The sequence below is a fragment of the Excalfactoria chinensis genome, chromosome Z, assembly GCF_039878825.1.
Source record: "Excalfactoria chinensis isolate bCotChi1 chromosome Z, bCotChi1.hap2, whole genome shotgun sequence".
Lineage (NCBI taxonomy): Eukaryota > Metazoa > Chordata > Aves > Galliformes > Phasianidae > Excalfactoria > Excalfactoria chinensis.
The window spans coordinates 26,606,848-26,668,764 of record NC_092857.1 but is presented as its reverse complement, the minus strand read 5'-3'; the positions used below and the strand labels follow the sequence as shown (position 1 = coordinate 26,668,764).

The following is a 61,917-nucleotide window of genomic DNA, read 5'->3' as shown; positions in this document are numbered from 1 at the left end:
TAATGTATGGTATCCAGAATGCTTGTCCTACTTGTCTGTATCAGTACAGGTATGAATGTACATTGTACACTTTGCAGTGCAGAAAATCTCTGTAAGCTATTTGTATAGCTCAGAAGTCTATGTCTAAATAATAATACTAGGTGCAATTCTAGTAATAATATTTAGGTTGGGATTGAAGTGTACAAATTACTCCTGGTATCTGGGATCCTTACTGAACCACTTATTTTTTTATTTTTTTTTCCCACGTGAGCTAATGGCTGTTGTAGAATAATACTGTTCAGCTATTGGAAATCTGGCTGTCACATACCCTTTCTTGTGCTTGATGTATCTGCAGCACAGTTCAGGGAGCTGTGGTGGCTGAAAGTTGCCTTGATGAATTAGTGTTTTGTTGGATCAGCTCTGTGACAAAGCTTCTCATGACCTGCCAGTTAAAGAAAGAAAACAGATGGATTGATGGATTTAGGAAGAAGGGTGGGACTTAGTGTTATAAACCTCTGTGGAACAACACTCGAGTCAAAAGAACTGAGAGCAAAGCAATTGAAGGGTTGTTTTACAGTTTGCTGCAAGTGCCTTCTCTGAAGTTTAGTGTGCTTTGTCATTTTCTGATGTAGACTTAAATTCAGGCAATGTTTCACAATATAGCATGGCACTGCTAGTTTGAGGTGTGCCTGCCATGGCCTCTTACTATCCCCATCTTCCATCACAGCTATTTCTACAACTGTATTGCAAATTCAGTCATGGAACTGATCTACTCTGAAATGAGAAAGAAGCACGAACAAGTCAATCTAATATTCATTATGATCTTTTCCTACTGGGAAGCCATGTCCTAAAGGTAAATGCAAGAAGTGTAATTCTCCTGTTCTTGTTTCCTGTTGGCTTAACTTTTACCGAGGATGTAGTTAAAACATCCAGACAGACAAATGCAGTTGCTGAAGATAATGATCGTACTCTTCATCCAGCCTGCGGATCTCATCCTTCCCTTTTGTTTGTTCTGATTCTCATTCATCCCATTCCTTTTTATAATTTTTGAGTAATATTTTTGCTTTCATACGATGAACTCAGCAGCAGGTTAAACCAGTAGCCCATTTGGTCGAATAGATAGTGAGACCACCTCTCTTGTGAGCTATTTGACTAAGGCAGCTGGTCCCATCAGGTACACCTGTGTTCTGTTTTTAGCCTCTACAGAAGAAATGTAGCCATTAACCCTGAAAAGATTTAATCACAAAGTTCTTCATTGTTTTTCTATATTTTCTCAACAAATATTTTCAAGGCATTTTAAAAGCTGAAGAGTTCCTACTTTGAAAATCACTGCTTTACTTTGCCTAATGGATAGGCAGTGTGTGGTTAAGGGAATCTATGGTCGATCTCTTTCCTTAGGGAGCCAGGTGAAGAAGGCAGAGGCTTCCTCATTCTGTGCATATGTGAAGCTACTCAAATTTAGAGGCTGCCAAATGTGTGATGATAAAGAATACTCTATTGTAATTTTGATTCCCTGCCTTGCAGTTGAACAAGTAGGGTACCACGTAGAATCTTACCTTGTGAATTCCTACGTTCTGAGAAAGATGAGTTTGCGTCCAATTCTAAAACTGATAGGGCAAAAAAAGTAAACACCAGATCTTATGGAGAATGACTCATCTAAAAAATTTCAACTTAACCTGAATGGAGGTACTTCATAGTGCCTGGGCAGGTCAAATAAACCGTTTCTGAAAGAGCTTGGGAAATAGCTGAAGAAGGCATGCTTCTTAAATTCCATTATCAGTCTTTGGAAGAGAGCCACTGGTACACAAATAAATGGAATGTGTGTTTCCTTGATTTGGACTACAACAAATATTTAGGAATAATTTCAAGATCTGAGTCACCCCTCTTCCCAAAACAAAACCAAACCAGCAATCAATGTGTGCAGGTGGTTGTTACAGAGTATCTTCAGCACTTGGGAAAAAAAAGTCACACTCAAAATCTACTTTGAAATTATCTTTTAGTCTGAAATTAATCTTAAATCTGCTTTCCTGTCTTTTTTTTTTTTTTTCTTTGCAAAGCTTTATTTTTTCATTTCTTGAATTCATAAAGATTTGTTCCTTACTTAGTTGCCCTGTTCTTGGTTCCTTTCTTAGTACAGATGTAAGTAGATTCTTTTAAAACTGATATTTTCCTTAGTGATCTCCTTTTTAATGCCAGGCCCTTCAACCTACTTGCTAATGTCTGGTAATTTATTGCATGCATCTATTTGGTTGTTGGATTCACAGCCAGGCATCTAAGGTTAAAGAGCGTGTGTTATGTGGACAAGAAAAGAGTCTTAGCCTTTGTTAGCCTTTCAGCTTAGTGAAGTATGAAGAGCCTTGATCATGAGTTAACTGACATGAGACCAGTATGATCCAATTTTATGTGCTCAAAATAGTTCATTTAAAAGTGATTGGGAAGATAAATTATTAGTGATCACGTTTTTTGAAACCATGAGCAGATGGCATTGATTCATTGATATGTATAATGCATTTGAAGGTATAGAGAAGATATGAAAATACTGCAAGGTAAGTCGTTGTGGAGTTGAATTTTTCCACAGTTTATCAAGTAGTGTACAATGTTATCTGTTTTAAACAGACTGAAGAGCATACGATGCACATGCAGCTCAGATATAACAATGTAGGCTGGGAAACAAGGTGCTACAACATGAGTACTTGCACTGCCAGGGTGAAAAGAATTGGGCGTCCAAATAGAGCAGCAGTATCTTTAGACGTGGTTTTATTGACATCTAGTGACCGAAAGTATTACTGCATGTCATGTTCAAGCCTGTGTCCAGGCTGCAAGAAGGGTGGCTTTAAGTGAGAATTCTTTATTTATTTATTAATTTATTTATTTTCTGAATCCACTAAGGATTCATATACAAAAAGAAGGTAGTTAAGAGTCACCTGTGATAGTTTTGGTGAATGCAGTGTATGTGCAAGTGATGGAAGACATGGGATTACCGTAACTCTGATTCTTCTTGCTTTTTCAGGGTATAATGATATACAACACTCACGTAATTTCATTCCTTTTCCATTTCTATATCTTTCTTACTAAGTAAAATATTAAGGGGATGGTATTTTATGTAGGTCACTCCAAAAGTAATGCTTCTATATGCCACTGTACAGCAGCTGTGGTATAACCAAGATTGGGAATGTGCTTCATGGTCATCAAACTGGTATGAGGTCTGGCACTATCATACTGCAAGAGAAAGGTGTCTTCTTCCCTGGCCTGATTATGGGAGTTTGAGCTTTCAGCTTATTCAGAGTTGCAGTGTAGCAGTCGGAGTTTATGGCTTTTCTGTGTACTAAGAAATGCAAATAGATTATACCTTTTGTATCGCAAAAGGCAGTGTATGTCACTGCTCACTGATGTCTGTGTCTTGAACATTTTATTCACTGAGGAATTCACACGTCACTACTCTATGACCGCTGGCTTGTAGCGATGACTCCACATCTCATCACCAGAAATGACGTGATCCAGGAATCTGCTACCTTCATCCTTTTATTAGTTCAGTTCATCCAGAAAAACTTGCATATAGTGTTCTTTTTGTTCCTACGCGAGCATTCTCAGGACCCTCTCAGCACAGACTTCGTGATACTCCAACATTGTTGTTATCATTTCCAGTACATTCAAGCCAATATTCAGCCCCATACATAGTTCTCTGGTTTTAATCTGCTGATTGATGTGGGTGAGCTGATCAAGATGCTGTTCATTTAATGACATGACAGCTGTTCATGGCAGTCTGGAGCATGGCTTGTCTTTAATGTTGCTGTTGCCACTGTTGAAATGATCCACCCACCCACTATGCTCACATACAGTGTTTGGTCTCCAGGAATGTTCATTAAGTGTTGATGAATATCAATGGGTGCATTCTTTATTTTTATTTTTGGCATGGAAGAATTCAGTAACACACTTCTGTTTCACTGCTCCTCCACTGCCATTTTTCACACAGTAGCAAAATGTAACAGAATATTGGTGGGAATGTTCAACCTTTATTGCCATACCACCAACATCTGCCTCTGACATTGTGGGCCAACATGCTAAAATAGGATTCATTATTTTTGTTACAGCCCTTGTGTAACTTCTTTCTCACATAAGAAACATTGGGAAATAGTTTCATTACAGTGCTAAAGGAATTCTTCAGCAAACTCAAAAGGACATGGATCTCCAAGGAGAAGATATAACTAAAGCTCTTTTTACAATATAAGTCTTAGTAAGTCTCTTTAAAAAATTACTTAAGTTCGAAAAGCTACTGAAAAGTCTGAATGACTATTGGAAAGAACGTTAGGACTTGTTTAAAACAAGATTCTGATTCCCTTGTGATAGTTAAATGGGAAACTTCAGTAATCAGAACTTAAGGGCACAAGGACATATAGAGTGGACTTAAATGTGTAAACCACACTTGTGAATAAAGCATCTGATCTGTAAGCAGAAGGTCAATTCAGAATACAATGGAGGCTGTATTCATTAAGCATTGGTTACAGTGTTAAAATACGAATAGTTTAGTCTGAATCAATATAAACAAATGCCATGGTCTGAATGTTAAAATTATGCAGAACAAAATCATATGCATGTGTTTTTTTTTTTTTTGTTTTGTTTTGCTTTGTTTTGTTTTTTTACTAAAGGACTGCACTGAAGAACTAGTGAACCAATTATCTATCCCACTGCTACAGACCCTCCTGTTATTTATTCACTTTTGCATTTCTCAATATGCCAAAAGTGCTGCATAAAGCCATTAGGATGAGGGCTGTACTCTGGCAAAGATAGGTGAAAAGGGAACAATAATTCAATTTACTATGAACATTTGATAATGTAGTTACCCCCATATTGTTCTGCAAAGACTATATGCTAGAAATAGACTTTGTGTGTGAAGTGGCTCTCAATCCACCACCATCCATTCTTTGCTTATGCTTTCTGAAATCTAGACACGTTTTTACATGGCTTTTGATACTGTGATTATTTAAGCTGTCTTCTGTGCTTGTTCTTTGAACTGTCCAGTAGTGCCTGCAGGGAAGTTGACCCTCAGGCTCCTTCATTAACAAATAGACAATTATTTATTTGTTTGTTTGTTTGTTTGTTAATACACAGTGATTCTGGGGATAAAGTTTAGTGATCTCACTGACAAATCTAGTGTTTGTCATCTCTTTATTTCATTCATTAGCTTCCCTTTTCCCACAAATTTGTATTAGAAATGGTCAAAAAATTGTCTGCCTGCCTTTCATAAGCTCATATGAAACGCTTAACTGAAAGTAAGTAGCATGTCTTCTAACATTTATATTGCCAAACTGTGTTTCAGCCTGTGAATACAACTACTGCTTTGGCAGGCTAAAATGTTTCCCAGGGAACTCTCGTAAAGCTTTGAATGTTTCGCTCTTCCTGTCCTGCTGAGTTGTAGAATAAAGAGAGGTAATAACAGGTTTGGTTATGGGGCTTACTTGATGCTTATACTTTTAAGTGCTCAGCCAGTGTTTTCATACTTAAACATTAAGGCTATTCATCTTGTCTATTAGACAGTTTTTTGGGCTTTGTTTATACTGTTGCTAAATACCACATGCCCATCTGAAGGTTTTTCTGTTGCTATTTCAGAAGACTTCTACAACCATTGCAATTAAACAAGGTTGTAAAAACGAAAGCTGGATTTCATTAATGCGTGTTTTGACTCTGGTTCTGCTTTCTGTGAGACTGCTTTTCACTGCTGCTCCCCATGCTCATGGTGGTTGAGATCCAGTAGCAACATCTCCATAATCTTTAGCAGGAATGCTTGTTCTTACTGCAGACGTGACAGTGAACATTCAACTTGTGGTACAATTGTCTGTGTCAGTGAAAGTGCAACATACTTCTGAGAATCACTGAATTGTGTTGGTGGGAAGAGGCCTCTGGATGTCATTGGAACAGCAGTGCTCAAACGAAGACCAACTGGCAGCAGGTCACATTCAGCTACCTTAAACAAAGCTAAGCTCCACCTTTGTAAAAATGTGGCTACCTGCTATCATACTGTTGGAGTAGTTTTACAGAGATCAGCAAGAGCAGAGCTGCTGAAAGAGGTTGGGTGGACTGCAGTACAACCTTATGGCACCTGAGCAGGGGCAATCAGAGCAGGATAGTGATAACAGCAGTATGTGATAACAGTCCAATGATCACCAGGTGACAGCCAGATAATAAGCCACGTTCAAGGCTGATCTGGGAAATTCAAACAGTGCAAGGTGAGGGTTGGGAAGAGGCACTCCTATGGTCAGGACAGGGGCTGGGGGCTTGGTGAGGGGGAGCTGCAGTGGTCCTCCTGAAGCATGGGTCGGCTGAGGGAGGTCCTGGAGGGGAGGGAAGGGGGTGCAAGGGGGAGGAGGGCTGATGCTCTCATAAGGGCTTCTTGATAAGTATGAATGTGGTGCGATGGAGGTAGTAATAAGCATCAGCGCTTGTGATTCCTTAACGTGGCTGCTTTTTAGGGATGGGGGTAGGAGGGAGATGGAGAAGTTACTTTGTCATAGTGCTTGTCTTAAGGGCTCTCTGATGATTCCCTTTTTAATGCTGTTTGCTTGGGTATCAATATTATGGGGTTTATTTTTGTGCCTTACTATAAAAATCATTCCCTTCTATTCGCCGTGCTGACAGCTGCTTCACCGGCAGAACCGTCACCGGCACTCCGCGGCCTCCTGCCACCCTCAGCCCAGCACGGGGACGAGGCACCGCCCGAGGGAAGGCGGTCCCGCCGCAGGCCGCTCTCCCTCTTGCTGCCGTCCGCCCCGCCCGGCCTAGGCCGCGGGAGTTGCGCGCCGCAGCGGCGGCGGCAACGAGCAGGGCCCGGCGGCAGCTGCGGGATGGCGCCGCCGCCGCTGCTGCGCGCCGTCATCATGGGCCCGCCGGGCTCCGGCAAGGGCACGATCTCGGCGCGGATCATCAAGCACTTCGGCATGAAGCACCTCTCTAGCGGAGATCTGCTGAGGGACAACATGCAGAAGAAGACAGGTGAGCGGCGGGGGGTGGCTCCGCCGGCAGCCCCGGGCTCTCCCAGCGCCCGCGGGAGACGGAAAGCTCTGCGCCGGCCTCCTTCCCGCGTACGCTTCCTGGAGCTCCACACGGGGCCTGTCCAAGGAGCTGCGGGCCCGCGGAGCTCCTCGCTGTTCCTCCATCGGAAGAGCTTGTCCCGAAGTGGCAGAAGTGTGCGCAGTGGGGGGGTTCCGAGAAGGAGCGGCAAAGTTTTCAACCTGTTTGCCTTAATTACATTTACTGTGTTGTCCTGCCTCGATCGCTGGCTCTCTTCCAGTGCAACTCTCTCCTGTTTTGTTGTTTTGTTTTGTTTTTTTTACTGATGACAGGTCGCCCTCTGGCTTGCAGGTCTGCTTTTATTCATGGTGGGGCTGAAAATCTTACAGGAACCGCAGCTGCTTGTGGTAAAGTGAGGGTGTCAGTGCCAGCACCTGGAAGTTGTGAAGGACCACCTTCATTTGCAGCGGTAGAGCAGTAGCATGGTTACATAACTGTCACTATTGGTTTTGAAAATTTGTGAACATCCTTGAAAATGAAAAACGATATGTTGTTATGAAATCAGTTAGCTGGTTTTAATTTCCACATATCTTCACACAAACCATGTTTGCTCTGTAAGAGTAATGGCCTTAGCTTGGTCGATTGACCTCACTGTGGTTGGTATCTCCGGGTTAAACATTTGCTAGGAGCACCACCTCTGTACACATATCTGATCACATACAGACTTTTGTGCGTTTGTAGAGTCAGAGTAAGTATAGAGGTTCACAGAACCAAAATTGTTACTGCTGTGAACCTTCAGGTTAAGTAAGATCCAGTGAGAATGGAAGACTTTCCAGAAGAGAAAGAAAACACGCTGTCCATGAAATAGATTAGTTTTGTTCTCATCAAAAATATTGTACTTTGGAAGCAAGATCAAAGAATGTAAACAGAGTTGAGCTGAGGGGAGTATGAGAAGAATAAATACCCACTGCTTGATATGACAAAGGTGTGCTGGAGCAATGGAAAGAAAAGTGATTCAGCAAAAATGATCTCAGCGGACGGGACAGATCAAAGGATCTTAAGGACTGTGGAAATGTGAGAATGTGTTGTGAGAAGCCAGCGGAGGATGCAAGAGGTGCTGAAATTCACTCAGAGTTACATAACAGAGCTTAAAGGAATCTACTACAGACTTTTCCATTCATGAAGCTCTGTCTTAATTTTATTGAAAGTAAGCCACTATTTGCAAAAACAGTTTCCAAATGTTTGAGTTGAATATTGAGACAGAGGAAGTGGGGAGGATGCTGAAAGGGTGAAGCTGGAATGAGAGGCAAATCAGAGAGCCTGGACGAATGGAGCTGAGGGAAAGAAGAAAAGTTTTGGTGATAATGCAGGAGTCTTGCAGCACTCAGTTCTTTAGGAACCGTAAGGTTAAATTGGACAGTTAAAATATTTGGAAAATAAAATACAACTACCAGTTGCTGTATGGTGCTGTTTTTAGCATTTGCTGTCTTTTGACAGCAGTCTTTGTTGGAAAGTCCTTTTAAGCACGAGTGTCCTCAGCAATCCGCAGTTGTTGCCATGTTCTGCTATGTTGGAGAGTGGAGAGTTGCTGACAGTTTCTACAGTGCTAAGCAGCCTGCAGCATGGGAATGGCTGAAGTCTGTTTGCTGTATGCAGTTAGGACAAGCCAGTCTTCTGCAAAACTTTTAAGGAGAAATACCTGCTTTTTTGCCTAGACAAGTAAGAAAACTGTGTTGCCTTTCAATGCCAAAGACTGCCATGCCAGTCCCAAGCTTAAACCAAATCAAACCAAGCCAACAAATCGTCGCTAACCCTTTCCATCCCACATAACATGACTATTAAAGTCTTAGGTTAATAGTCATGACTCGGGCTGGATACCAGGAAAAAATTCTTCTCTGGAAGAGTGGTTACACACTGTAACAGGGTTCCCTAGGGTAACGTGATGGAGGTCCCTGGAAGTATTCAAGAACATTTAAATGTTATACTAAGGCAGGTGGTTTAGTGGGGAAATATTGGTGGTAGGCGGACCATTGGACAGGATGATCTTGGAGGTCTTTTTCAACCATGTCGATTCTATGATTCTGTGATTATTTTTTCCTCCTGCAGGAGTTGACTCTAGAAGATCAGGAGCTTGTAGTTAGAGGCAGTGTTTCCTCTTCCAGTCTTCAAATAATAAGACCTGTGTGCCTTACAACTTGCTACTTGCTTCACCTGTCTGTGCCCAAAAGCTCATCTGTCTTTATGAAGTATGCTGGTATAGCCATTTTCTACTGAGCTTGCCTTGCATGTACTCAAAGATCACTGTAGCTAGAACAATACTGTGGCATTAATCTAGCAGATTTGGGCATGAAGTGCACATTAAGCTATTTAGATGTAATTTATTCTTCTTTCCAACCCATTTTGCAGAGTACATTGTTCTAAGTGCACTGGGATAATAGAAAAGATATTACTAAGAGGTAACATATGGAAAAGAACAGATATTTTGTACCCAGACTGGCTGTCATCTTCTTTCCAGTCTGCATGCTGTGGGTCTCCAGACGTCTGAGATCCCACATTGTGAGGATTATTTGGAGCCTGACTGCAGTGCATCATGCCTATTATGAACTACTTTCAGACTTTTCAGAGCCAATCTGTAGATATGGACTCACAGTAAATGGAAATTTTCCTTTTATTCCTTTTTTCTTTCCTCTCCTTTTTCCCGTTTTTTCTTTTTCCCAAACCAGAGGTACTGTTTGCATTACTTGAGGATATCTATTCACTGACCTTATCTGAAGAAAGGCCATTGTACACTGTACACCTTTCAATACTGCATTAGGTGATGAGGTTGGCATTTCTTATTGCTTTCTGCTGGAAGTGGTCTTATCATGTATCAGTAATAACAACCCATCCTATCCCCTTGTTTAGCTTACTGTAACTAGATCTGAATTGTCCATTAATAAACACATAAGCAGATCCACAATAAAAAATAAACAATTTAGGTGCTATTTGATTTGACTCATGAAATTAGGTATTTGCTTTATAATCTAAGGCCACAAAGATTGTGTGCTCAGAATAGAGCCAAGGCAAATGGATTTCTTCCTGGCTGTACCCATGACTTACATGACCTGCAGCATGTTAAAGCATGTGAAATAAGAGTGTGATATCTCAATCTGTGATGTGTAGATGGCATCTTAGCAAGCCAGTGGGCTAAGCAACTGGTATTAAAGGGTCATGGCAGAGTACTAGTGAATGTGCACTCCTATAAATAAAATAGCTTACAACATCTATAAACATCTTGTAACTCTAGTAATCATAAAAATTTGTTCTGGCATATGTGCCCCATTGCATGCTGCTCTCTTAAATACCAGTGGAGTTTCTTTTAGTAGTGAAGTCACTGGATAATAACTAGACATTAAACTGAAAAAATAAATTCCTCATCAGGAAATCTGAGGGCTCGCATTACAGAGCTTGGTTGCTTTATGTTTCTTCATTCTTGTTTTGAGAACTCATTCTAGTTTTTGGAACTTCATCTTTCAAATACTCAATAGTAAAATTATTTTTGGGCAGTGGAGTTAGAAGTAAGCTGGATGCCCTGTTGCTATTTGTGGAGCCACAGCCCAAACAAATTAATCTGATACATATTTGGAAAATCAGATCCCAACTGATTATGTTTTTGAAATTCAGCAAGCACATGGTCTGTCTGGTTAATAACTTTACTCTTCTGTGCCATCCTGATCAAAGCCAAGTTTTTGCAGGGTTGCTGGCATTTTTTCACTTGCTGGAAGTCACAGGTACTATGACATGACTCCCCCCTCTTTTCCTTTCACAGAAGTTGGAATCCTTGCCAAGTCCTACATTGATCAAGGAAGGCTTATTCCGGATGACATCATGACACGGCTGATGCTGAATGAGCTAAAAGGTCTAGATCAGCACAACTGGCTGCTGGATGGTAAGCTGGCATATCGGATATTACTGTGTAAGGAGAGGAAATCAGCACGATAAAGCTTGGTTTGCTTGATTCACTAGTAGATAGCTGGCCTTTGGTAGCCACCTTTGAGGCACGGTGTTCTACACTTTATGTTGCCAGCTTCTGTTGAAACATTTGGTAGCCCCACTTTCTTTGGCTGCAAAGAGCACAGGATGCATGCGGCCTTCAGAGTATTAAAGGGACATTAATATATGTTGAAAAGGCCCTTTTACTGAAAAAAAACATTTCAAAACTGGCAATTCTGTTAATTCTTATTTTCCCTCCAATAACAGAAGCTTCTTCAAAAACATGGACTGAGAACTGTTTAAAAAAACAGTCCCTGGAGAGTGGAACACTTTTGAAGAAAGGGTCTATGTAGTTATGTAAATAGAAAAGTAGTCAAACGTGAAACAGCAGTAAGGCAAGTGTGCAGAAGGGAGCACTGCAGAAGTGCCATGTATAATAAATCACTAACAAAACCATTGCTTAGGAACAAATCATTGTTCTTAAGGCCTCCTATAGACCAAATTGTTTGGGAATTTTTCAGTGTAAGCTTACAGCGTTTTCCACAGTATCATAGACTGACTGGTTCTTGCTACACCAGCCCCTGGGAGTACAGTTGGTTGTGCATCACAAAGATAGAGTCTAGGGTGGATGTGTGTGTTTTCACATTCTAACCACAACTTGTCTCAGTAGATAAAACTAAAAAGTTCTTGATGTGGCTTTTGGCTTACAGGGAGTGAAACATCCACATTACTCTGTGTTAGTAATAAAAGGAAGATCGAGGAAAATGTGGGCCCTCTCTGGAAGGAAACCGGAGACCGGATTACCTATGCTATGAAGGCTGAGATACTCAGTTTTTTGCCTGTCTTCACTGGCGAGTACTCCATCTACACTGCATAATTCACAGAAGGCAAAAGCAAGGTCAGGGAGAATGAAGAACAGTGGATATACCATAGAAGATCAGTTTTTAGACCATCTAAGGAATCTGAAGGTGCATGGGTTCTTGGGACCTGATGATATGTATCTGATGATATGTATCCTGTAGTCTTGAGGAAACTGGTGAATAATGCTGTTAATCCACAATCCATCTTATTTGAGAAGTCGTGGCAATCTGGTTAAGTTTCCCCTGACTGGAAAAAGGGAAACAGAACCCCTAGTTTAAGGAGAAAAAAGAAAAAGGGTTGGGGGGTGGGGGAGGAGTAGAAGACCTGGGGAACTGCAGTCTCACCTGTGTGCCCATTAGGATCATGGAGGAGCTCCTCCTGTAAACATAGGGGTGACTGGCAACAGCCAGCATGGTTTGACTAAGGGCAAATTGCTGACAGATTTGGTGGCCTGCAGCAGAGTCACAGTGGATGAAGGAAGATGTGATTTACTTGAACTTCTACAAAGTATTTAACACTGTTCTGTGCAATATCCTTGCCTCTTCATTGGCGAATGGCTATGATGGTTGGATCATTTGATGGACAAGGAATTAGCTGGCTGGTTACACTGAAAGAATTGTGGTCAACTACTTAATGTCCAAGTGGAGACTAGTGATGGTGGTTTTCCTCCAGAGGTCTGTTCTGGGACCAGTGCTATTTAGTATCATCATTGCTCACATGGGATTGAACCCTCAGCAAGTGTGTGGATAACACAAAATTTAATGGTGTAGCCTATGTGCTGGAGGTAAGGGATGCCATCCAGAAGGACCTTGACAGGCTTGAATGGTGGGTTCGTGAGAACCTCATGAAGTTCAGCAAGGCCAAGTGTACTGCCCTACACCTGGGTTGAAGCAATCCCAAACATGACTAAAGGTTAGGCAGAGAACAGATCAAGAGCAGTCCTGAGTAGAAAGACTTGGGGATGATGGCTGATGAGCCAGCAGTGTGAGCTGCTGGCCCAGAAGGCCAGCTGTATCTTGTGCCACATCAAAAGAAGCACGAACAGCACACTGAAGGAGGTAATTCTCTCCTGCTTTGCTCTTGTGAGACCCATCTGCAGTACTGCATTCAGCTCTGGAACTCCAACATAAGAAGGACATGGACCTGTTGGAGTGAGTTCAGAGGAGGGCCATGAGAAGGATCAAAACACTGGAGCACTCCTCCTTTGAGGATAGGCTGAGAGAACCAACGTTCTTTAGCCTGGAGAAGAGAAGGCTTTGAGGATGCTGTATAGTGGCCTTCCAGTATCTAATGGGTTTACAAGACAAAGGAAGTGTATTGATAGGACAAGCATAATTGATTTAAACTAGAACTATAGATTTAATTAGATTTTTGGATAAAAATTTCTACTATGAGGCTGGTTAGGCCTCATATCTGGACAGGACTTCGAGTAATCTCTTGTAGTGCAAGGTATCCTAGTCCTGGAAGGGGGTTGGAGCCAGATGATCTTTAAGGTCCCTCCACTCTGTGATTCTCTCTGTCCTGTTGTGCTTTATTATACTTGTGCAGTGCAGTGAATTGAGATTTGTCTCAAAGGCACTGGGGTGGGCTCCTCTTAAGAAGGTATTGTGATTCTACATCACAGAATCACCAAGGTTGGAAAAGACCTAAAAGATCATCCAGTCCAACCATTCACCTATTACCAATATCTCCCACTAAACCACGTCCCTCAACACAACATCCAAACGTTCCTTGAACACCCCCAGGGTCGGTGACTCCACCACCTCCCTGGGCAGTCCATTCCAATGCCTGACCACCCTTTCTGGGAAGAAATATTTCCTAACAATTTCTCTATTTCTCCCCTGCCATAGCGTGAAGCCATTCCCTCTAGTCCTGTCACTAATGACATGAGAGAAGAGGCCAATCCCCTGCTCACTACAGCCTCGCTTCATGAAGTTACAGAGAGCAATGAGGTCTCCCCTGAGCCTCTTCTTCTCCAGGCTGAACATTCCCAGCTCCTTCAGCCTCTCCTCATAAGGCTTGTGCTCCAGACCCCTCACCAGCTTTGTTGCCCTCCTCTGAACAAGTTCTCCTCTGAACAAGGGCCTCGATGTCTTTCTTGCAGTGAGGGGCCCAAAACTGGACACAGTACTCGAGATGTGGCCTCACCAGTGCTGCGTACAGGGGGACAATCACCTCTCTGCTCCTGCTGGCAGTAACACATGCAGCATGCAAACTAAGCAGGAGGAGTTGGCAACCATGGTGCAGTTAGAAAACTGTGATGTAATTGCTGGCATGGAAATGTGGTGGGATGAATCACACAACTTGAACAGTATAATTGAGGGCTACATGTTTTTCAGAAGAAACATGCAGGGAAGGAGGGGTGGGGGAATTGCCCTCTATGTTATGAAACTGTGATTGTGCAGAGCTGTCTCTTAGAAACAGCCATGAACATGTTGAGAGCTTGTGGGTTAAAATTAGGGACTAAACCAATAAAGGGTATTGTGTGCCTGGGGTTTACTATAGGCTGTCTGATCAAAGGGAGCCTGTTGATGAGGCCTTCTTGCTTCAACTACGAGAAGCATTGTGTTGCAGGCTCTCATCCTAATGGGGTATTTCAACCACTGGAATATCTGCTAGGAAGGCAACACGGAGGGGTGCAAGCAATCCAGAAGACTCCTGTAGCCTGTTGGGAACAACTTCCTGGTTCAGACATTAGACAAACCAATTAAAGACTCACCAATGCAAATGACATCATTAAAGAGGTTAAGACTGGAGGCAGCCTGGGCTGTAGCCACCATGCCTGGGTTGAGCTTATGATCTAGAGGAATATGGGACTGGCAAGAAGCAAAGTCAGGATCATGAACTTTAGAAGAGTAAAATTCCATCTGTTTAATGAACTATTGTATGAGATTCCCTGGGAAGCTGTCCTTAGGGACAAAGGAACAGAGTACAGCTTGCCCCTGTTTAAGGAGAGCACAAGAGATCTCCATCCCCCAGCACATGCAATCAAGTGGGAGAGGCAGGAAACTGGTGTGGCTGAGTGGAGGCTTACTGATCAAACTGAGGGATAAGAATACATATAAGAAATGTGTGGGTAATGGAAGCAGAGACATAAAGCCTGGAAAGAATACAAGGATGCAAACACAGGATCAGTAAAGCCAGGGCACAGGTGAAACTGAACTTGACAAGGGATGTGAAAAATAAGGGATTTTACAAGCATGTTGTTTCAGAAGAGTTAGACAAAGGAGAGTGTATACTCCCTACAGTAAATGAGAGAACTGGCAAGAACAAAGAGGAGGCTGAGGTAGTCAGCGTAGTCTTTGCCTTGGTCTTTTCTGGCCATCAGGCTTCCCATGATTTCTTATGTTCCTGAACCTCTGGTTGAGGTCTGGGGAGTAAAATCTCTTCCACTGTAAGAGAAGAGAAAGTCTGAGTCCACCTGATGAGACTGAATATGTACAAGCCTATGGGGTCTAATATGCATTCCAGTGTTCTGGCTGATGTGGTTGTCAAGCCACTCTCATTTTTAAAAATGGGAGAGAGGAAGACCTGGGGAGCTAGGGCTGTGAGCTTTATGTCTGGAAAGATAATGGAGCAGACCCTTGTGGGAGCTATGTTAAGGCACATGCGAGATGTGCCAGCATGGCTTCACTAAGGGCAGATCATGCCTGACCAGTCCAGTAGCCTTCTTAATGAGGTGACAGCATTGGTGGATCAAAGAAGGGCAACTGGTGTAGCCTACCTGGACTTCTGGAAGGCTTTTGACGTGGTCAACACCACATCCTAATCTTTTAATTGGATTTGAAGGGTAGATTGGATTTGAAGACATGGATCTGAAGGGTGGACAATACAGTATGAAATAGGTTGGATGTTCGCAGCTGGAGCACTGTGGTCAGTGGTTCTGTTCAGTGTCCAAGTAGAGGCTGGGCACAGGTGGGATCCTTCAGAGTCTTGGAACCAGTGCTCCTTAACATCTTTATCATCAGCCTCGATAGTGGAATAGAGTGCACTGTCAGCAAGTTTGCAGGTGACACTAAACTGAGTTTTGCAGAAGAAAGAGATGCTATCAAGAAGAACGTGGATAAGCTTGAAAAGTGAGTCCACATTAACTGAATTAAGCTTAACAAGGCCAAATACACTAAGTGGGCCAGCCCACTTGGGTTGGGACACTCCCACACATGAATATGGGGACTGGGAGAATTCATTGAGAGCAGCCCTGTGGAGGACTTTGGGGTTCCAGTGGATGAGTAGCATGATGAGTCTGCATTGTGGACTTGCAGTCTGGAAGGCCAACTTATCCTGGGCTCCATCGAGAGGCTTGGCTGTCAGAGTAAGAGGGTGATTGTCTCTCTCTGCTCTCGTGAGGCCCCATCTGGAGTGCTACATCCATGTCTTGGTTCTCAGAACAACAAAGATGTGGAACTGTTGAAGCAGATATAGAGGAAGGCTGATCAGAAGGCTGGAACACTTGTCCTTTGAAGAAAGGTTGAGGGAACTAGGCTTGTTCAGTCCAGAGAAGGCTCGGGGGAGACCTCATTGCAGCCTTTCAGTACTTAAAAGGGCTTATAAAAAGATGGAGACTGACTTTTCACACTGTCTGATAGTGATATGACATGGGAGAATGGTATTAATGAAAGAGTATTAATTTAGAGAGTAGGGGGAAATGTCTTACTTATAGAGTGTTGAGGTGCTGAAATAGTTTGCTTAGAGAAGCTGTGGATCCTGAACATCCCTGGAGGTGTTCAAGGCTAGCTTGGATGGGGCCCTTTGGTTGGATTCTCTTTTCTGTTTGGTTTGCTTTGCTCTTAGTTATGTTTCACCCTAGAGAAGAGAAGGGCTTAATCGCTCCAGTGAAGAGTGCAGTGAAACCTAATCCATTAATGTACTGCAGATGCTTTCCTTTAGTTCCTGGTTCTTTGTATATGTAGTTCCAGCCATGTGGATCTGCATGTGTAGCTGTATAGCTGGCCACGCTGGCGACTATTAACAAGTAAGTCTTAATAAGATGATGTGGACAGCATGAGAGAATAAATACATTTCTCCTGAATGTTAATGCCTTCTTTAAACTTCTGGCACAGAACTTTCGTTTGTTTCTACATGGAGGCCTGGTGAATTACACTAATGGATAGCTCTATAGCTTTGACATAAACAGCTCTGTTGGATCAACAGTATTCTGTTGAAGTATGATAATCAGAGTCTTTAGTTTGCTAACTGCAGCTCAGAACAAACAGCTGAGGTCACCCAAGTCAAACTAAATAGAATTGGTGAGTAGCTTGTATGCATGTTAGCCAGATATACATTTCCACTTCCTAATGATAGCCTAATGGCTTCTAAAATCAGAGGAGATGTAACAGTCTGAGTCACGTGCATGTTGGTATTATCTACGCAGATTTATCTCCTCAATAATCAGCACCTTTCTCTGTGTTTCTAGGTTGTTCACAATTTATCACAAATTGTAGATTATTTTCTGTTTTTTGAGGAAATGCTGTACACAGCAACTGCCAGTTCCAATGAAATATATTTGTAAAAGCTCTTTGATTTGTTGAGGAAGATTCTCAGTACAGAGCCTCAAGGTGACTCACTTTCCAGTGGTACGACTAAGATATATGGTGGCTGAATAGCTTGTCAGCAGTGTGGAATAAGAGCAGTGCTGGAGTCTCCATTCTATCTATGCTTTAAGCATTCACAAGCTTCTATTTGCTTTTGTGAACATGAGAGAAACAGGATAAGGGTAGTTGATGACAATGATGCAAACCAGGTCTGTCAGCCTTAAGGCATAAGCAAAAGCTTGGCTTGAGTAAATAATTTATCTTTGTGAAGTTATGGTAGACAAGACACAGGAGCCTTAAGACCATAAATGATTATTTTTTCTGCACCTACTTGCAGCTACCCCTTCCCCCCCTTCTTTTTTGGACTAATTCCTTACTTGGACAATGGTCTCATTAATCAATATTATGGAAAGAAGAGTTTCTTAACTTTGTATCTTTTCAGAACTTTATTTCATGGAGAAAATTACTTGTATAGTATGATGAAAGTTATAAGCAACTAAAGAGCATGTTCAAGAGTCTGGGGGGGTAGAGGTGTTATTCCAGTGAATCTGTGATATAACAGCATGTTCTACAGCAGCTTTGAACATCATACTTGTGGCTAGTTTTTCATCTTAAAGACTTCGTAGCAACTTTAGCTTTTTTTAGTCTCAATTTTTCCCTCTCCTTAAATTATATTATTTACTGATAACATGAGTCTTTGAATGTAGTCCACTAGAGTCACAGAATTCATGAGCAAAAGGCAGCAGTTAAGTGGACAGATTTCTGTGTCCCCAGTGTACTCACAGCCCTCTTGCCTCTGGTAGATACACTGTTTTTAAGGCAAGGGAGGTTATGACCAGCTGCTTATGACAGACTTTTCCTGGGAATTAGAGCTGTCCCAAATGTTTGTAGATTGTTCCGTGCCTCTCAGAATGAACTGCCTATGGCTTTTACTGTTCAAAACATATATATAGTGTGGGTTTTTTTGTGAGTAAATTGGTGCACAGTACATGTGAATATGGATGGGGTATTTTTGCTTCTGTTTGTTACACTTCTGGGAAGATGCCTAACTGAACTGAAGAAAGGGAAGCTGGAAGGCATTCAACAAGTCAAAGAGTGCCATGAAACTGAAAAACGTGTTGAAAAGATATATCAGTAAAATCTGATGTCTCTTCAGCCCTTACAGCATGATAATACACTTTTTCTACCTGGCCAGCAGTTTCTCTAATACTGTAATGCAGCAAATTCTCCTAACTCTGGATACTTACGGAGTTCTTTCCTTTAAAAAGGTTTCCCTAGAACAGTTGCTCAGGCAGAAGCCCTGGATAAAGAATGTCAAATAGACACTGTGATTGACCTAGATGTACCATTTGAAACCATAAAATGTCGTCTCACTGCACGGTGGATCCACCCTACTAGTGGCAGGGTCTACAACCTTGAATTCAGTCCTCCCAAAGTGCAGGTAAGCAATACATAAATTGATACTGGTGCTAAATAAATGTTGCAATGTATTTGGTAATTGTAGTAAAATATTCATGTATGTTATTGCAAAACAGAGTAGCTCAGAAGAAAAAGCTTCATTTTATCTCTTAACAGCATTGAAACTCTCTGCTAACACTGTCTCTTGGAGTATGCCCTGGTAAAAGCTCAAGCTCATGGGCAATATGCTTGTGCTCTGCAGAATGAAACACCATGCTGCCAGATCCTCATAGTGCTTCGTATTATTCACTGATGTGGAAGACCTGCACACCTTCACATGAGCTGGGCATATTCTTAGCCTCCTTTGCAGTTGCTAACTGTGCAGACTCAAAATACTGTTTCCCATCCTCCAGAGGACTCATTCTTTGGTCTCACTCTTTCTAGGGTGCACATTAAGTAATGTACTATTACCAGTCAAAGCTAAGGCTTTTCCTGTGTTACCATTTAATCAGGATGAGTATTTTCAGAGGAACAGTTGTCATATTGCAAAATCAGATGTAGGAACTTGGTAGTATGAGATGCTTCTCCACAGAACAAAGAGCTTAAAGCTTGAGGTGTCATAAAACAAGAATAATAAACTAAAATAATGGATATACATCATTACCCTAAATTTTTTTTAGGTACTCAGTTGTGTTTCATCCTTAACTCTACAAAACTTACCTGCTGCATCATCCCTCTTTATCTGGAAGTTCTATTAAGTAGCATCATAAGTATGACAGGCTTTGTATTTTTGAGATTACAGTGTTGTGGGAAAAGTGGCCTGCTGAAAAAACAGGTAAACGCTTGAAGTGAGCAATTGCAAACACTAAGTATAGTTTAAGACCTGGAGTTTAAATTATGGTTATTTTTAAATGCAAAAGAACATAGACAAGCAGCAACAGAGAATTACCAAACATAGCAGAGTGGGTTGCAGCTGTAACGGCTCTACTATACACTCCACTTTCCCTGTCACTAACTAGAGAAGGAAGCATATCACAACATATTGAAGTAGTTTGAGGAATGATGCTGAACACATGAAATGCAGTTGTCTGTGTTGTCTGGCAGTTCTGAAGCAATTTCAGCTGCTGAATTGCTCATCAAAACTAAAAGACTGTGGCTTGAGAGTTCATACAAAATTGCAGTCTTGATACTTAACAGGTGCAACTAAGGCATTATTTTGGTTGTCTGCACAGATGTTAGATAGAAACCCTTGAATATTTTAAATTATTGTATAATATAAAGAAGGCAAATTCAGCCATGTAAATCTACCTCTAATATCAGACATGTTCTGGAGCAAGTCTTCTTCACACCTTCATGAACAGAGCAGCTTACTCAACATTGACATTTATCACTGTTTCTTGAAACCGACTGCCAAAAAACAAGCAGGAAGAAGGAACATTTTCTGTTGCCTAACAGACTTTGTATTTAGAAGATTACTAATATTTCCACTTCAAATGTCAGATTAAATTTGCCTTTAGGAAAAATGAAAATCTTTAAGGATTTAATTAGTATGTATAAAGGGGCAAAGAGTCCCCCACGTCTGTATGGTAAATTACTCTCTAACTAGGTGCATAACTCAGTGCACATAAGGAATTACATTTATAGCCACTAGTTAATCCTCACTGAGTTTCCTGTATCTTCCACTATGCCAGTGACCAATGATTTCCTTGGCCATTGCTTGTTTCAAGACTTACAAGCACACTAACCACTTCAAGCCCTTCAAGAAACTGGTAGTGAAACGTGTACAAGAGTAGGAATTATCACAAAGTAAGCCCCTGCCTCTGCTCACTGAATTGTAGAATTGTTTCTGTTGGCTTCCATGTCATCTTTTGCTGTAATATTTATCTGTTGCTAAATATTAAGTCTTCTGCAGTGTGACTTAAAAAGATGGTGAATTCCATTTTCCATTTCACTATCATCAAACTAAGGTCAAATTAACTTATTGCTTGCTTGCTCTTATGCATGAACATATTACCAGCCATCTTCTTCTTCCTCTTAAATCCAAAACACAGCATCACATGAGCTTCTGTGAAGAAAATTTGCTCTGTCCCAGCCAAAACCGTATCAGAAGGCTTTGTCTACATATTTCAGTATTCAGCAAATGTTCCAGAGACCTAATCAGTCAAATAACTATAATCTCATGTTCATTGTAAATACCATTTAAGTATTTTTATAGTAATTGAATGTCTTACTTGAAAGTTGACTTCTTATATTCCAGGTAAGATAGAGATGGTAGCTCTTCTCTTTATAAGCAGAAACCTACACTTGGACTAATCGGAATCTGACCATGATTTAAACAAGAAAATACACAAAAAAAACAGAAATATACATCAGCGTTTGCTTTTAACCATGATTAGGGCATCGATGACATTACTGGAGAGCCACTTGTTCAACGAGATGATGATAAGCCAGAGACGGTTACCAAGAGGCTGCAGGCTTATGATGCACAAACAAAACCTGTTCTAGAATATTATCGGTAAGTAGTAAAATGCTATGCTTCTTTCACATTAGCAGAGCAAGGAAAAAAATCCAGTTATAGAGTTCTTAGAACAGTAAACATGGTATGAGTAGCAGCGTATCTTCACCACCTTTGTAAGAAATAATAGTAGTAAAATTAGTATGATTTTGACTGTTGCATGAAACCTCTTCATAAGACAGATTAGCACGAGAGCCCTTCATTGCAGCCGTATTTAGCTTTACACATAATGCTAGGCATTATTCAGTGCATTATAGTTTTTATCTGATTGATGTAGGTCTGTTTAATAGGGTAACAGAGACAGTGCCCTTGGAAATTTTGACAGTATTTTTTCTTTCTGCATGTTTAGAAGCCCTTGTAATACACAAGGGGTCAAGAAACTGATAAACAAATAGAAAAATTGTTAATGAGAATTGAAAAGTGTCTGTTCTAAGAACAGGATCATTACACACAAAGCTAGCAACACTCTTAGGACAACCAGCAGTTTGAGAATACTACCATTTGCACCGTGGAAGGGGGGAACTGTATATAGTCTCTCTTTGTGTTAAGCTGGTCTGCTCTGCTTTATTTACATTGCTTTATCTGTGTTAGTAATAAACAGGTTAATACTTGATCATTGTATAGAGGTTTGTTGCTTTACCTCACCTAGATAAACAGACTTTTTCTAAGAACATCCTGAAGTAATTGTCCCTTCCTCTATCTCTTCGTATCTACCAGCCTTCATTATGCTCTAGGAAAACTGCTTAATAGAAAACTAGGAATGAGCTCTATCTTTGGATTGGTTCAGTTTTAGAATAAGAATTTTTTCTGGACTGAGAAAACTTTTCTTGACTAGTAGTTTTCTGAAGTTTACAAGGCTGTAGGTACCGGCCTAGCAACATACTGCAGACAAAACTAGATATTAGAATTAAAAACATTCTGATTGTGCTTGGTTAGATTTTGAGATCTGACTTTAAAATTCTGTTAATTGGATGACTGCCATGTAGGATGTGCTGTATGGCTTGACTGCTTCTTAAGTTTTACCTCTAATAATTTTGTGTTAATTATCCTGTAGACAGCTACCAGCTTTTTGAACCGAAGTGGACAGTAGTACACTGTCTGAAGAACACACTAATACATGTAGATCTGCATTCACAATATTCTTGTTGCTCTTCGCATTAAATCACATATACATTAGTATACTTTGATCAAGGCAATCTGAAAGAGAGGTAGGGATCCTGGAAGGCTCAGACAATTTGACTTTTATAATATATATTTTTTTTCTTTTTCTTCCTCAGGGAAAAAGGGCTGCTGAAATCCTTCTCTGGAACAGAAACTAATAAAATCTGGCCACATATCTATACTTTCCTCCAAACCAAATTGCCAGATGTGAGCCAGAAAGATGCTGCCACTCCCAGGTGAAACTAGATCCAACTTCTGCTCATTGGTCACAGCACACACATGATTATGCAAGATTCAGCGATCAAGTATTACTCTTAAGTAGTCTACCAGACTGATCAATAATTAAAGTCTATTGTTGTCCATAACTTACATTATGATAAAACGATGACTTCTGTGGCTCTCTTTTTAAAACTGTATTTGTTTATAATATTAAATATGCCTGATTTTCATAATATAGTAATTAACTTTAACAAAAGCAGATACTCTTGTGTCTCTGTTAATCAGAAAATAATCATGTTTGGTAATAACACTGAAGGAAATAAACTTCAGAATACATCTTAATTACAGAGGATTTTTGCTGACTTAATCATTCATTAACTGCAGTGTGAAGCAATGATATAGGTATGGAAGGAAGTTTCTTGAGTGCACGACTTGTGGCCAGCCAGAAGCTGTGAAGGACCATGGCTGCCAGCCTGCAAGAAGTGCTTTCAGCTCCAAAATGGCACACAGCAGTTTGGGGTGGAAGGGATCTCTCAGCAGTCATTTAGTTCAAGCTCTCTACCACAGGCAAGGACATCTCTCGCTTTATCAGGCTGCTCAAAGCTCTGCTCACCCCGATGTTGAACATGACTTCTTTGGCAACCTCTTTCAGTCGCTCACCATTCTCTTTGTGAAAAAAAAAATTCTTCCTTTTATACAGTTGTAGCTTCATCACATAAAATGTTAACATTCCTTAGCTTTACTGGTTTTGCTGAGCTTAAGTTACCCTTGAGACTTATGTAGGTGATTTGCCCTATTGCCATTCTATTTCTGCCTTCAGCTATATTACTGGCAGGCAAAAATTTTAATGACTTACAAATTCATTTGGTAAAGCCTCTGTCTTTGAGCAGCTCTGCAAGGCTTCATTAGTAAAAACAAAGAGGACACTAAGCAGTTTGTGTAATTTGGTAAGACTGTAGTGAGATACACTGGTCAAGACTGCCTATCTTCCCCCTTGTCTTTGAAAGAACTGCTCTTCCCAGACGCCTGTGACAAGATTTCCCTTTGTCAAATTAGTCTATTTACTGAAACAACTTTTATTTTAGTAAGCATAGTTTTAATGACTTCATGCTGCTAATTCATGCCTCTGACCAGCTCTTTTATTAATTTATTCATGAGGTAACTGGGTTCACAAACCTCTATATAGTATGCTTTTAATAGTCCAGATAATGCAGGTGTTGCTGTTCCTCAATGGACATATATATATATATACCATTCTGATTGTTTCAGGGTAAGCAAAACCTGAGGATGAAACAACTCGGTCTAGGCAATGTCTGAGGTAGCTGCTTTGTCTTGCTAACGCAGGTCTGTCTTCTTTATCATTGACTCTTATTAACTGCAGAGCTGTCATACCTTGGACTGCATATTCATGTGTAACTTTACTACTGTCAATACTGAGCAAGTCTAAAAGAAGGTGTATGCTGTACAGTTTGTATAAGCCTTCCTATTATGTTTCTGCTTGTTTCTACAAAAAGAAATGATGCTTCCTTTCTTGCCCTCCATATGGTTGGAGACATTCCCTCCACAAGTCAAGCAATTTTAATTAGACATCACAAAAATAACCTTCAGTGTATCACAGGTTGCTAAGTAAATGTGGCTCTACTGCTAGTGGTAGCAATTACAAATCACTGTGCACTGTACATTACTTTATTACACTTGTATATAACGGGAATTCAATTAAAGAACAATCTCAAGCTACTAGTTTCCTTTAATTATTGAGTTAGGAGGCAGTGTTTACTTTTTCCACTCTGGAGTGACAGTCAAATTTTATACACGCTTAATACACTTTACTTGAAACTAGCTTCAGCAGTGATTTCCATCTTTGACAGATCTGCTCCTTTATCCTCAGTTTCTCAGCAAAGGAACTGGTAGGGAACAAACGTTAGGAGAAGGTACTTCCAATTGAGCTGAAGTTCCTGTTTTTCCTACTGCAAGTATACTAATAATGTGGTACATACTGTAAACTTAAGATTTTGCTCTATTTGCAGCCCACAGCTGAAAACAAATCTCAGAATAGCTTTAGCCTGAATCAACTTTAAGTACACTGGTCAAGTTACTAGGAATCTAGATACCTTCCCTACCTTACCGCTAGGTCAGTACAAGTGAAGTACCTAGAAACCTATAGCACTATTTGAAATGTAAGCCATTTTCACTGGTATATTTTAACTACAGTATAGATTTTTTATATGTAGAACTGCTAATGCAGTAGTAAAGCAGGGTAGAATTCTGGATTGCAGAGGTTCTGTGAAACATCTTAAAACAGGTTTTAGATTTCCAGCTCCTAAAACAAAGCTCTTAATAAACTTTAACTGCCTAAGCAAACAGTTTTGTTAACTCACTTTAGTACCACATGAATTACCTTTGAAATCCTGAAAGACACATTACCATGACATAGCTTTCTACTGAAATATGAAGACTGCTCTGAAAGTAATGCCTCCTACCTTACTGTGTTGACCTCTAATGTCAGAGGCAGATGGTAGTAGTCCAACAGAAGGTGGACCTTCCCACCAATATTCCATTACATTTTGTTGCTGTATGACAAATGGCAGCAGAGGGGCAGTCTGACAGAATGGCGTCTGACTTAGAAGTGCATATGTAGCTGTACCCACTGATAATCATCGACACTTGCTGAACATTTATGGAGACCAGACAGTGGATGCAAGTACAGCAAGCGGCACTTTTCAGCTATGTTAACTGTGGATCACCTTCACTGGTACGGATTTTTAAAAGGACTACAAGCAGGCTCTTGTTCATGGCTAGTGAAAATGCATACCAAATGGTGCTGATTGTTGAAAAACAGTGTTCTGTAGCTGTTTTGTGGCTAAGAACGTGTTCTTCCAAATAGTGTTACTGTGCTCTTGTATCTGTTCCAATTTCCACAGAAATAAGTATGAGACATTACTTTAGGAGTAACCTACATATTTTCCTAATCCTTGTACATAAAGTTCCCTCTGTCCCTTCATCAAATACTTCTCCCCATGCAAAGCCTTGGCTTTAACAAAAAAATATTTTAAGTTATAATTAGAAAAATGAGAGTCAGATCCTGAGGTCATACGACTTGGCACTCATACATAGACAAGTGTGGATTATGTTTTAGGACAAAACCAACTTTTTAATGAAGCACAATGTGACATTTAAATCCCCTTCGTAGAGGTAGAAACCCAGTGTTTTAACCTAATCCATCCAGATATGAAATACTGATACCAGATATTGATTTATTGCTATTAGTGATAACCGAATTTGAGAGCTTATAATGTGAACAAGGTAGCGTAAATACAGTTGTGATCTCCAATTCAGAGTAAGACATCCACATCTGTAGTAAGACAATAGCAGATTCTAACAAGAATCTACTGCTTCTTGTAAACATTGTATTTGTGCAGATTCTTTTATCATACTTTGATTTCTAAAGTTATGAAAGGCAAGGTTAGTAGCAGAAAACACATCCAGTTTCACATTCAGCAATATGAGAACCCTGCTCTTCAAGGACAACCAAAAACCTAGCAGCACATTTTCAAACAATATTACAAGTTTTCCTGAATTACCCACCCCCCTTTAACCCACCCTCCAACAAAAAACAACAACAAATCTGACACCAAAAATAAAGTGCAGTACCCAGAAAAATAAGTGTCAAGAAAATAGCCATGTTCTTTCCTTTGTTAAGAAAAAAAAGGTACTTGGCCTCAGTCTTAACAATGCTATACTGTGTCCATCATTTTGGATTCTTCTTCATCTCTTTGTATCACAGAGCTTAAACTGCAGACATTTGTGTTTATGGAACCTTGTAGATCACCTGTGTTCTGCAACAGATGAAAAATTGACAGCTTAATTCTCCACAACTGGAGGGAGAGCTTTTAGCTTGAAGGTAGACTCTTCATGTTGTCTATTTTAAGATGAGACAAATATGCAGTACTAATAAAAAAAGCTTATAAAAATTCATTACCCAGTACTACTGCACTGTGTTAAAATGCCTTTTTTTATTATTTAACTAGCATAGATTGTGTTTGGTGTCAGTATTTCTAGCAGTTGACTGTACATTAACTAGAATTCAACTGTGGATCTTACCTGAAAGGTACTGTAATCAAATTATTTCAAGCTAAGTAGTCTCAACTGCACCTCCTTCTCTAACATCTTATTTTTGAAAATCTTTTTAGTTGCTTTTTCATTCCAGGAGATGGCCATCACCACTACTAGTCTAACAAAAGATGTAAGCAACCTTAAGTTTTCTTCTGCGACAACAGGACATCTTCAAGCTTCACTTAGCTGAAGGAACCTACGAATTGCATCGATCATTTTAACCTAGAAGCCTCTTCCACTGTTTGTGGTAAGGTGTGAATAGAATTCTATCACTGCATCACCTTTATGATGCAGCACTCCTTTTTCAACAAAAATGGAAAGGTGCCGAACATTTGCTTTTGACCGTCTCCTGATCCTGAGTTCATAGAATCACCAAGGCTGGAAAAGATCTCCACAAGATCACCTAGCCCAGCTGTCCACCTACCACCAACATTTCTTCACTTCTCCCAGTATCCAACCTGAACCTCCCCGAGGCCATTCCCTCTGGTCCTATTCATTACTTATGCAAAAGAAGAGGCTGACCTCCACCTCACCACAAACCTCCCTTTCAAGTAGTTGCAGAGAGCTGAGCCCTTAGCCTCCTCCAGACAAGTTCTAGAAGGTGAAAGGAAAACATACATATGCCTTGCATATTGATAATACTGGAAGTTATATCCTGAACACTCTGTTCTAGGAATAATCCTCTTTAATTCCAGAAAAGTACAGCGTCTCAACAAAGGACCTAATCCCAATTTAGCTAGATTAATTTCTGGAAGTAATAAACTTACCTGTGACAAAGATGTCAGCTGTTCTACAAGACTAGGATTGATAGTGGGATTATATAGTAAAATAGCCTGAAAGCTATCTGATTGTGACCAGATTCTCACTCGTGTCTTGAATGCTTCGAGTTCATTTTTAAATGCCTCAAAATAGCCTTCTCCTGTCTGCAAAGAGGAGAAAAAAAAAAAAAAAAAAAAAAGAAGTATTCTCACATCAAACAGATTATCTTATGAATTGTAAACCTTTTGGTTACTGAAAAAGTAATGAACAATGCCAATCAAAAAGAAAAAAAAAAGGAATCTTCCTAAATTTTCATTTAGACTACCTGTAGTACTTAAACATAAAAGCAAAGTCATTTATTTCTTTAAAGACATGTAAAAAGAAATCTCATTTTAGCCCTTCCTTTATTAACTTTAGAAAAGCAGGTGCCTGTTCTAACGTTCTGGCCATAAGAAAAGCACAAGTTGACACACTCAGTCATCAGAATTTCTTAAAGGAGTCAACTGAGCTCTTACTAATGTGATATTAGATCCATAAGTCATGAATAACTGAATACAGTCTACAGCAAACTGAGTTTTTCTACATTTCTCCTGTGCTTTCAAGAAGGGAGTTACAACAAAATATCTATGAAGAATTGCTAACAAAATATGTCCCCATAATAATAAGTCAGTAAAATACTTAGCATCTTCCAGCTAGGAAGAAACCTGCTCTGAAACACCGGTCCCTTGTAAAGAGTTAAAAGTTTCTACCATCATTATACAGAGTGACTTACTTTGGCTTTTTGGAAAAAGAGACGAAAACAGCCTCTTGGATCCACATTGCAGTTTTTAGCAATTTCCATAATAAACTGCATTACTACTGCTTGGTGTGCTACTTGTTCCATCAGAGCTCTTTTCTGGAAAAAAAAATAAAAAAAGGCTAAAAGTTACAATTTAAATGTATTTCCTGTAACTATTTTTATACAGTTCAGCATAACGTCATCTTATTAGCTAAAGAGATAAGAACTGAGGGCCACAGAAGTAAGGGGACTGTTACTTCACTGAAACTAGACCTAATGCAATGACATTTTATGTAGCATGTTTATTTTTTCCAATTAGCATAAGCAAAAGGCGAATAGTTGAACAGCTAATGAAGTTGGACAGCTTTTCCGAAGTGCAAGTGGGAAACTGTATACTTTCAAACAACTTAAAGGTCTTCATACCTGTTCAGCTTCTAGATGAAAGCACCATAACATGAGATATTTAGATGTTTCTTCACTTACAAGATATGGGTGGTCAGACAGAAATCTCTGACTATCATCCCATCTTCTCATCATACCTAATTAGAGAAACATAGGTCAAGATACTTGAAATACACACACACACACACACACACACATATATAAATATGTATATTTATATATGTATAAATATATATACACACACACACACATATACACACACGATATAATGCAGCAAATCAAACAATCTTTTGAATTGGAAGGGACGCTTGAAGGTTATCAAGTCCAGCTCTGCTGCAATGAATGGGGACATCTGCATCTAAATCAGTTTGCTCAGAGCCTGGCCCAGCCTGGCCTTAGATGTCTCCAGGGATGGGTCTTCCACCACAGCTCTGGGCAACCTGTTCCAGTACCTCACAACCCTATCTTAAACAACTTCTTATGTGCAATCCCAATCTCCCCTCCTTTGGTTTGAAACCATTTCCACTTGTCCTATCACCACAGACCCTGAAAAGGAGTCTGCCCCTTTCTTACAGCCCCTCTTTATATACTGAAATGCTGACATCAGAGGCTTCACATCTGATGCAGTTACACCATCATAAAAAGCAACGAGGTTGATCAGGTAGGACTGTCTGTCTCATATCACTTCCTTCCCTCCCACATGCTTCAGCATACCTTCCAAGAGGACATGCTCCATCATCTTACTCAGCAATACGCTGAGACTAACAGGTCAGTAGTTCTCTGGGTCATGCTTTCTACCTTTCTTAAAAATGGATACATTACTTTCTTTCCAGCCACTGCAGACTTCCCCTAACTGCCACGACATATCACATATCATTGAGAGTGACCTGGTGACTATGTCAGCCAATTTCCTCAGGACTCTGAAGCATCTCATCAAGACCCATATAGTTATGGATGTTCAGGTTTCTCAGCTGGTCACAAAACTGATCTTCATGTACGGCAGCAGGGGCATCACTGCCCCGGTCACTACCTACTGAACCATCCACATAAGAGCTGTGTGTAGAGCAGACACTAGTGAAAACTGAAGAAAAAGATATTCAGTACATCAACTTTCTTCTTATCTGTTGTTACTAGCCTGCCTGTGTTGCTCACAAGGGAATTAATGCCCTCCTGGACTTTACTTTTCTGCTTGATGTACCTATAGAAGCCTTTCTTATCTTTCTTTGTGCCCCTTGCCAAGTCCAGTTCCAACTGGGTCTTGGCCATCCTGATTCCACCCCTACACAGCCCAGCAGCACCCCTATACTTCTCACAGGTTAGCTGTCCCTGCTTTCACTGCCTGTGCATTGTCTTCTTGCTCTCCAGTTTGACCACCAGGTCTCAGTTCAGCCATGCTTTCCTTTCCTGATTTGCTGCACCTGGGGATGGAGAGCTCTTGTGGCCTAAAGAAAATCTTCCTTAAATACTTGTCATCCCTGCTCTGCTCCCTTGTCCTTGAGGACAGATTCCTGGGCAGTTTTGTTGACTAACTCCCTGAAGAGTTGGAATTTGACTTATCTGAAATCAAGCTTCCAATAAGTTTCAAGTAAGCTACTTGCATTTACACCGCTGGAGAGAATCACAGTTGAGTCCCCCAAGGATCATCAAGTCCAGCCCCTGGTTGGAAATAGGATCACCCGAAATTCAGACCTTATGTCTGAGAGTGCTGTCCAAAGGCTTCTTGAAGTCTGGCAGATTGTGGCTGTGACCATTGCCTCAGGGCCATGCTTTTGGTCAAGAACCATTTCCCAGTTCCCATCTTGAGCCTCCCCTGATGCAGCTTCACGCTATTCTTCATAAATCACTACTAGTCAAATAATTTTACTGGCAACCATATACAGCTTAACTCATCTCTCAGCCTATAATTATAACTCTGCTAAAGATGACCTGAACTAATCTTAATTCTGATGAATAAATATCTGAGGGAAACCAATGATGAACATTTCTTCTGGCTTTCTCAGCAGCAGAGATGTTCTGTAAAAGTTCTTTATTACATAAAAGGCAGAGCAGGATCCAGAAAAGGAATTTGGACTATACGGCTAGTGAAGTTTATGCTACCCCTTGGCAGCAGCAAGCACAGAATGAAGAAATTTGAAAAAGCATTGATACGTAACATCCTTCTTACTAGGAACTTAAGTATTTTGAATTAAAACAACGTGATTTGAATTAAAGAGGCAAAAGAAAAGATAACATTCTTTAGGAAGATTGTTTTTATAACTGCTTATATCTGAAATTAGACAAAGCAGCTTTGCCCATTTTTTTATCAGAACTGCAACGGAGCCAGTTTGTTCTGCTGAAATTCACAGCAGAGAAAACATCTTCTGATTATCGCTAATCAGAATCTGATTATCGCTGTCATCGCTACACTCAGCAGTTCAGGTATTTGACAGTGTATGCCCAATACTACTATCTACATACTCATGACAGTGTTGTGCCTCAACTGGAGATCCCTAAAAGTCAGTTTAGTAAAACTCAGCTCATACAACCAGCTGTATTTTTTGCCAACTCAGTACAATTCTTGATTGTTCTTGACATTTGACATATGGCTACACTACATCATAGATGGTAAACAGCCTGCAACAAAAAACGGGAGCTACTTAGCAGGACCACCACATTTTCAGATTACTTTACAAAGTGAGCTCAACCTAGAGGTTCAACAATTACAATGGAGCTAAAGTGACACCTAGCGGATAGATAAATATAATTTTAACAAACACAAAATTCTGTGCACATATGCTCACAGTATATGTTTGTAAATGTTTACCTTTAACAATTATTCCCTCTGCAGCTTAATAGCCACCAGAAAGCCATTTCTTAAAAGGGGACAGCTTCAGACAATCCCAAGCACATTTCTATACAGGACTTACGTTTCCATGTATATTCCTAACTTCTCCAATGAACGGCCAAAGAAAAAAACCATAGTTATAAGAACTCCAGGTTTAACATCTTAGGCTTATTTGAGTATTTGTTTTTAGTTAACGGTCCTAGTGATCACAAGTGCTAACAAACAGTTTACTCCTTACTTCACTTTGAAATGATTATCTGTCCTGATAAAGTAAAGCTAGACAGTCTGCTAGTCAGGTGTCTCATTTATTAGCATTTGTTCTGTTCAATAATGAGTAAACCTTCAAGAAGTTCATAGGAATTTGAACTGGAAAATGTTGGAAAAAGCACACTTACCGAAGTGTCTAATCTTTTGTTCGTGCTTTTTCATAAATGATTCAGCCGCATCTTCATCTTCTGTTTCTTTTCTTTTCTGATTAATAAAACTCTGAAGAAGACAAAGACTGTAACTACCACAGAAATTTTCATACATTTCCTTTTGCAGCATACAGGACTATTACATGTCATCACGTTACCCTCTAAAGGAAGATGCTTAAGAGCCACATCACATGCTTAAGAAGATTTTCTTTAAAACAAGCACATTACCTAATAACAGACTTAGAAATTATGGTCAATTATAATTGACTAGCCAAAAAACAAAACAAAAAAAAAAACAAAAACAGAGAAAATTGCGTACTCAGGAAGGAACACACTGATCTTTGCACAAGAATAACATACCCTGCAGCCCTGATGCAGCTCAATCAATGAAATTACGAGATATGCTAGTTGTTCTTATTTCAAATTAAATTGTGAAAACAAAGCAGATATTCTACTTGAAAAGAGTTTGTGCTGAGTATTACAGTACTCAGTATTAAAATCCAACTGTTTTATATTTGAGAATCTTGCACACCAGAGAAGTGGACTCTTGGTGCGAAGAAGCAATTGTTTGACCCAGTTTGGTAACATATGTACTTTAAGACCATGCAAGTTCTGATTTCCACTTCTGCTAAAGAAGTGGAATCCAGAAGTGTAGTATGTGTGAAGCTTATTGCTTTCCATGAGGCAAAATAAAAGTAAACAAGAAAACATTTAGCACAACTTGTGATTTTACACTCAAAACTGAAAAGTGTAATGAAAAATGAGGGTAATGTACATTTTCACACACAATGAAGTGGGCCATACCTTATTAAATACCTCCTTACTAACAAGATCTGTGTTCCATAGGTCCTGTCTTTCCCCTTGGTTTAGTGCTTCTTCTTTTCTTCGCCACTCCTCCTCTCTCCGTCTCAACTCTGCAACTTCAGTCTTTGCTTGAGCGTGTTCTTGATCAAAGGATTCTGAGTTATGCAGTGCTAAGGTACCAAGTTTTTGCTGGGCTTCTGCAAGATTCCATGTGCATTCTACGGAGTGCTTCACAAACTCCTTCTCTTTTTGGCAGGCTAATTCAATCTCTTGGCTATAGGTCTGTGAGGAAAATCAGACATGCTCTTTATGGAGGGAAAACCAACAAGTTCACAAATTGCATAGGAGCAGACAGGCTTAAATGCTAAAGATGAGGCTGATCTGGAAGGCATCTCAGAAGCAGCATTCTATCTGCAGGAGTGATTAAGTGTGGTTTAGTGCAGGTGGGATTTTAGGATGACGTGTCTTTCTCAAGTATATTAATTTTATAAATGCATTAGCAAAATCTTGAATCAAGTAACGCTATCAATAATATTTATACACTCTGAAGACCACTTCCAACACAGCTGAAAGGTCCTCCTGCGATCTCCCTCTGGCTGGAATGCTAGCAACAGACAAGTATGAGATAGAAATATACTATATACTTAAATATATACTCTGAACACATACTTCAGAGAAGTATCAGTTTTGTGATGTAAGATAACAACAAAGTAACTGCCTGCATTCCAACGTGGAGTAGTTCAACAGATGGCCAACATCTTTCTTTGAACTGACAAGTGAAAACAGAATGTAAGTTATGAAGTGGCAGAGGCCCAGTACAAGCATACTCTTTTTGATCAGATCTATCAAAGTCATCATGACTTGTAGCTAGGAGAGAACGACCTCTTCAGCACCAGCATTTATATTGCTTCCAGATGTATGCTGGGAATCTCTGCTCAGAAATCTAAGAGTGCTCGGGCCCCGTTGTGCCTTCCCGCCCCTCTCCACACGTATTCATTCCTCAGCCCTCGGGGGGCCACCTTATGAAGCCCGTGCTGCTGAAAACGCCTGGCTCGGAGACACGAAGGCCAACACAGGCTGTGGAAGCACACACGGGGGGAGGTCTCTTCTACCTCAAAGTTCTGTGCCAACTCACTGGAGCGTTTCCCTTCCCAAACGGAGATGGAACCGCACTGCTCGGAGCACTCGGTAACGGCTGCTACACGTGATGCAGGCTGATGACACGCGAACACACAAAACTCACGGCGATGAACTTAAAGAGGCCGGCTCGCAGAAAAGCACACGGGCCATACGCCCGGCGTTCAGATACAGACGCGGGCATCGCTTCGGCGCGGCTCTCCTCACACCGCTTGCCAGACGTGAAATTGTTACCCACGGGCAGCGCCGACCGACAGCCCCCACCCTCCGCCCGCCCTGCCGGCTCGCGCCGGGGCGGCCGAGCGGCCCCAGACTCTTCGGTCCGCCCCGCCGCACGGCGCCCCCCCCCGGCCTACAAGGCCGCCCTCCCCTCGGCAGGCCGGAGCCGGGCGGGGCGGCGGGGCCGGCGGCGCAAAGGCGCCCCGCGACGGCCGGGGAATCGCGCCACCGCGGGCTGCGGCGGTAAGAGACGCCGGCAGCTCGGCGCGTACCTGCAGGCGCTGTCGGGATCCCGGAGAGAGCTCCCGCTGCTCCTCCTCCTCTACCGACGAACTGCCGTCCCGGTACCGCGGGAGCCACAGCGCCATCCTGGCTGCGGGAAGCGCCGATCGCCGCCCCCGGCCGTTCGATAGCTCACCGGAAGCGAGGCCGCGCACCACTTCCGGCAATAGCTAGCGGGCGGCAGCGGTACCGCGCTCAGCGCCGCCCCCAGCCCGAGGGGAGGGGCTTTACGAGCGGGTGTGCGACCGGCTACCGTGCGAGGGAACGGCTGGAGGGTGTGCGGGGTGTGCGGGGTGTGCTGCCGGGCTGCCGGTTACCCCGCGCCTGCTCTCGTGGTGCCCGGTTGTTTGGGAGAAAGGGAGAGCAGAGAGAGCGCAACGCGGTCGCCATGGCAGCGCGGTCGGGCGGGCGACTCGCTGAGTGCCGCCGTCGGAAGCGATCGGCGAGCTCAGATCCACGCGGCGAAGTCGGGTTACGGCGCCCGACCCGCAGCCCCGCCGTGCCCCCCGCTGGGAGCGGGGTGAGAAACGCTACAGCAGAACTGCGTACGTAGGAGCAGGCGTTGCCCTGAAAGCGCCGTGTGCGTGTGTTCGACGGCCGCCCTGAAAGTAATGCCTCCTTTGTTTCCACAGAAAGGGCAACCGATACAAAGAGCACAATGGCGCTGTTCGATAGAGCGCATTCCGAGCTGATACTTCACCATTTTTCAACACAGCCGCCGCCGTTACCTGTATTTTCACCAGCAATGAGCAAGAGGCTGCGTGGCCTGTAAAAGTCTGCGCTGGTGGAGGTGGATTATTGTTGCTGTCACCGCTGTTGACATGCAGCACCGCTGCCTCGCTGTGCTCACATCCCCATCAGATTCCGTGGACATCTATGAATGTCTGTCAATGGGTGCCACTTTTTTGTTTTATTTTTATTTTTTCCAGTTCATACACTCTTGCACATCAGGCAACACCATTCTGTCAGACTGCCCCTCTGCTGCCATCTGTTGCACAGCAACAAAATGTAAGGGAATAACAGGCAGAAAGGCTCAACCTCTGCTGCTGTGCCACCAGCATCCACCTCTGATATCTTGGGCCAACATAATAATATAGGTTGCATTACTTTCAGAGAAGCCCATGCAGACATATGCCTATATGTACTTATGGCATGTGCTGACGTGAGTGGTGCTTGTGCAGTTCTTGGAGCTCCTGGGAAGCTCTCTGTTTTTTAATAACTTGGTTCTCGCCTGGAATCAGGGTGGTAACAAAAAATAAGGTTGCACCTTGACAGTAAAGATTAAAACATGAAGCACTCTAGTGTGCTGCCTCATAATGCCTGCTAGAGTCTCCAAGCCTACATGGCACCTGTGGGACTGTCTTGGGAACGAAGATCAACAGCAGCTGTGATTTGATGAAGTCCATCCAGATCATTCAACAAGCTAAAAACTGATGTAGACGAAAAGTTACTCTGCAAGTTGGGCTTCATGGTGCATCTGACTTTAGGGGAGGACTGCTGTCTCGGGGTGAAAGCAGCCATTTCTACCCAAAAAATATTCCGTTATCTATCAGGGTGGTGTACCAGTGATGGGTCTCCCCAAACTTTATGCAGAACTTTCTGCCCTGGGATGTCTCTGTGAGCCATTTGTGATCATCTGGCAGAATTTTTCCTTTTGATTCCATAAATGACTTGATTTTATTTGGCAAATCATAAATCTTTTTACCATTTTACCCTGACTTAGCCACCTTAATTTAGTAAAGTAAGTCATGTCCCCATAATCAACATCCATACTTTTAAAGAATTCTTGGAATTGGTGATGATTCAGCCCTTGGGGCTTCATGAAATTCACAGCTTTGGTGATGAGTTGCACAAAAAGATCAGCGTTTAAAGCTTTTGCACGTAGGTTTTCTTGATGCATAATGCCATGATATTTCATCTAATGAGAACTGCCAGCAGCAAATTGTATACATAGTCTTCTGTTACTTCTATAAGTACCTCCTTTTTACCAACCATCTCTGGGATACCTTCAGTAGCTATACATATATATCTATACATATATAGATATGTTGGCAAAGGTTAAAGAAAAGCACCTTAATGTAATTTTTACCACTTCATATAAATCAAGATATTTAGTTCTGTCTTTTCATAGCTATTTCTTCAGTGGCAGTATATTAATTAGCAATATCTCTAATAACAGTGGCTAGTAAAGCTGTATCTGTAGCATCATTTCATCAGTTGCTATAGCGTAAAATTTGAAACTAGCATTTTTACTCTCCAGATTTCTTATGATGGATTTTCCTGTTTCTTCAGTGTGTCTGGCTGTAGTCTGGTGAGACAAACTGATTTTAGAAAAATCCATTATTTTTATCAGGACAAATTGTATCTGCCATGCTTTCTATCCACTGCTTAACTGCCAGTGCAAAACCATCAGTGAATTTTTTATTCTTATTTTTTTTTGTGCAATCAGATTTGGTAACATATGACTAGCTTTTACAACAGAGGCTACATTGTTACTTTAAAAAAAAACCTAAAAAACGAATTGTTGAAGTGACAGATTTTTTCTTCAGTTCTACTATTTGTCTTTACAAAACATTCTTTAAGATGCATCAAAATTGGCAACATGTTTTTGTACATGATATCTTTTCAAATTGCAATTTCTGAAAACTGACACTTTTTTTTTTTTTACAAGCTAAGAGTAGTACTATAATATTTATCTTGACAAAAAAAGGTATTAACCTCTCTGTTTTTAAATGAACATTCCTTTTTTGAATGGCATTAGGGAGGCACGTTGGGCTGGGCTGCGTGTGGCCTGTGGGCTGTGAGTTGGACCAGCCTGGTCTCATGTCTCAAGCCTTGGATTAGCTGTAATTCATGGATAAACCTATTTTTGTTTACAACTGATAGGTAGTTCTTGTTTGGTGTGTGTTTCACTAAGGTACAATTAAATGTTAGGCTCTTTCCTGGAAAGGAATAGATTTAAACATTTACAGAAGATTTTGTGATCTGAAGCTGTGATGTTAATGGTTATAACACATCATCTCTCATGTGCACAGTTCTTACGTAGTCTCAGAAGAAGCATCAGCTTATATGAGGACAACGAGTTCCAGGCAGTGATCAGCTCCGAGGAGATGAGCTCTGGTGCAGGTGCGTTTTGCAGCAGAGTAGCACATAGTGGTGTGTGAGGGGGGTCCTGAAATTATGGAGACCCCAAGGTGAGAAGAGAGCCACCTGGAGCTGCCAGAAGCCCCCTGCCCTCTCAAGAGAGAGTAGCTGACAAGGCGTGGGCAGGGCCAGGACCAGCAGTGGCCACCCGCACTCATACACAGGCAGCCACTAGGGAGCATGAGCGACCAGGACAGGCAAACAGGGCAAGGCAGTGAGACCACAAGGCAGCAGTTTTTTGCAGCACTTTGTGTATCTTGCTTGCAGGTTCATAACCAGTGAGCATTCCTGATCTCTGTTGTTACTGAGGTGGGCACTCTCCTGAGGGCTAAGACCACTACCCCTACAGGAAAATCTTCAGAGAGGTTTTGCACTTGGGTTGAGGTAATCCCAGATATGTATACAAACTGGGAGAAGAAATACTTGAGAGTCATCTTGCTCAGAAGGACTTTGGGGTGCTGGTTGATGAAAAGCTTATCATGAGCCAATAGTGTGCACTGTTTTTGGATGTGGTGCTCAGGGACATGATTTAGCAGAGGGTTGTTAGAATTAGGGTAGTATGATTGGGATGTAGTTGGATTTGATCTTTAAGGTCTTTTCCAACCTGAGCAATTCTACGATTCTGTGAAAGAGGACTAAATAATTGTCATGGTTTCATGATTTTTGATTATTGGCATTCCACATCATAACATCATGTAGTGCACTGGGAGTTAAAGAGTTAATGCTCCAGTTCCTGGTACCTGTCGCTGAAGAGAAGAACTACGTCCCCCAGAGAACTGTTTGCTGTTCTGTTACCATTTCTGCTTAGAGGGAGAAGATAAAAGTCATTCACATCTCTTGACCTGCCTCTTGATCTCGGCAATGTGTGTGCTCCCTTGGTCGTCTTGCCTCAGCATTAAAGTCTTTCAATTCTAATTATATTATACTGTATTATAGTGCATTATCTTGCATTCTGATATCTTAGAAAATCAGTTTGTATCTCCTCAAATCATTGCCACTGTTTTGTTTCTCTCTACCCTTTTCCCCTTTTTTCCCTTTTCCCTTTTCATGGGTACAGGTCCATGGGTCCCCTTGCCCCACCAGTCACAGAACTGGGCCAAACCAGCCCGTAAACTGTTGACGAAGATTTAGTAGTCTTCTTAGCATAATCTTGCCCAATAGAACACTATTTTGCATAGTACCAAAATTCTTCTCATGTCTTGAAGTCAAAGATGATGAAACACAATACAACTCAACATAGCATGACTCAGACATTTTCCCTTTTATTATTGTTGATTTCTTGGCTCTGCAAAAATATGCTTCTTTGAATTTTTTGTTTGTGTTTTTGTTTTGTTTTGTACTGTGGGCATGTGTTTTCCTCTTTCAACTTTCTAAACTAAAAAAATATTTGGCAAAAGTAAATACATTCCTCATTAGAAGAACCAGTGCCTACTTACATCAGATGCATCTGGGAAAAACAGAGATGTAGTGTCAAAAGCTCACAAAATATTTTTTTCCTGATCATTACCAAGCTGGGACCATCTAGAAAAATAGTTCTTAAATGCGATATGCCTAGAAAAGGTCAAAATATATGAAGGATCAGAAGTATTAATTGTCATTATTATTTTTATTTTATTTTATTTTATTTTATTTTATTTTATTTTATTTTATTTTATTTTATTTTATTTTATTTTATTTTATTTTATTTTATTTTATTTTATTTTATTTTATTTTATTTTATTTTATTTTATTTTTTTCCTGAATTTTCCTTCCTTGTGCCATTACTCTGTCTAGGAATCATCAAATTGTTTTTAGTTTGATTAGAGCACACTGTCCCTGTAAAGACACAGTCCACTGTGACCACCTTACCACTCCCTTTCAGCATGGCAAAAGCTTTGCTGTAGATTCTATGGAGAGAACTTGGCAGATGTACCTTATAGTTTGCCTCCTGCTGTGGTGGCTTATGAAGTATCTTTTGTCTCTGTCTTTGGTACCTGTCATGCGATCATCAAGGTTGGAAAAGACCTCCAAGATCATCCCATCCAGCCTTCCACCTACCACCCGTTTTGTTTCCACTAAACCATGACCCTCAGTACAACATCTAGCACTGACTCAGCCACCTCCCTGGACAGCCCATTCCAGCACCTGACTACTCTTTCGGAGAAGAGTTTTTCCTAATGTCCAACCTACGCAGAACAGTGACGACCCATTTTGCCTCTGTTCACTCAGAATACAGTTAATGGGGTTCTGAGGGATGGGAAGGATGAGAGACAAGTATGGATACTTCTGCCCTTGGTCAGTTGGACACTGGTGTGCTGTGGTTGAAGGCCAAATTACATTTGATTACTTATGAGGCTGGCTCTTTGGAGGGAGTACATTTTAAAAGCAATGATAATTGTCTTTCAATGGCATTTTGTGACAGGTTTGCTGAACAAACACTGGAATATTGTAATCTCATACCAGTATTTTATATTAATTTATTCCTGCAGACAAATGATCAGAGTCGTTATTTCCTTTCCTGAAGAGGTGGCTCATGGACGTACTAAAAGAAAGTACTGAGATCTGATATGCTGTCTGTCATACCTGCTCCATAAAACAAACAGCATACAACTTACTATACCCGAGCCATGGATGCCCAACCTTTTGGCTCTCCTGGGCTGCATTTAGTGAATAGAAATTGTCTTTGGCCATACATTGGCTGATCCAAAAGTAATGCCTCCTGTTTTTTTCCATAGAACCTAGAACTGATGCAAAAAGCACAATAACATTTTGATAGAGCAAATTACAGCTACAAAACATTTTTCAACATAGGCATTACCATTAACTATGCATTTTCACCTGCAGTGAACAATTGCCTGCATTCTGCACCTGTAAAAATCTGCACTAGAGGAAGTGACCCACTGTCACCACCACTGAAACACACCACCTACCACTTCACTGTGCACTGTGGAGACTAAACATTCACTGTTTGGTTTCCATAAACATTCGGTAAGCATTGGTGAGTGTCAGTGGGCTCCATGTAGAAGAATTTGATGATGCACGTTTACTTCATATGCACTTCCAAGTCAGATACCACTCTACTGCTATCTGTCACACAGCAACAAAATATAACAGAATATTGGTGGGAAGGTTCAACTACTGTTGCCATACCACCAGTATACACTTTTGATGCCATGGGCCAATGAAATAAAACAGGAGGCATTATTTGTGGAGTGGCCCTTACTAAATATACACTCTTGTTAATATATAAGTAACAAAATATCTTAATTTTAAATATTTTTCTTAAAACATTAAAAAAAAAAAAAAAAAGGCATAAAGACATAAAGCTGGTGGGATATTTGACCACATGGATTATGGAAATCTGATAGGGAAACATGATCAAATTTTTTGAGTTGAATATCTGATTGCAACTCTATGCATTCCATTTGAAAATTTACCAGTCATGTATTCATATCAACTGAAAAAAGATTTTGTCAGTCTTGAAACCCCAGACTGTGAGGTGTTGTCAACATGCCCAAGGGACGGACAGAATACCATCCATAGGGGCCTACACAATTTTGAAGCAGTGGGCCCAGGAGAAACTCATGAGGTTCAACGAAGCGAAGTGCAAGGTCTTGCACTGGGTCATGGCCCTGTGTTTAGTCAGTGTGTCAAAATGCATATAATTATTTGCCATCAGTTGAGTCATCAACATGGCCATCCCTGTGTCCTGCTTTCAGGTGACACAGTGTTAATAGCACGCTGACAATTTGGGTGTTGCTAAGTGATGGGAGTGTCTCCCTTACTGCTCTGTGGGGAAGAAGTGCTGAATTAAATTGCCGGGAAGGGGTGGACAGCTTTGTGAGCTGTACTGAGCTGCATGTGTCCCATGGGCTGCAGGCTGGACATGTCTGCCACAACCTGTCACAGCTTTGGAATTTCTCTTTGATTTAACTAAGTAATCTGCATATAAGCCTTGCAGTTGTCTTCATCCTCAAAATATTCTGGGATACATGTAACAGTTGGAAAGTTAATGACAACATCAAACTCCAGGGCAGTTCTGCTAAGCCAGGTCTTTCAAAACTAATAAATACATATGTGGCTTCTTACCCTTTTGCTTCCTCAAGTTCAAAGGACAGCATAATTAGAAGCAGTCAAGGTGTTGGAGACAAAATGAATAAAATATGTGCTAGACAAGCAGTTATTCTTCTGATCAAATAGACAAAGAAATCTGATGTTGCTGGTTTTTTTTGTTGTTGTTGTTGTTTTTTTTTAATATAATTACAGAAATAAGTGTGTGTATGTGTGTTCTGATTAAGTAGTCTTGCTTGGAATGCCCATCAAGAATGCAAACCAAAAGGTTCCCTGATACAGAGGAGAACAGCAGACTAAAAGAGGACTAATGTCTTAAGTACTCTAAACACTGAATAGTTTCAGATTGTATTAACATATGAACCATTCTTGTACCCCTCTTCATAGGCTCACTAATGTCTCAGCTATTACGTATTACTGACAGTATCTTTTATGAACAAGATGAACAGAATTCTGTCAAGGACACTGATGTTTTACTTAGTTATTATTGCATAGCTGATTCTTCATGAAAATTCTGTATGGCTTTTCCTTTCTCTTTTTTGATTTTTTTTTTCTATTATTTTTAGCAGGAGGTGACCTTGTGTGTTATGAAGAAAATATATTAAATTTTCTGTTCCCAGAGAGCAAGGTGACTCCTGCATACTCTGGTGTGAACAGTGAATTACAGATGTAAAAGTCTCCTAATTTCCCATGTGTTGCCTGCAAGTGATATCTATCATGTGTCTAAGTTAGGAAGGAATTCAGCTACTTACTTGAAACTTTGTTGGGACTGGATTGACCTTTGGGCTTTTTGATCAGATGGAGGTGTTCATCTTTCGATGAAAAATGGAAATTTTTGAAAATGGAAATGCTTCAGAGAATGCATGGTTCATGCACATATGCTGTGATAAAAACTACATCTGTAAGTCACAGTAAGTATAATATGCAGAATGGAAAACCTAGTATCAATATTTCATGCTCAGTTATATACCTTTGTTTCAGAACATTTGAAAAGATCAGGTGATTGTAAAATTTTCAGTCAAGTATTCAAGGGTAACAGCTGTCCATTTTTGTCTTTTCATATACAGTCCTTGTGCTCTCACTCATCTCTTTCATTTTCATATCTTTATAAATTCTTCTAGTGCCTGTTCTTGCTAGGGCTCATGGTTTCCCAAATCAGCAATTGCAGTCTAATAATGACTGTATTTACATCCATCTCACTGCGTTATTATACAAAAGAAGCAATGAAACTGACTTTTTTTTTTTTTTTTTTTTTTTTTTTTTTTTTTTTTTTTAAATCTGAGTGCAGTGCCTTTTAGAACAGATCTGGACAGAGATGAGTGTCCTTTTTGCAGACTCAATTTTGCATTCATTTATATTCAGAAAGTTCTTTCCTACAAATTAGGAATGTCATTATTTCAAATGAAAAACTTCTTTTTTGTGCTGTTGTTATTGTTTTCTTCATAAAATGCAAGTTAAAAAGTATGAGATTTAAGACAAATTAACTGTTAGACATTTTTGCCTAATACAAACATTCTTTAAATGCATTTAGAATAGAAATGTAGAAATATGTGTTCTGGTTAATCAGATATCACATTGTAAGATGTTTTAAATTTGATCCTTAAAAGCTGTCTGAAGGGAAAGAAGGTCAGGATGTAATGGTAAAGGCAAGGTGATTTAGAACTTCAGAATAGCTTGGATCCAGCCAGAGAAATGACAGCATCAGCTAATTATTATAGCTGGCTCCAGGCCAGTCTGATGCTGCATCCAAATCACCTGCTCCTCTAACAATATGTTGACACCTTCTTTCCCCACAGATGCAGAACTCATTTTTCTGCTTTTCATTGAACCTGGCCTTGAGCATTTTCAGGGATCCACAGTTTCTCTAGGCAGCCTGATCCAATTTTTCGCAGGCACAAACATGTGTTGTCAGATTGAAATGTTATTATTGGCAATCACAGCATTTTGCTCTCCAAGTGGCACAAGCGCATGTAATGTGTAATAAATGCTGGTTTTGATTTGACTGACAGTGTGTGGCAGGTGCAGGAGGCAGAGCTAGGTCTGTACTGTGCCCTCCTCTCCACAGCATTCTGCTGTTGCCTCTGCATAGTTTGTGCTCTAGCTGGGTGCAATCAGCTTATCAAAAATGACACTAACAATTACACAATAACGTTGAAAGTTTATGAACTTGTGGAGCTACATTACTCACTATCTGCATCTGTATGTGGTCCATGAGCTATGAGTTGGAACATATGTTCTACCACTTTTAGCCAGGTATTGCTACTTGTCTGTCCTGAGCAGTACTTTCTTTTGTGAACAGTTCATCTGAACTGGAAAAACGAGATAATAAAAAAATCCTGCATATATTTTTAAAAGGATTTATTTGAGACAGGTGGTAATATCAACAGTGGCGTTAGCTCAGTTCTAAGCAGCAAATTGTAAATGCCTCATTTCACACAGAATTTAGGAGAATACGTTCTTGATCTCATGCTTAATTTCCCATTGTGGTAAAGTAATGGTGAGATTATTTCACTGAATGATTTTGATCTGTCCTCCTGAAAACAAAGAAGTAATAGGAAGGTGCAGTTCTTAACACACAAGGACTTGACTGAGTGAAATGCATTTTCTTCAAAAATGATAATAAATTCACTCACTTTCCCACTTGTAGTTCCATTTTTCTTTTTCCCTCGAAGTGTAGTAGTATTTACATAGCGTGATGCAAATATTTGTTTTTGTAAAATCACCTCCTCTGAGAATAATTTTCCCTGCTTTTTGGGTTTAACTTCATAATTAGATACTTCCCTCAAAACAGAAAGTTTCAGGGCAAAATGTGCAGAAAGAAATATACACAGATTTTAGAACATAAAGTGTCATACTATGTAGTAGAAATGCTGCTATGAAAGAAACAATCAGAACTGTTATGGTGAGGTATATGTTCTTTCTTCTTTGGACAAATATGTCCTTGGCTTATAATTTCTGTTGACTTGATACCTACTCCTTTGGAGGGAGAGGTCTTATTTACCTACTCCAAACACTGAATGCAGGATCAATAGTTCTGATAGTCATTTACTATTTTCATTGCTTTAAATGCTCAGAGGTGTACACCCTCAAGTTATTAGTGGGGTTACTGAATGCCAGATGTGGGCTGTAGCTTCCATGTGACTTCAGCAGTTCTCTTTGTTTAACATACCTGGCAGTACAATGGAAAAGAATGTGAAAAAAAAAGTGCATGTCAGTGAGATTATGAGATTGTTTTGTTACTAAATATTGTGTGAATATTTCAGCAAGGACATGGAATACTGACATGATTGAGTCATTAGCATGGATAAACAGGGAGCCCCTAACTGAGATAAAAATGAAAGGTTGATGCATAGACAGTGGGAGCAGTGATTGGTTAACTGGGAAGAAAACAAAAATATGTCTTGAACTTGCAAGATTGGCATCAGAAAACCCAAATCTCTAAAATGAGCAAGTGGTGAGAAGGGCAGTATGAAGGGATTCCGTAAGTATGTTCTGAGACTGTTAGAGGAGGGATCCAAGCAAAAACAAAGACCAAAGGCCTGATTTTCAGAAGAGTAGATATTTTCTCTTCAACAATCTGCTTGGGAAAAAAAAAAAAAAAAAAAAGAAAAAAAAAAAAAAGAAAAAAAGAAAAAAAAGGAAAAAGAAACAGGAATATAGTCCTGGAGAGAATTGGATTGGTGTCCATGAGAACTGGATCAATTCAGGGATCATACCAAGACTGAGGAAGGCCCATCTCAAGAAACAGGAAAAGGCATTAGAAGTCCTATGTAAGTGAGCAGTGAGTTCCTAACTGTACTCAAACATAGAAAAGTATGTAAAGGGTAGAAGCTGGAGCAAGTGACTTGGGAAATGTGTAGAATTTTTTCCAGTCTTGCAGGGATATGATTTGAAAAGCCAAGCCTCACTTGGAGTTGACTTCCAAGATTTCTGGATGTAAAGTGTAACAAGAAACTCTCAATTATCTTTGAAAGGTCATGGTAAATGGGAGAAGCTCCTGGACACTGGAAGAAAACATTTTTTTTTTTTTTTTTCTCCTACTGCCAAGAAAAAAGAAGAAAAATCCAAGGAGCTGCAAGATATTAAGCTTCACCACAGTCCCTGAGAGTGTGACAGAGCAACTACTCTTGGATAGCAAATACATGAAGGATAAGATGTTGTTCAGAAGTAGTGAGCATGGATTTATGAATTTGGTGGATGAGTGAAAAACAATGGATATTGTTTGCCTTGACTTTAGCAAGGCTTTTGACACTGTCTCTGGTAATATCTTTATAGAATAGCTGACAAAATGCAGGCTTGTGTAAAGAGGAGTGAACTGAAGGACACTGAACAGCTTGGCACAAATTTCAGTTAAAGGCAGATCACTGGTGGTGTAGCCCAGGGGTCACTACTAAGTCTAGTATTGTTTACCATCTTCATCAGTACCACAAAGTGCAACCTCAGCAAGTACAGAGACAACACTAGTTTTATTGGATGGTTGTATCTTCATTCAGAGGAACTTTGACAGACTGGAGAATTTATCCAAGAAAACTCTCATAAGATCAACAAGGAGAAATAGAAATAATAATGCCAGGCACCAGAACATATTGCCTGCCAGCTGTCTGGAAAACAGCACTGCAGAGAAAGGTATGGTCCTGTTGGACAAAGTGACAAGAACTAACAGTTCAGCATCAGTGGTACTTAGAGAAAAGACAAAGAGAAAAAAAATATCTGTCTGAAAACAAGAAAATGTCATTTTACTGTGATGTTGATCAAACAGGTTGCCAAATGAGACATGGAAGTCTCCATCCATGCAGATATTCTGCATTCAACAGGACATGATCCAGGCAACCTGCTCTAGGTGATCCTACTTTAGCAGGGAGAATGTGATCTCAAGAAGTGCCTCCTAATGAAATGATTCTGCGATTCTGAGATGTTAATGTGTCTCTATCTAATGGGAAGAGGCAGAGAAAATTGAGCAGACCTCTTCTCAAAGTTGCAACAGAGAAAAAACAGAAAAAGAAAAAATAAGAAAGAGAAAAAGAAAAAAAAGAAGAAAGAGAAAAAAAAAAAAAAGAAGAAGAAAAAGAAAAAAAAAGAGGAAGAAAAAAAGAAAAAAAAGAAAAAAGGAAGAATGTGTCATGCTGTGCTGGAGTCTGATAAAATAAAAGAATGGAAAGAAGTCAGAATGGGGTCCCATATCACATGATCATGGAATTACATAATCACAGAATTGTAGCGGTTGGAAGAAGGGACCTCTAAAGATCATTGAGTCCAGCCCTTCTTCTAAAGCAGGTTCACTACCGTGGGTTGGATAGGGAGGCATCTGGATAGGTACTGAATATCTCCAGATAAGGAAACTCCACAGCCTCTTCGGACAGCTTGTTCCAGTGCTCTGTCACCCTCAGCATAAAGAAGTTCTTCTTCATGTTCATATAGAACTTCCTGTGCTCCACTTTTTGCTCATTGGCTCTTGTCCCATCTCTGCACGCTACTGAAAAGAGCCTGGCCTGCTCCATTTGACACCTGCGCTTTATTAACTGTTATGAAATCTCCTCTCAGCCTTCTCTTCTCCAGGCTGAACAGTCTGTGTTTTCTCAGCCTTTTCTCGCATGGAAGATGCTTCAGGCACTTTATCATCTTTGTTGCCCTCTGCTAGACTCTTTCTGGGGGATCCCTATCTTTTTTTGAACTGGGGAGTTCAGAACTGGAGACTGATCCTTTCTCCTTCCATGTTATCTCAATTTTATAATCTCTCATCCGGGTCTCAGTCCTGAAAGAGGGATTCAGTCCTGAGAGGTTGTTCCATTGCTTCCACAGAACTCAGAGAATGATAAAGTATTTCAGAAAAGCACTTGATAGCATAGAAAATGGAAAACTAAAATATTGAAATTCTGACTCGGGGGGATCAATAAAGTATACTGTCTAAGTATCTCAGATCAAGAGACGATTTATAGAAATCACATTCAGCAGGTGTTCCTCAAGGAAAAGTATTCTACTTCCTCTTATTGCTTTGTTCAAGTGGGAAGGATAGAATTTTGTCTCTGTGCAATGTTATCTAATAGCCTATTAGATAATCAGTAAGGAATGCACACGAAGCACTTTCTGCTGGGAGAACTAACTGGTTAATACAGTTTGGATCAAAGGATGCAGTGGTAAATGGAGGAAGCATGAATTCACTAAGAGAAAGTTTGTAAAAAGTAGACAAACCATTATCAGCAAGACAGGAGACAGTGGAATGCCAACAAATCACGTGATTATTATCTGCTCAAATTTCATACACAACAAGAAATAATCATAGAGTCAGAGAATGGTTAGGATTGAAAAAGACTTTACAAATCATTTAGTTCTAACCTGTTGCAGATAGATATAGTAATAAATATCAGATTAACACAGGCAAATCTAGTGGGAAATGTCATCTGAAGGCCAGTTTCCTGGTGATGTAAATTGACCCAGCTGAAGCATCTGAACTTTTACTCTTGTAAACACTTTAAACTTTTAAGCAATATGGGGGCAATGAGCAACCTGCCTTTATACAGCAACTGTCAGATGTATTGAATAAGACAATCTAGAACTAGAGAGTCAAAGGAGAGTCTAATTTGAATTCTCTGTATTGTCCTGGACTAGCAACAGTAATTCATTTATTCCCTTTTATATGTTTCCCTTATTTGTTTTCTTGGATCTGTTAGGTTAACCGAGACTCCAGATGTTCGTGTAATTCCAAACAATGAAGAGATGCTACCAATTAGCCAAGCAAAATGAAATTCTCAGTGAAATGAGGGCTCTTATTCTGAAAGCCTGAATCTTGGTAACTAAATCCTAGAGAATTATTAGCCATTAAAGTATTCTTGTTTATGTTGTCCTGCAATAGGAGACGCTGGAAAATAAATCAATTATGTCACTTCTGCTGCCTGGGGTGAGTAATTCACATTCATTGCCAGTGTGGAAGAGGGAGAGAATGAACTATAATAGTTGCAACAGCAACAAAATGTGTTTAATGAGGAATAAAAATCCATTTGTGGAAAAGAATTTATTTGCTTGAAACTATAAGAAAAGTGGTATATAGATAAAATTCACTTAAAAACTGTGCTTGTAATTTTTTAAATTTTTTATTTTTTTAATAAAAGACATTACACACAAAAAACTGCACCACTCAATAAACAACTAAGTAAGACAATTTTTACTGCTTCTCTGGATTTGCTTTTGAAATTTATGGATTAATGTAAATCTATTCTCAGTGTCTATGAAATGTGAAGTTAGTTTCAATATGAGGCTGAATGGTTACTTTGCATTTTATGGGCTTTCCTATATAACAGCTAATTGTTGTTCTTCAGTGTTTTTAGGCCACGACTAGTGACATGAGGGTTTCACTTTTTTTTTTTTTTTTCTTTCTTTCTTTTTCTTTTTTAACCAAGTGGTGATTATAGAGGATAAACAGAATACATTAATTATTTGTCTGTCTTTATTGCTGTGCTGTAGTGGTGTTCACAATCCTGAGAGATGTGAGACAGACAAAGAGTAAAATTAGGGTGCAAAATTATAGGGAAGAGAATTTCCAGTTCTTCAAAGGGTTAGTCTACAAAACACCCTAGGAAACTGTTCTCATGGGCAAGGCTGCAGAGCACAGCTGGAAGATCTTCAAGGAGGCTTTCCTCAGGGTTCAAGAGCTCTCCATCCCCAGGTGCAGCAGGTCAGGAAAGGAAGGCAAGGGACTGACATGGGTGAACTGGGAGCTACTGGTCAAATTGGAGAGCAAGAATTTCTTCTTGCTGCACAGGCAGTGGAAATAGGGACAGTTACCACGGGAAGAGAATAAGGAGGCTGCTAGGTTGTGTAGGTACAAGGTCAGGAACACAAAGGCACAATTTGAAGTAAACTTGGCAAGGGGTACCAAGAAGAATAAGAAAGGCTTCTACAGGTACCTCAACCAGCAAAGGAAAGTCTAGGTGGGTAGACTTCTCCTAGTGAGTGACACAGGCAATCTGTTAACAACAGACAAGGACATTCAACAGTTTTTTTTTTGCTTAAGTCTTCTCTGACAACTGCCCTCAAATTATAGGTTTGGAAGGAGGGGATTGAGGAAGCAGTGTCCCTTTTGTTGTAAGCAAAGATCAGTTTTGTGACCACCTGAGGAACCTCAGCATCAACAAGTCTATAGGTCCTGATGAGATACATCCCAGAATCCTGAGGGAATTGGCTGATGTGGTCACCAAATTATTCTCAGTGATACTTGAAAAGTCACGGCAGTCAGATGAAGTCCCTGGTGACTGGGAAAAAAAAGCAACACCACACCCATTTTTATGAAGAGTAAAAAGGGTGACCAACGTGTTAGTCTCATATCTGTACTGGAAAGGATCGTGGACAGGCCCTCCTGGAAGAACACAGAAGACAGGGAGGTGATAGAGGAGAAGCAATGTGGCTTCACCAGTGACAAATCCTGCTTGACCAAACTAGTGGCCTTCCATGACGGAGTAACTGCATCAATGGATAAGGGAAAAGAACTGCTGGTGTCAAGGGAGGGTCAGGTGGGGGTTAAGAAAAGGGTCTGCACCAGAGGGCAGTGGGCATAGAGCAGGCTGCCCAGGGTTGTGGGCACAGCCCCAAGGTGCTGCAGCTCAAGGAGCACTGGGAACACTGCTCTCAGACACAGGGTTTAAGTTTGGGTGGTCCTTTGTAGAGCCAGCAGTTGGACTTGATGATCCTTGTGATCCCTTCCAACTCAGGATATTCTATGGTTCTATGATGTCATCTATCTGGACTTCATTAAGGAAGTCCATTGATGTCATCTATCTGGACTTCATTTGACAGCATAACATCTCTCTCTCCAAACTGGAAAAATATGAATTTGATGGGTGGACTGTTCGATAGATGAGAAATTGGCTGCAGGATCAGATCAACAGAGTAATGGTCAATGGCTTCATGTATGGATGGAGATCAGTGACACGTGGTGTCCCTCATGGGACAGTGCTGGGACTGATACTCTTTAGTATCTTCACCAATGACATCGATATTGCAGTCGATTGCATTCTCAGAAAATTCATGGACCAAGCTGTGTGGTGAGATCAATACACTCACAGAACTACAGCATGATAGAATCACAGAATGTCAGGGATTGGAAGGGACCTTGAAAGATCTTCTAGTCCAATTCCCCTGCCAGAGCAGGAACACCTAGATTAGATCACACAGGAACATGTCCAGGCTGGTTTTTAATGTCTGCAGAGAAGGAGACCCCACAGCCTTTCTGGGCAGTCTCCTGTTTCAGTGTTCTATTACCTTTTCTGTGAAGAATTTTATTCCCCTATTTATGTGGAACCTCCTATGTGCCAGTTTGCGCTCATTGACCCTATCCCTCTCATTTGATGTCACTGAGAAGAGCCTGGCTCCATTCTCCTGGCACTCACCCTTTGCATATTTATAAGCATTAATGAAGTCACGCCTCAGTCTCCTCCAAGCAAAAGAGACCCAGCTCCCTCAGCTTTTCCTCATAATGGAGATGTTCCACTCCCTTAATCAACTTTGTAGCTGTGTGCAGTTTCCTGTCTTTCTTGAACTCAGGAGCCCAGAAATGGACACTATATTCCAGACGCAATCTCACCAGGGCAGAGTAGAGAGGGAGGAGAGCCTCTCTCAGCCTACTAACCACACCCCTTCTAATACACCCCAGGATGCCATTAACCTTCTTGACCACAAGGGCAAAGTGTTGGCTTATGGTCATCCTGCTGTCCACCAGGACTCCTAGGTCCCTTGCCCCTGCGCTACTCCCCAACAGGTTAGTCCCCAGCCCGTGCTGGTACCTGGAGTTGTACTTGCCCAGATGCAAGTCTCTACAATTGCCCTTGTTATATTTTGTTAAATTTCTCTCTGCCCAGCTCTCCACTCAAGCGGTTGAATGCCATCCAGAGGCACCTAGACAGGCTTGAGCAGAGGGCCCAGGAGAATGCCATTGTTTTATGATTTTTGGTTATCGGTATTCCACATCATAACATAATGTAGTGCACTTGGAGTTAAAGAGTTAATGCCCCAGGTCTGGGAACCTGTCCCAGAAGAGAAGTACTACGTTCCCCAGAAGACTGTTTGTTGTTCTGTTATCAGTTCTGCTCAGGAGGAACAGATATAAGGCCTTGGTAGGTCACCTGGCATGCTCTTTTCCCTTTTTTGGTTTTCTTCCCTGCTGCTTGTCCCAACTACACACATCACCTCAGCATTAGTGTAAGGCCTTTCAGTTTTTGGATGCTCTTTCTCTCATTATATTTGATTTATTAGCTTCAATTCTAATTATATTGTATTATAGTGTGTTATCTTGCATTCTGATATCATATTTAGTAAATTAGTTTGTTTCTCCCCAGGTCAGTGCTGTTGTTTTTAATTATTCAGGGTCCCCTGTTTCCCCTTTCTGGAGGAGCAGATTCGTGAGTCCCTCCACTCCACTAGTCACTGATCTGGGCCGAACCAGCCCATAAACCACTGACAGAGAACCTCATGAAATTCAACAAAGCCGAGTGCAAGGTCTTGCACCTCGTTTGAGGCAACCTCCATTATCAATACAAACTGGGGAATGAAAGGGTTGAGCCCTGCCAAAATTACCTGGGCATACTGGTGAATGGCATACTGAACATGAGCCAGCAAGGGGCACCCTTCTGGATGAAAGCTACCTGTATCATGGGCTGCATTAAAAGAAGCGTGGCCAGCAGGTAGAGAGAGGTCATCCTGCCCCTGGACTCTGTGCTGATGAGGCCTCACCTGGAGTACTGCTTCCAGGATTGGAGTTGTCAGTGCAGAAGAGACATGGACCTGTTGGAGAATGTCCAGTGGAGAGCCGCAGAGATGATTCAAGGGATGGAACACCTCTCCAATGAGGACCAGCTTAGAGAGCTGGGGCTGTTCAGCCTGGAGGAGGCTCTGAGGTGGCCTTATAGTGGCATTTCAGTATATAAAGGGGAGCTACGGGAAAGAAAGGAACAGAATCTTTAGTAGGATCAGTGGTGACAGGACAAGGGCAAACGGTTTCAAGTTAAAAGAGGGCAGATTTATTTGGATATGTGGAAAAAGTATTTTACAGTGGGGGTGGTGAGGCACTAGAACAGGCTGCCCAGAGATTTGGTGATGCTCTGTCCTTAGAGGCTTTCAAGGCCAGGCTGGACCATGCTCTGAGGATCCTTATCTAGCTGTGTGTATATCTCTGTTCATTTCAGGGGAGTTGGATTACATGACCTTTGGAGGCTCCTTTCAACTCTGAGGATTTTGTGATTTTTTGATTCTTTGAATTATGTCATTTTTTGCCATCTGAGGTGAACAATTGCTGTTCATAGCTTGTATGGAAGAAGAAAGAAGGGGCTATCTGTGAATTGAACTGTAGCTTTTCCTTGAGTGTGAAATGAATATCTCAAGTTTCAGTGTATTGTATTTATACACCTTTCTTGAATATGAAATAAATAACTCTGTCTTGGAATTGCCGTTACTGAAATAGAAGTCAGGGACAGATAGAAGTAGTCCTCTATATGTCTCTGTTAAACAGTATCTTTTCTGGAAAACAGAAAACAAAACACATGCATTGTAGAGAAAGGCACTGTCTTCTTATACCAACTACTATTACTTTAGGCTGGAAGTGAGACTGATAGGCCAGCTGAAGCGCACCTACATTGTTGGTGACAAACTGTCAGATGGCATGCCACAATCCGAGGGGCTGTGTGATAGCAAGATCTTCCAGTCTGCTCCATGAGGTGCTGAGCACAATGAGTCACATCTGAAATACTTCTATAGCAGTGCATGCAGCATAATGTACAGGCAAGAAGAGCTGAAATCTTTGGCTTAGTCACAGAGCTACAACATCATTGGTATAAGTGAAACCTGATGGGTAGGTTCCTGCAACTAGTGTGTTCTGTTGAACGGCTACAGACTTTTCAGAAGAGACAGGCTAAGCAGGGTTTCCATTTCTCTCAATTTAGTGCTCACTTCCCTGTACACTGATTCTTCTTTGCCATCTTCTTTCTTCCAATATTCAGTTTCCCCACATAGACTTCATTGAAGGTTCTCCCTCACCCTTCTGTCTTGGTTTCTTCTCTCTCCTTTGACACTCCTTTCTCTTTCCGTTTTCTCTTTTCCTACTAATGTCCCTTGCTCAAAGCAAGAGTGAGAGGGGACAAATACAGGCCTTCCACTCCACCAGTCCTACCCTCTTCCACAAACTGCAGCATCTATACCTTTGTATAAAGACAAGACAGACATGTTTGCTAGACAACTCAAAGCATATATAGTACTACTGCCATAGCTTCTGTGCAGTCTTGATGTATAGGCTGCCTAAGACTTTAACTGTCACGAGAATCAATATAAACATGAAAACAGGCAAGGTCAGAGCTAAGACCAGCAGTAGACCCATGTTTTTCTGAAAATGCAGCAGCAACCCTTACAGGATAACCCAGAGCACCTCAAAATGCATTTAAGTATTGTGTTTAGCACCTGAATCCCTCACCTGCTTTCCTGCTTGCTTTGCCTAAATACCTAGCTGAGAGGAAGATGAATAATTTCCCTCTCACCAGATTTCACTGTGTGAAAAAAAATCAGTGTTTTTGAATGCCTGTGACAGAAAGCAGTCCTACAAAACTGTAGTGAAAATGCTAGGCTATGGTTGAAGCAATGACTGAGCACCTGTTAGGAAGGCAGAGCCAACCCAGGGGAGCTCAGGTACGTGTAAATGCACCTGTGTTACTAGGAGTGGTTGAGCCAGGAATCCTTTCTTTCCCAGACCTCATTCAAAGGTTGCCAGCAAAGGCAAAGATACATCATTTGGAGATCCCTGCCTATCTGAGGACTTTATAGACCTTCTGAAGGTAAGCAGCTTCTTTTCCTTATTTCTGCATCTACTGCTGTTGCTTCTGAGAAAATCCTCACTCACTGTGGCCTTGGATCTTCATATTACCAAAGCAAATCTGCAAAGTGCTAAACTAGCATACTGTATGCAGAACAGGTATTGGTCCCTTATGAGTAATACGTACTTCCAGTCAGTTCTGCTCTGATACTAGCATCATCTTGCAGTCTAGCAATAGCATGCATGCAAATGAGAGAAATAGAATGAATTTATTGAGGTTTAGAAGTCAGTGTGTGGGAAGGCAGAATTTATTTACTGACACCTGAAAAAGACAGTTTCTGTATAAAATCAACTCGGATAAAATATGTATGTGTAGCAGCAGTGCTTCTGTTTTTGTTTGTTTGTTTGTTTTCTTTACTTTTTTTTTTTTTAATAAAAAGCATCGCTCTTAAAACAAAAAAGCTCCACCATTTAGAAAGAAAAAAAAAACAACAGACCATCTTAGTTATTCCTCTAGATTTTCTTTTATAAAAGAATAGGCGTGTATAAAATTAGCATGAAAATTATACCTGCTGGTGCTGAAGACAGATTTCACTAAGTCAACAAAGACAGCCCCATCTAGACAAGCTGTCATTTTACTAATCTCCAGACTAAATCCTGTCTCCCTCAGTCAGGTCTCCCCTCAGCTCCTCTTTTCCACACTAAACCCAAATCCCTTAGCCACTTCTCAAAAGACTTCCAGCCAGTCTGCCCCAGGCCTGGAGTGCTCATGAGGTTGTTGCAACTTAATTGCAGTAGTTATCCTTGTTGAACCTCTTCGCTGGTGATGTTGTTTCTTCTGGTGTATTGCTATGGCGTGTCACTGAGCCTAGGATCTTCTGGAGTTCTTCTCTCAGTGGTGATGAAGACAGACTACTCCTTGGGCTAAGATTGGTGACCTATTGTGCCACTGTCTGTGACACCCCTGTCTTAGGAAGGTGGGTCAGATCTTTCACCCACCTCTGAATTGGCAAGAGGGTCTTAACTATGACTTCATGTTTGAGTTATTAGCTCTACCACCTGTAATTCAGAGTAGGCAGACAGTAACTTTTTTTCAATCATATTGTACCTTTCTTGTGCTCCATGCCAAATGTGAGACCAGAACCCAACTAGGGTTTGAAAGGAATTTTGATGCTGCTACAGGCCCCAGCCAAACTCATCCTGACTTACTTGGACATCTAGTTCAGCTGGAAGGGTAGGATCAAATATACTCAGTACCTGGGCCTGTTTTGCAGGCAGTTTTCCTTGCTGGAAAGTCTTGTTCCATTCTTCCCCAGTCCTATTTTTAGCCTTTCTTCATGAGCCAATACAAAGGCCTCAGCAGGGGCACTAGGTGGGGTAATACCAGTATCCCAATATACCTCCAAATTCCTGCATCTGCCTTGGCATGGTAGGGACTAGGAACACCTGTACTTTGTCAATTATTGGTCTGCATTGTACGCTGGTCTTTCCTGGCCAAACTACAGCCAGGAATTTTACTGACAAACCTGGTCCTTGCACTTTTTGCGGATTTGTAGCCCACCCTTTGTCACGCAAATGAACAGCTAATGAATCTACTGCCCCTTCTAATGCCTCCATTGAGTCAGATGACAACATAAGGTTATCAGTAAAGTGGTACAGTCTAATGTTAACCAGATTTTTCTATTTTGCTAGGTCACACACCACTAAGTTATGGCAGTAGGTTGGTGAGCACATGTGAGCACCTGAAAGGTCCACTGCCTGCCTCTCCCCATAAATTCAAACTGGTCTTGTGATTCTTCTTGGACAGGAATGCAGGATAATGCATTGGCCAGGCCCAGGACACAATGGTAGGTTTCTACCTCCCTACTCAATATGTCCATCAGGGAGGCAATAAAGGGTACGGCTGTGTATATGGGTAGTATGACTTCATTTAACTCTCTGTAATGCACTGTGATTCTCCATGTGCCATCTGGTTTCTACACTGGCCACATGGGGGAATTATATGGGCTGTGCACATGTCTTATGATCCCTACATTTTTTAGCTCCTGCATTGTTCTGGGTATTTCCTCCCACCCTCCTGTAAGTCTATACTGTTTAGTATTAGTGTTCTTGCATGGACTGGGCAAGTGAATAGGCTCATGTTTCCCATTGCTTCTTAATATCACCTGCACTGCCTGGATACTAATATATCTTTCTCTCAGTCTGAACTCTCCTCTCTCCTATGATCATCTGTGGAGTCAGACCCCATAGTATATCTATGCCCAAGATGTACTCCAGGACTGGGGCAATACACACTTTACACTGCCAGGCTGGGAGATGTCCAACCCCAGTTTAAACTACATTTGTGTGACAGGAACTGTCTGTCCTCCAAAACTGCTGATCATCACTTTTTTACTTGAAATTTAGTTGGATCCTGTATTGGTTTTTAATGTACAGATGGAAACAAAATGTACAGAAGGTATATAAGTGAATAAGTAAAGGAAAAACTCACCAATGGTGGTGCCTTGACTGAAGCAGCTGGGGCAGTCCTCCCTGGTGAGCGATCTCCAAGAGATACTGCTCCAGTGGGAGTCAGCCCTTAAATGAGGTCTCAGAGGGGATGGAGTCAAGCTCCACCCCTCCCGGGAGCACAGCTACATCACTCTCACCTGTGCTCCCACAGCTGACCCCATACTTGCCTCAGCTGATTAATCAGAGGTTCAGGCTGTGATTACCAATCTCCCATACACTCCACCCCTTCACAGCGTGAACCAATGATTAGGTGAGTTTTCCCTTATCACAGAGACCCAACGCGACGCTGATACAATTTCCCGTCGCACCGAATGCTGATGTTATTCAAATGATGATTGGATGGGTATTCACGATCTTCCGTGGGCCAGTGCTTGATAGATGTTACTGGAGACAAGCCATCTCGAGGTGCAGGTCCATTTGCGTTTCATCAGTCCACACAAATTGTTCTCTGATGGTCCTAGAGGCTTAGAATCTTAGGGAGAGTAATACAGATGTTTCAAGGGTACCAGGAGAGGAAGGTCTGCCCTCCAGGGCAAGATACAGGCCGTATTCTTGTCTTGGGTCAATACTTCTGCTCGCACCGGATTATGTCCCGGCCTCCGATACCATACCCTCTGGCCAGATATCTGTGGCTGTATAACTATATCTGGCACCAGAGGAGGAGTCCTGATCTGCCATAGGGACATGATGGGTGTCCCTTTAGCAATAAAGACCGGAGTATTGACCACGATGTCAGTAGGCCATGTACCTATCACCGAGGGGGTAACTGAACCTCCCACCTCCAATAGTCTCCCCCAAGGTGCAAGTAGGCCACACCACTTGGGTCCTACTTGCACCTTCCAGGGCCAATTTATCTTATGGATTCCTGGTTTTAGATTCTCAGGGGCAGGGAGCAGAAGATTATTGTCATTACCAACCTGCGGTTTTACCTCATTATCAGCACCTGTAATTTGAATCCTAAGAGGGGAGGCCCATATAGTGTGTAACATTTTCAGAGCACTGGGTCTGCCATCCCGAGGTCTTTCGTTCAAGTCCCGCAGGGTTTCGTATAATCTTTTTGTCCACCCCTGCAGGGACTGGGAGTCTGTCTTCAGGGCAGCCTTAAGAATACCATTGTAGCGTTCAATAAGGCCTGCCCCTGTTGGATTATATGGCAGATGGAATCGCCATTCAATGTTGTTCTCTTCTGCCCAGCGCTGTATCATCGCTCCAGTAAAGTGAGTCCCTTGGTCGCTCTCGATGACTTGAGGTGTCCCATATGCAGACATCAGTTTAGTGAGTGCCTTAATTGTATATGCTTGATTTGCCTTTGGTACGGGATAGGCTTGCAGCAGTCCACTTACAGTATCAACGCAGGTCAGGGCATATCTCGCCCCCTCAGACCGAGGGAGGGGCCCAATGTAATCAACCTGCCATCTCTGAAGAGGACTATATCCTCTAGCAATGTGGGATGTTGTTTCAGGCAACGGTCTCGGTTTCATCTTCGAGCAAGCGTCACAGTCCTGACATGCTTGGACGATATCAGATAGCTGTACAGGCAGCCCCCATGCTTTAGCAGCTGCCCACATTATCTTTTGTCCAGCATGCCGTAGCTTCTGATGTAACCATCGGGCAATATTTTCGGATTGTGAATTCCCAATCCATCGAACTCGGGCCAGTGTGTCCGCTTCATCGTTTCCTGGTGACTGCAGGGGTTGATGACCAGAGACATGGTAGACACATACCGTCCTGTGTTTGACTGTATTCCAAATGTCTACCCACATGTCTTTCCCCCAGATCGGTCGGGCGTGGATAGTCCATTCCTGGGTAGCCCACTGTGTAATCCACAGAGTAAGCCCCCGGTACACGGCCCAACTATCCGTACAGATGTTCAGGATGCCATCACCAGGTTCTTTAGTTATAACCATCCACACGGCTCGTAATTCTGCCCATTGGCTGCTCTGACCATCCCCCTCATCAAACCAGATTGTCTCAGTAGAGGGATGGTATGCTATAGCTCGCCACTTGCTCGGGTTGCCTCTGCTGGACCCATCCGTATACCAGGCATCTTCAGGAATAGGATATCTTCCTTCCTGAACAGGGCTCTTCTCTGGTGGAGCGACCATTGGTTCTTTCGGCGTATCACTGCGATATGTCACTGGGCCTAGGATCTTCTGTAATTCCTCCTTGAGTGGAGACGAAGACAGGCTGCTTCTTTGACTTAGATAGGCGACCCATCGTGCTACCGTCTGTGCTTGGGCCACCCCTGTCTTAGGAAGGTGAGTTAGATCTCTTACCCACCCCTGGATCGGTAATGTAGTTTTAACTATAACCTCTGCTGTTTGCGTTATTGGCTCTACCGCTTGTAACGCTGAATAGGCAGCCAATAACTGTTTTTCAATCATGCTGTATCTTTCTTCTGCTCCGTGCCAAACCTGAGACCAGAATCCAATGGGGGTTCGAACAGAACTCTGGCGTTGCCACAGGCCCCAGCCAAAACCATCCTGGGTAACATGAACGTCTAGTTCAGCTGGGAGGGTCGGATCAAATATACCCAATGCCTGGGCTTGTTTAACTGCCAGCTTTGCCTGTTGGAAAGCATCTTGTTCTACCTTCCCCCAGTTCCACGATTGACCCTTCTTGGTAAGCTTATACAATGGCCTCAACAACTGAGCTAAGTGAGGTATAAAGGAGCGCCAATACCCCAATATACCTAAGAACTCTTGTAGCTGTTTCGATGTTGTAGGGACTGGGAACGCTTGGACTTTATCCACTACTGCACTGGGTAGTACTTTGGTTTTTCCGGACCAAATTACTCCCAGGAATTTTACAGATAGCCCCGGACCTTGCACCTTCTGTGGGTTTATAGCCCACCCTCTCTTTTGCAGATAAGCTATCAATAAATCTGCTGCTTGTCTCACCGCCTCTAATGAATCGGATGTTAACAGGAGGTCATCAATATAATGATATAAATTTACATTATGTGGCTTCTGCCACTTAGCCAGATCACGCGCCACCAAATTATGACAAAAAGTAGGTGAATGCACATACCCTTGCGGCAGAACCTGAAAAGTCCACTGCCTGCCTTCCCATGTGAATGCAAACTGGTCTTGTGATTCTTCACTAATTGGAATACTGAAGAATGCATTCGCTAAGTCTAGGACACAGTGATACGTTTTAATTTCTCTACTTAGTGTGTCCATTAGGGAGGCAATATTGGGTACAGCTGCATGAACAGGCGGCGTGACCTTATTTAATTCCCTGTAATCCACTGTCATCCTCCATGTTCCATCCGATTTTCGCACTGGCCATATTGGGGAGTTGTACGGGCTATGTGCAGGCCTTATAATACCCACTTTTTCTAATTCCTGCACTGTTTTTGTTATTTCATCCTGCCCACCTGGGAGTCTGTACTGTTTTACATTAGTAATCCGACGTGGCTTGGGCAGACAAATAGGCTCATGTTTTGCATGGCCTCTCAATATTGTCTGAATTGCCCGGATACTAATGCATCTTTGCCGCAACCGGAACTCTCCCACTGTTGTGTGGAGAGCCAGACCCCACAAGATATCAATTCCCAATATGTATTCCGGAATTGGAGCAATAGATACCTTGTACTCCCGTGGTGGGAGGCGCCCGACCCCCAATTTTACCCAAGTTTGGGTGACTGGAACGGTCTGTCCCCCAAAGCCTCCAATCATTACTTTGTTCCCTCTGAATTTTGTTGGGTCCCCATATATTATAGATGTTTCCGCCCCAGTATCAACGAGGGCCATAACCTTCTGCACATTCTCTCGGGACCAATATATTGTCAATTCCACATAGGGCCTCCGGTCCCGTCTAGAGGCCCTAGGGTGACTGACGTCCCTCATCACGCCATAAACTGGGCCAGATTCAAGTCTTTTACCTCTGATGCCTCTGGTATTGTGACCCGAGGTACCTGAGGTGGCCTCTTTTTCCTATTTGGCACGACAAAGTCTTCTAGATTCCAAACTGTTGTTGGTCGTCGTTCTATAAGCCTTATCCCCGGTCTTTTGGGGCGGTTTTGAAATTTTTGTTCATCCTTCAGCTGTTTCCACAACTGAAGCAGAACGTGATTGGGCTGCCCATCAATTTTGGCAAATTGAACACCTGCTCGGAGTAGATCATTAAACATTTGTTTTCGGGACACCCTAATGGGTCCCGCCCGAGGGGTTCGTGGAGCCGATCTCCTGGCTCGGGCTATTGGAAAAACTTCAGAATCTTCAATTACTCTGATATTGCGCTTGGTTCTCAGGCGCTCAGTTTCTCCCAGGTCCGCTACCAATTGGGCAGCATGCTGGACTGCTGCCTCTGCGGCCACTAAAGGATTTAATATAGAAACCAATGTTCCATACATATGTGAGGGAGCCTGCTGTAAGATTAGGTCCCTCATTCCTGCGGAAAACTTCACCATGTCTGGACTAACAGATGCATCTTCATAGACAGCCTCTCGCATGCCTAGTTCCCGGATATAATTCTGTAGGTCTTCCATAGAAGACCACATTCCTGTATGTATTGGCATGTCTGTTTTATTTGACCATACCATACGGCAGGCAGCCATTATCCAGTCTACGATTGAATGATTCTCTTCAGGGAACTGGGACCCTGAGTACAATCTCTGCCTCAGGGCAGGATGGACTGTTATTGTTGCTAGTTTAGATACCTCGGGGCCGCTAACTATTACACTTTCTGCTCCCGAGTCCCATAATCGTAGCAGCCAGGCTGGGACACTTTCCCTCGGCCTTTGCCTGAAGCGCTGTACTAGATCCATAAGTTCGGTGGGTGTGTATGGACGTGCTGTTACGTGTAAATATGAGTCAGCAGGGGTCCATTGATCAGGAGGCACCCCTGCTGGTCGCTCCTGGACTTTTTTTGTTTTTTGAGTTACCATAGGACGGACTTCTAATAAGTCCGTCTTAAGTGGCTCTTCTAGGTCAGATTTAGTGACCTTAGTTTGATCCGATGTTTCAGGATCCCTACTATCATCCATTGTAATATATCTAATTTGGGGGGTATTTGAAAAAAATGATGAATTTTTCCCCGTTAACAGACT

General features: G+C 41.6%; 2 protein-coding genes across 4 annotated transcripts; one reads left to right on the top strand and one right to left on the bottom strand.

Moving 5' to 3' along the window:
* Nucleotides 1-6,453: 6,453 nt before the first annotated feature.
* AK3 (adenylate kinase 3) lies at nucleotides 6,454-23,732 on the top strand. 3 transcript variants are annotated; one of them, XR_011905965.1, is made up of 5 exons: nucleotides 6,631-6,966; nucleotides 10,793-10,912; nucleotides 18,617-18,789; nucleotides 21,004-21,261; nucleotides 22,539-22,977. XR_011905965.1 is itself a non-coding variant. In XM_072359083.1 (5 exons), the coding sequence occupies exons 1-5, from the start codon at nucleotides 6,819-6,821 to the stop codon at nucleotides 22,660-22,662; spliced, it is 684 nt and encodes a 227-aa protein (XP_072215184.1). In that variant the 5' UTR covers nucleotides 6,734-6,818; the 3' UTR covers nucleotides 22,663-23,732. The 3 variants fall into 3 exon arrangements, 2 of the variants coding, with proteins under 2 accessions (XP_072215185.1, XP_072215184.1); XM_072359083.1 differs by having other exon boundaries at nucleotides 6,734-6,966; nucleotides 21,143-21,261; nucleotides 22,539-23,732; XM_072359084.1 differs by lacking the exons at nucleotides 18,617-18,789; nucleotides 21,004-21,261; nucleotides 22,539-22,977 and adding an exon at nucleotides 11,667-11,938 and having other exon boundaries at nucleotides 6,454-6,966.
* A 628-nt stretch (nucleotides 23,733-24,360) lies between these two features.
* On the bottom strand, nucleotides 24,361-34,557 carry CDC37L1 (cell division cycle 37 like 1, HSP90 cochaperone). Its single transcript, XM_072359082.1, has 7 exons — nucleotides 34,366-34,557; nucleotides 32,738-33,019; nucleotides 31,913-32,003; nucleotides 28,715-28,830; nucleotides 28,286-28,408; nucleotides 27,522-27,677; nucleotides 24,361-26,477 (listed from the first exon to the last, which is right to left on the bottom strand). The coding sequence occupies exons 1-7, from the start codon at nucleotides 34,459-34,461 to the stop codon at nucleotides 26,376-26,378; spliced, it is 966 nt and encodes a 321-aa protein (XP_072215183.1). The 5' UTR covers nucleotides 34,462-34,557; the 3' UTR covers nucleotides 24,361-26,375.
* Between the last annotated feature and the right edge of the window lie 27,360 nt (nucleotides 34,558-61,917).

Excerpts from the sequence above, each read along its gene's own strand:
- AK3 (XM_072359084.1), top strand. The coding sequence starts at position 6,552 with ATGGGGTTTATTTTTGTGCCTTACTATAAAAATCATTCCCTTCTATTC. Across the intron at positions 6,967-10,792 it reads CAACATGCAGAAGAAGACAG|AAGTTGGAATCCTTGCCAAG; the intron begins GTGAGCGGCGGG and ends TTCCTTTCACAG. Across the intron at positions 10,913-11,666 it reads GCACAACTGGCTGCTGGATG|GGAGTGAAACATCCACATTA; the intron begins GTAAGCTGGCAT and ends TTTGGCTTACAG.
- CDC37L1 (XM_072359082.1), bottom strand. The coding sequence starts at position 34,461 with ATGGCGCTGTGGCTCCCGCGGTACCGGGACGGCAGTTCGTCGGTAGAG. Across the intron at positions 28,831-31,912 it reads ACAAAAGATTAGACACTTCG|GTATGATGAGAAGATGGGAT; the intron begins GTAAGTGTGCTT and ends TTCTCTAATTAG. Across the intron at positions 26,478-27,521 it reads AGCTGACATCTTTGTCACAG|AACACAGGTGATCTACAAGG; the intron begins GTAAGTTTATTA and ends CATCTGTTGCAG.